Below are 60,948 nucleotides of genomic sequence, written 5' to 3'. Positions count from 1 at the left end.
CTGCCAGCTGGTCCCAGGGGGGCCAAGTGCCCCCCCGCCACCCTCTGTGCCTCTTCCCACGCCGGGGTGCAGAGCCAAGGTCTGCAGCAGGGCTGGGGCAGCACTGCCTCCCGCTCCTCCTCTTCCTACAGCCCCCGCATCGGTTCCCAGCCCAGCCCCGGCGCATCCTGGCCTCCAGCCACTGGCGTGGGGCCAGGAGAACATCTGGAAAACATCTGGATCCTGCTGGTGCGGAGGACTGGCCTGGGAAGGAGCTATTTTTATAAAGCTGCTGGGGAGGGGGCAGGGGGGGCCCCTGCTCCCTGCGGGGCCGGGCCGGTGCTGGGACCCCACGGCCGCATCCTGCCCACGTTCCCAGCACCGGCCCAGCCCCGCCGGGAGCAGCCCACGTCCCCGGGGAGCACCCGCCATCCCAAGACCCAGAGGGGAAACATCCGCCCCAGCCCCACCGGGAGGGCGCTGGGTCAGGGCCGGGCGGTGCCGGAAAGGACCCGGCTAATTTTAGTGGGGCCTGATTCAGGGAACAGGCCTGGGGAGACGGCTGGGGCCGGACCCTCCCCCCCCCCCCCCCCCCCCCCCCAGCACTGCTTGTGCCAGTGCTGCAGCCCCCCGCAGCCTTGGCTGCCCTGGCATGCAGGGCCCCCCCCTTGGCACACAGCCTCCACCCCACCACACTGGGCTCCGGATGGTCTCTAACAGCACCATGTTTCTGGGGCAGGACCCCACAGCTTACGTGGACACACGGCCCGACCGCGACATGCGGGGATTGGCATCCCGATGGGGCCAGCGCCCGCAGCCGAGCCCCGCAAGCTCTGTCCTGTCCTTGTCCTTGTCCCCGCAGTGTCACAGGGCTGGTGCCAGCAGTCGTACCAACAGCTCAAAGTGCATCGTGTCCTGCCGGGGTGAGTCTGGCCCCGGGGTTGCCCGTGGCACCGGGATCCAGCTGGCAGCAGCACAGAGATGCTCCAGGGCAGCCCCCTGTGTCCCTCTCCTGGCCCCAGACCGTGTCCCAGGCAGTTCTCAGAGGTGGCACGTTGTCAGCTGAGCTCTGGGGGGGCAGCCGGGCTCGGTGCCAGGGCAGCTGCCCCTGTGCCGGGGCTCAGTAGTAGTGGACCCTGCCCAGGGTGCCGGTGCCGGTGCCCAGGATGTCGGGCTGCCCGTTGCGCCAGATCTCGCGGATGATGCGCTCGCGCTCCTCCAGCCGCTGCGCCCGCTCCAGCTCCTCCGCCGAGGCGAAGACATTGACGGCCAGTGCCCCATCCCCGGGGCCGTGGCTCTCCAGCGGGATCTCGGTCACTGGCAGCAGCGACTCGGATGCCACACGGTCAACAGTGTCCTCCTCTTCCTCATCCTCGTCCTCCTCCTCGTCGTCCTCGCTGAGGTCCCGCGGGCGGCGCGGGGGGCGCGCGGCGGGCCGGCAGGAGAGGCGCAGCACCAGCAGGCACAGGGTCAGCACCAGCCCGAAGCAGACGCCCAGCACGAAGTAGAGCCCGAAGCTCTCGGGGTTGGCTGCAGGGAGAGCAGAGGGGATGAGGGACGGGCTGTGGGCCTGGGGGGCCCGGGATCGCCGGGACGTGTCCCAGCGGGCTCACCTCGGATGTGTGCGTACGCGGCCATGCTGTTGCTCAGCAGCTCCATGTCCCGCCTGCGGCTCTCCATTCTGCGCCCGCTCAGTGTCCCTGGGGATGGCACATGCTGTGGGACATGGGGGCTAGTGAGGGACTGCTGGAGGCTGGAGCCCCCCCTTCTCCTCTGGGGCCATCCCTGCCTGCAGCCATGCCCCGAGAGGAGCAGGGACCAGTGCTGGTCTGGGCTGCTCCGGCCAGGGCCAAGCCTCACCAGGCGCCGAACGGGCCCCATCCTGCTCCCGCTGCCCCTCCTGCGGGACCGGGACGGCTACGGCTCCTCCAGGACACCGCGGCGGGGGGGTCTGCGGTGCCGGGCCAGGCTGGCCATCCCACACCCAGCCATGGGCGCAGGACACGGGGCTGGGCCATGGGGCTGGGTCCCAGCACACCCCGCAAGCTCACCCACGCTGGCAGGGCCACGTGGGAGCTGGTGCTGCCAGGGCACACATGCCCGCACCACGCAGTCCCCACGCAGCCCCTGAAGCAGCGTCTCCCACTCCCAGCCCAGCCCCAGTCCTGGCTGTTGGCCGTGGGGCCCCACAGCACAGGGACAAGGACCGGGACATGGTGCAATGGCCACGGGGTCAGCAGGGAACAGTGCTGAGCTGAGGTTGACCCTGCCCCGGTGCCCCCGTGTCCCCAGGGCAGGATGGGCAGGAGCTGGGCCCCCCCCCACCAAGAGGAATCTGCCCTGGGAGCTGGAGGGGGATATAGGTGCCCTGTGCCATCTCCTCCATGATGGGGAGCACCCACCTCCTCCTGCCCAGGGACCCGGGTGGCCCCAAGCAGCTGAGCACCAGCCCTGGCAGCCCCTTGCAGCCCCCACGATGCCAGGGTGGGACCGGGCCCCCCTCAGCTGTGGGGTGCCGTGGCCCCAGGGTGTGGGGCTGGGCAGGGCTGTGGGCCGGGCGGGAGGCGACCAGCGCCCGGCCCTGGCAGGGGACGAGCTCATTCGAGCTCATTTCCCAGAAACGGCTCCAGGGAGGAATGGGGAAAGAAATGCAGAAAATGTGACACATCAGCAGAACCGTCCCGGACAGTCCAGTGCTGCGGGGCCACGGCACGTCCTGGCTGGGCAGCCCCTCACAGCGGGACACCCAAAACATGCCAGCAGTGCCCCAGGAGGGTCCCGGTGTCCTCCCTGGGGGAGCAGCCCCACGCCAGCCCCTGCCCCTGCAAGGGGTCCGGCTGGGAGCTGCACAGCCGCGCTGGGGGGGCTGGAGGGGCAGAGCCCCATCATGGGGCTCCAGGAACCCTCCCCGAGCCCTGCTGGTGGCAGGGCTGCCAGCAAGGGCACCGCAGGGCTGGTCCCAGGGCCTGCGGGCACAGCCCCGGAGCGCTCAGCCCTGTGTCCCCAAGTGCCAAGCTCTGCGTCCCCAAGCACCCAGCCTTCCATCCCCAGCCGCTGTGTCCTTGAGCCCTGCGTCCCTGCCAAGCCCCCTGCCCTCCAACCCCGCGGTCCCAGGCACAGAGCCCCACGTCCCCAAGCCCCATGTCCCCCAACACAGTGCTGTAGCACCTCGAGCAGGGACAGGGTGGCTCCATGACACCCGCTGTGGCCATCGGGGCTGGGTGGACGCAGGGTGCTGGGGTCCCTCGGGATGCCCCGTCCACCCCGCGGTCCCCTGCGGCCCCGAGCCCCGTGCTGGTGCCCGGGGGCTGGCGGGGCCGGTACTCACCGGGCTGGCGGGTGGTCCCGGCGCGGGGCAGGAGGCGAGCGGTGGCAGGAGCCCACTGCACTTTGGCTGGAGAGAGGGAAGAGAGAGAAAGGTCTGTTCAGCATTAACGCCGCAGCAACAGGAAATAGTTTGGAGGCGGCTGGCGGTCAGCGCTCCTCGCCCGAGCCAATGGCAGCCCCGTCCCGACGTGAGCGGGGCGCGGGGCCGGGGCTCGTCCCGCTCCCCCGGGACGCTGCGCTCGGCCCTGCTGTGGAGCCGCCCGGGGTGGGGAGCGGGGTTGAGGGGGGCTCCGGGCCCCGTCCCGGCTGTGCCCAGCGCCCGCCGGGCAGGATCAGCCCCGGCCCTCCCTGGCTCCAGGCTGGGCTGGAGGTGCCGGACCCCGGCCGAGCTCCCCGGGCTCACGGGGCTGTGCCTCGGCTCGGCGAAGCCTCACGTGTCGCGCTGTGGGGCAGGGATGTGTGTGCGGGGGCTCCCGGGGCAGCCCCCAGCCCGGTGTGGGGCCGGAGCAGCCCCGGCCATGGGGCAGTGCCAGCCCTGCTGCAGCCCACCCGGCAGCTCGGCAGCGGGGCAGGGGCTCTGCCCACCCGGGACACGCTGGGGCTGGACCTCCAGGACATGGGGCTCTGCATCCCCGGTTGTCCCCAGCGGCCACTCCGGGCTGGACAGGCTCAGCCCCAGGGCTCAGCACGGGGCAGGGCCTGGCAAGGGGAGCTGGGCCCCCCAGGGCAATGCACAGTGGATCGGGGCAAGGCTGGGGGTCCCGCTGGCATGGTCCCCTCAGCTGTGGCCACGTCCCCCCAGCCCTCTCACGCATGTCCCTGGAACCCCCCCCAGTTCCAGCCCCCTGCACCCCCCCATCCCTCCCCACCTCACAGGGTCGCTGTGTGCCACGGGCTGGGTATGAAGTTTTATTGCCGACATGCAGGAGTAGTTTCGATGTAGTACAAAAATAATGTCTTTATACAAATTTTTTTCCTCTTTTTTTTTTTTTCTTTTTCCTTACAACAGGCTCCTTCCCACAGCACGGCCCCTCTACCCACAGCCCCCAGCCGCTCCTGCCCTCCCCACACCACCCCTCTTCCAGTTTGCTTTAATACAAGTGTGATTGACTGGTGATGACCGGCATGCAGGAATGCTGGGTATGATACAGCCTTGCAGAGGCCCCAGAATATTGCTTTAACTTTGGGGAAAAAAAAAAATAGAGAGGCAGGAACAAGACAGGAGAAAAATCAGATAGAGAGAGCAGGGCCCCAGGTGGGGGTCAGGGCCCCAGGGGTGCTCAGGGGCTGGGGGGCCCTGCTCTGCTGCTGGTGGCACAGGGGGGTGCCGGGACAGACCTACCATCTTCAAAATAAATAAGGCTAAGACTTGAGGCTACTGGCTCAGCTGGCTGGGGTTGGTGCCACTGCTCTAGGCTGTGTTAGTGTTCACAATTCCCTGCCTGCCCGCTGCCACGGGGCTTGGGCGAGTTCGCAGGCAGGACGTAATGCCCGACGCTGCCAAAGAGTTTGAGGTCAATCCCCACGTCCCCACAAAGACACCCGTAGGGTGGCCCAGGCTAGACACAGTCCGCTGCCCCAGCCTGGGACAAGAGAAGGCAACACGCTACACACAGATCTGCTACTCGCTCCCTGCCCACGCACGCTGGGCTGGCAGAGCTGACCCCCAGCGCCCACGGCCGAGGCCACAGCAGCTCTTCCCATCCCTGCTCACACTTTTCCTTGTGCCCAGCCTGAGGCTGGCAGGAGAGGGCGATGCTGGAGCTGCCACAGGGCTGGGAGCAGGGGGAGGCAGCCACCGAGCCACTGCCCTGAGTGGGAGCCCTGGCTGGGGCACCGGGAGCCCTGGCTGGGGCACCGGGAGCCCTGGGCTCTCTGCGTGAGAACAGTTCATCTGGCAAGACAGGCATCCAGTTCACAAAATGAGGCTCAGAAACAATCGTCCCTGTTCTCAGCGCAGGCACCCGCTCTTCCAGTGGCAGTAGGTGACAAACCAGGACAGCCTTCCCGTGGCGAGGTTGGGATGGCAAGATAAGCTAGGGAACAAATACAGTAGAGACTTCAACCAGCCCCTTCCTAATTCTAGGCAGAGTATTTTGGGAAGCTTTTTCACATTATAACTCATATATTATATCTGTACCACAACTGAAGTGTGAAAATGCTAAATCAGAATTAATGCAATTTTAACTGCACCTTAGATAAGCTACTGAAAAATAAGATTAAATCATATCTTCTTATGAAACTAAAAGAATCAGTGAGAGGTGGGAAAGAGGTCGGAGGCCACAGTGGGCCGAGTCCTGCAAAACCTTTGAGCTGCGGACGAGATCCGATCCCTGCGGCGATGGCCTGCAGGGACCCTGCCCGAGGGGGTGGCCAGGCTCTCGGGGCGGGCCCTGGTCACACCGGGCAGCCCCGGGTGGCCCCTGGTCACACCGGGCGGCTGTTGGTGCCGCTCACGGAGGCCCCGGCGCGCTGCAGCCCGCTCACGGCCACCGAGGGTCAGCCAACACAGCCAAGCCAGGTGGCGTGTGAAGGACAGGAAAAGATTTGATGCAGATGAAGGGAAGTGGGAGGTTCCAAGAAATTCTTCCTTTCCAGAAACCCTGACAAATCTAAGCTTATTCAAACCACATGGAGCAAACGCCATCAGCTGACTCTCTGTGCTGCACAGCCGCAACTCTTGTGCCAGCAAACCAGCTTCGCCCTTGGTAGTCTTCTCCTTTCCCACAGGCTTTGCTCGATCCAGAGAACAGCATGGTTAAAAAGACAAGAGAGGTAGATTACAGTCATGATTAAAAGCAGATTAGTCATCTAGGCTTCGATTTAAAAAACAGATTCCAGAAGATGCCAAGAGGTTGCTGCTTCCAAAAGTAGCTTGTTCAAAAGTCTTCTCCCCCCAGAGCGGGTGTGAGTGCGTGTCCCTGAACAGAGCTCAGAAGAATTGCTACATTATTCTCCATCGCGGGACACGGGTATTGCTGTTGAGCTGTAGTAGGCGACGTGAAAGGCAGGCTGCAGGGTGGTGCTTGTGCTCTCGGACGCGTGGGAAGCTACTTCCGAAGGTACCTCTGGGCCAGGATGGCTGCGTCCAAAGGGTTCATGGGCTGGGCGTCGTGGCCCAGGCGTCGCACAGGGGGGATGTTCCCAAACTGCCGCTTCTGGAGGAAGCTCTTGGCCTCATGCAAGGTGTTCTTCTCCTCAGCCAAGAGCAGCTGCTGCCTCATGTAGTTCTCGAACTCGTACTGCGAGCACTCCTCCATCACCTTCACCTGCAAGGGAACCACCCATCAGAGCCACAGCAACAAGCAGCAGTCCCACAACTCCCCTTTGACGGTCCTGAGCTATCACAGGATAACTGGGGTCTTAACGCAAGACCTGGAGCTGCTGCCAGACACACAGGCAGGAGTCCTCACGAGCCACCAGTGCCACCAGGAACAGAGCTCTGGGAACCTCAGCGGCTCTGTCCTGACACAGCTCAGCCCAGCCCTGCCAGACATTCAGAGGCTGCAGCTGACCCGCTCACACACTCCCCTGAGCCCAGCGGAGGGATTTCTCATGGCAACCCTGGCTGTGGCTTCGCAGGCAAGAGCTCCCACAAGGCTGTCTCCAGGCAGTGAGGTCACCGGCCACCATTCCAACACAACATGCTGGCAGGAAAACAGGATGTTTGCTCCCATCGCAGAGGCCTTCCCTTCTGCTCCGCAGAACTGCGATGGACACAGCCACCCCTAGAGCAGGAGGGTCCTCACCGCCCTCCCCTTGCCAGCTCGGGGGCTGCCAGCTCCTTCCATGACGGACAGATTTGGCACAGCGGCACGGAAAAGCAGCTCCATGGGAAGGGAAGCAGGACACCCTACCTCCTGGGGGTTTTCAGGGTTAGCCACTTGGTCATCAATGTCTGGCACCACTTGCAAAGGGCCACTCAGCGAGGACATAGACTGCCTGTGGGGAGAGCAGAGGGTCAGGGACTGGGAGCACAGCCCCAGCTCACCCACCCTCACCCCACACCCCGGCCAGGGCAACCCCTCCTGGCTGGCCACGGCTGGCCACCAGTGCAGCACAGCACTGTCTGGGTGCCACACTGGCTACAGCTATTAAAGGACACTATTCTAAATTCAGTTTCCCTGCTATGAAATCACATTACAATCCCCAGAGCTGCCTTTTTTTTTTTTTTTTTTTTTTTAAACAGGATGTTGAACTCGAACTCTTGCATAGGTAGGAGAGAAAACAGCCACAGCTCCAACAAACACAGACTTCCCTGCTGACTCAACAGGCAGCACAAGAGCTTTGCCTGGGCACGCAGCACAGCACAGACAGGTCACGGGGCTGGCAAGAGAGGGCTGCACCGAGCAAACACTGCCAGGATCCGTTCCTGCTGGGGTGCGCTGCTGGAATCTCATCCCAGTTGGTTCATGTCAGTCCTGGAGTCAGATCTACCCTCAAAAGGCATCCCCACCCTGCACACGTAGTGTTCCCACCTGTAAAGGCATCTCCTGCTCTTCCCCTCGACAGATCTCGTGCCTGCTGTTACCTAACGGACAATGCAGCGCTAATTACCAGCTTGCAGGAAGCATCTGCATTTGGCTGCATCTGTTTGTACATGTAAGATATTCGTGACCATTAGACTTTCTTTAAAAAAACAAACCTGAGGGACAGAGCAAAGGCCCTCCTGCACCCCAGTGCTGTTCTGTGATGTTATTGCTTTACAGACTCCAACCCTGGTCACAATGACAAGCGTTCGTACAGGCCACACCGGCTGTACCCATCAGCAGACACCAGTGGCTGAGACGTGGGATTTAAAGACTTTTTTGCAGCTCTCAGAGGTCCCGCTCTGGTGTCCTGTTTGGCAGCAGTCTGCTGGCCACAGCTGGAATAACACTGCCCGCAGCCAGACACACCACGGTCCTGTCTCTCTCCTCTTGCACATACCATGATGCTATGATGGAGCTGAGAGAATCCAGCACTTCAGAAGCCGTCAGACGCTGCTGTGGATCCAAGACCAGCAGTTTTCGGATCAAGCACACAGTGTTTTCTGAGACCCGTCCATCCCTGGGAGAGAGAAATCAAGGTGAGCCCAAGGGCCCGAGGCCGGCAGAGGCAGCAGCAGGATGGATGCGCTGAGAGCACACGGCAGGAACTAGAGGAGCCGCTGTTGCTCTGACCGAGAGACCCCAGAATTAACCAGGAGGCTGATTCCCTCTCCCTGCAGCACGGGGCCTTTCTCACCTTCGCACAAGATGTCCCAGCACAGCTACTGCCCCCTTGGTGCCTACTGCATACGGTCTGTTCTCATCACTGCTGTGACCCTCAGGGTCTCCCAGCGAAGCCCCCCCCGCTCCAGCTGTCCCAGTAAGGCCCAGAGCACCGTGGGCACAGGCACTAAGAGAAGGGCCTCCCGGGACAGGCTGTACTCACTCGGGGATGGTGTACTCGGCAGCCTTGATTTTGCGGAAGAGCTCCTGAGGTATGCTGTCGTAGAAGGGGAACTGCCCGTAGAGCATGGTGAAGAGCACCACGCCCAACGCCCACATGTCGCTGGGCTTTCCACGGTACGGCCGTCCTGCAGGGAGCAAGGAGACACAAAACCAACAGGCTTCACACCGCTGCTCACCCCTGCAGCCCACCGCCACAGGCACTGCAGCAACCTCTGCACGTGCTCCTTTTTTTTTTTCCTAAGCATTAATCAAATGCTCAAGACTTCCTACCGCAAGACACCAAGGACCTCTTTCAAAGGTGCATCCTTTGCGAGTAAGCAAGAGACCACACAGGTGTCCTCCCTTTCCCTGCACAGCAGGGCTATCCCTGCTGAATGGCCTTGATGGCACCCGAGAGCACCAAGTAACAAGAATCAGCATGCACTGTGCCCTCCCCTTCGCCATCCCTGCAGACTGTCACTGCCGGGGGTCCCTGAGCCTCACAGGTGCCACAAATGCACCCTGCTGCAAGTCCGGTCAAAAGAGAGGGAATTTAAGAGCCATGGAGCACAAGGAGGCAGGGAAGAAAGCCTGAGAAGAGTAACTGCTCCTCAGGTGAAGAGCAGCCCAAGATTGATGCCAGCCTCACCACCCCGGCTGCGATGGAGATTCACGCAGCAGCGCAGACGAAGACTCTCCACACCCGGCTCAGATCGACCCCATCGAGATGGGACTGTGCCTGCGGGGCGGATCCAGCACACAGCCCCTGCAGCCTGCCGTGAGCACAGAGGCATTCCCGAGAGCTGCTGCAGCCCCAGCACGCCCTGGGATCCGCCCAATGGAAATGCTGGTTTAAAGCCCCTTCAATCACACAGGAAGTCAAACAGCAGCATGCACAAGGGTCAAAAAATTAAACTCCAGCTCTGTACCACCGCACAGGACTGAGGGAATGGCTTCCTCTGACTCACACAGTGAGTCACTGCTGCAGCATTTGTTATTTGTACTAATTATTCTTTGCTTTATATGCTCAAAAAAGGCACCTCTCCCTCCTCCTCCAGCTTTTCCTGCGGTGACATTTCAGCAGCCATAAAATGCAAGCCATCTCTTAGCAGAAGACAGCTTCTCCTGGAGACCTAAAACAATGATTAATTCTTCAGGCGTTTTAGCTTCCTCTTGCACAGGAGCATTAGCAATACAGACAGAGGGATGCTCAGAGTCTGAGGGTGGGGGTGAAGCCTGGAACGTCCTCAAGTAACTTTTCCCTCGATGCTTGGAGGGGAACTGCAGACTGAGCCATTTTGGAAGAGCATTTCCCAAAGCAGAGGACCAGGCTGCACAGACACCCCGCGGAGAAGGGCTGTTCGCAGAGATGTCAGAGCTGGAGCACAGTGCGATCACACCCGGAGGCTGGTCCAGGTGGTGCTGTGCAAGATGCAGACCTGCAACCAAGGCTGCTCCTTGCAGGGTCTTGAACAGCCTCAGCTGTCAGAAGTCAGCAAAGACAGGCTGTTCAGTGCCTTGTGGTACGTGGGCTACAGACAGGGCAGTCAATCCACCAACCAGAGCCGTCAGAGGAACGTGGGTGCTTGCAGCCGAGCTGTGCTGGCAGGGAGGGTAACAGGGCTGTAGTCCAGGACAGACCGGTACCCCGGATAGCAGGAAGGAGCAGCTCCACGCAACCTTTACCAGACACCAGCCACTGGAGCTGCAACTGCTCCAAGCTCCTGCAGAGCAGTTGGCTCATATCATCCATCTGGTTACAGGGGCCTCAGGATGTCCTGCGGAACAGGAAAGGCCTGCAAACAGCACACGTTCCACCTCCCCGCCTGCCCCTGCTCCCTTCCTGCCTTAGTGCTGCCCAGGAGGGAAGCAGCCTCAAACCTGCCTGGCACATCACATCGGGATCACTCAGCTACATTTACTGCTGCTGCCTGTAAACCTGACAACAAGCTGATGGAGGGGAGTCCACTGGGTCTGGAAGTTTCAAGCCTAGCTCCCTCTGAGGGCATTTCTGAAACCCAATAGCCTGGGATACCACAAACGAATAGCTTGGATCTTCAGAGGTGTTTTCACCGTTCTAGATGTTACCTTCACATAAACACACGTGACAGACTGGCAAGGATTCTGGCCTCACACTGGGTACACGCACCCCAGCGAGCGGTGCTGCCCAGCACGCTGCCGACTCCTCCAGAGCACCGCTGGAGCCCATGACCTGCTGTCCACAGCTCCAGGCAGTTTCCCATCACCCTAATGCTAGCCAGGCCCACCTGGATGAGAAGAATGAAAAAAAAAAAACCACCCAAACCAATACTTTGGTCACTACACTGACAAACAGGACAACCACTGCCTGCTCAGCCATTGCCAGCAGCAGGCCTTCAAGCTCATGGAAGAGAAACCTCCTGAAGCAACCAAACAGACAGAAACCACATCTGTTTCCAAAAGTCCCATGCACTGGAAACTGTTAAAAGGTGGGAGGACGTTGGGGAAAGCTGTTCTTTGCCAGACTTCTGCTTAAGGCCTCTGCTGGAGACAAGGCACAGGCCAGACTGCTGGAGACAAGGCACGGCCCAAACAGACTGCTGGTCTGGCCTGCTGTCATCATTCCTTTATTTTTAAGTAACTCCTCTCAGCCGGCCCAGAAGCCGCCCAGAGGGTCAACAGTTCCCTTTGGGACGTAAGCAGCAGCTGCAGCAACTGCTCCTCTTAGTGTACGGCCTGGAATAAACCCACATTATGGTGGGATTTGGACTGATCGCCTCTCAGGCCTAGGGATTTACCTGCAGCTTAAGTGAAGCCTCAGGAACAAGATTCAGACATGGGAAACGGAACATCTTGTCTGCAGACAGACTTATTTAGGAACCGTCAGGGAGCTTTTACTTAGCTTTGAAGTTCAGACTAGCCTTGAGAAAAAAGTTATGCTTTCCCAGTTGGAAAACCAGACCATCTCATAATTGGACCTTAATTAAGAGGCTCTCTCAGAAGGCAGATTACATATGGAAGCAGAACTAGGTGGTTTGTCATTTATTGTCAAGAGCCACAAGTAAATGAAACAAGTGGGGGCTGTGAACGCTTGTTGAGGGCTGCAGGGGATTGCCTACCGCTCAGCACGTCTGGGCTGATGTAGGCAGGGCTCCCTCGCTGGTCCTTCAGCAGGTCATCCTCACTCACCAGGTGCTTTCCGAGACAGAAGTTTGTTATGGTTATTCGATGAGTCCTGGGGAGAATCAGAAGGCATCAGTGAACAAGGACCATCCTGCATGAGCCAAACAGCACAGAGGAAGCTAACACCAAAACAGAGGCGTGAGTCTGTGGGGCTTTTTGGGAAGCTTGAAGTGCTGGGAGAAGACAAGTGGAGCTGTAAGATCAACTCCATGCCAACGGGAGGGATTCCCCACCTGCCAGCACGGCTTGCAAGACTCTTGCAGCGGGAGCAGTAGAATCACTCTTACAGCTATGGACAATGTCTACATCCAACTTGTGTGAGCGTGGCTGTAAGCACAGGGTGCTCGTGTAACCTGCCCACCTTGTAGCCTCCCAGCTGCCTGCTGGCCAGCCTCCCAGGAGCACCCCAGCCAGCAGCACCAGGATCTGCACTTGTGTGCTTGCCAACCATAGCAGGGCACGGGTGTCAACAACGTAAAAGTTTATTTTAACTGCTGATTCTCCCCAACGCTTCCCAGCTACCGTCTCCAAAAGCATCTCCTCCACACAACGTTTTCTGGAAGCTGAGGGAAAATCCCCTGCAGAAGGGCTGCCCCAGGCCTGGCCTCCGTGCGCCGTTTGCTTACGCGTCACCAGCAGATGAGCTACGGGACCTTTGATCAGATTCAGTACAACCACTTCTGCGTTACCCCACAGCAGGAGTCTGGAGGCAGTTCTACCTGATCTGCAGGATTGTTCTTCACACACAGGTACGCAGAACAGAGAAAGTCTAATCAACACCCAAAAAACCTCCGACAGAAAAGGTGAGAGCTGCAGGTACACACAATTTCTCTATGAAGATACCCCTACTTTCCTATGGTATTGCCAGCTCCAATTAATGAATTTTTCCAGGAAAAGTGAGCTCATGACAAAACTACTATCACATGAAATCTTCCATGTCACTCAGATAATTTGGATTTTAACATACAACTTAAAGGACTGAGTAGAAAATCACTGTCTAGAAGATTTCTATATTCTTGAAGAGTATCACACAACTAGAGCCCAAGGGAATGAATTAAGTCGGTCACAATAACCAAGAATTATTTCCAGCAAGTCTAACAGACAAGTGAAATAAAACCAAGTGTGGGTTGGCGATGGAGAGTTGATTATTAAGAATGACAGACTTGTGTTTAAGAAGTGTTAGCTTCAACTGCCAAGAGACTTCCCTGGCTGAGTAACGATCTGCAGGATTTGTTAAGGATTTAAAAGACTAAGTGTTATAAAGGACACTAAAATGCTCAGGGTTGCTTGGTTTTATTTAGTCACTGAAATGTGATCTAATCTGTGATCATCCAACTATTGCACTGGCTAACTGGAAAACTTGTGAGGCTTTAATGTCCGCATCTGGGGGGGGACAGCGTCTGAGGGACCTTCATTAGCCCAGGGTGTAACATGCCTGGTGAGGACTTTGCAGTGATACACAGTCACCTCCACTCGCCCGCCAAGAGAAAAGCCCTGGCTCTTCTGTGAGCACAGCAGGAACAGAACAAACATTTCTGATCAGCCCAAATGGCTGGTCCTCTCCATGGTGATCTATTCTTACGCCTCACCCACCCTTTCATGTGACTCACTGCTGTAGAGGCTACAGTTTTTCCTCACCAGAGCTGATGGTCTTGCTAGTAAAAAGCAAAAACACGGCACGTAATACAGAGAATGATTTCGGCAACCGTGTTCCCAAAGCTTCAAATACCCCCCCTTCCTGCCAGTGGGGGCCCCTGTGTACAGCTCTACCAGTGGGATGCACCACTGCACACTGTGCCCAAAAGAGAAGGGAAGCTCTGGGTGGATCCCTTAAAGCAGCACCCTTTGTCTGCCTCTTCCTAGCAAGAAGGAGAATCAAAGAAGCAAGCAGCAGATAAGAGATTTATCTTAAAGCAGTTCTATAGAAATGACTTAAAACAATTTCCAGGTGGCCCTGAAAAGCACTAGCTGCTGTGTGTGGCGGTGGGAACCAAGAAGTTCAACCTCAGCAGGTAAAATCTGTTTGCTTTCAAACAGTATTAGGGAGGAGAAAAAAGCAAACTGTGACCACAGTGAACCTGCGTGCTTTGTCCAGACTCTGGAAGCCTGCAGACCTTCCAGTTCTTCATTCATTCCACAGGAAACCAGACGGTGTGAAAAGACAATGAATTCCACTCATTCTTAAAGTGAGTGCAAAATATTTAGCCAGTAACGTAATACTGAGGGACACAGCAGAGTATCTGAACTGGAACCAGCTTGCCAACTAAATAACTACACAACCCAAGACAACTAAGACACTCCAAGGAGCCACCAAGCAAAGCACACGCTACCACCAGCTGCCTCCTGCTCCTGCTGAGCTCATGCCCCACCGATGCTGTTCGCTCTGCGCCAGGAGGGCTGGTCCCTCCTGTGCCCATGCAGCATCCAAGGCACGTTGGGCATCGGTACGTTATAAACTCAGGCATCAAACCAGCTAGTGGGAACAAGGAAGCTATTTCAAGCACAAATACAGACTAGACAGAAGAACTTTTGTTTAGATAAGTAAATATTTCACTGCTAGCAAAAACAGAGCAGTGCAACAGTCTAAGATTTAACACTGTTGTGATTATAGTACAGACTGTAGTGCTGGGAATTCCTTTAGCACGATGGAAAGTGAATTATGTGAAGAGAACCACTTACCACATTTTAATTTTTTTTTAATATACATAAGTGTTTGTCTTGCAGGTTTCTGAATTACTATAAAATTTAGTTTTCAGAAGTTAGAACCCAAAAAGAAGTGCTGACATGGGGTCACTAAACTTGGTGGAAGAGTGAACCATCTAGGCTGGGCTCAGTTCATTTTTGGAGATTAGATCATATAACTCCGACCTGGTATTTTTGTGCAGCCTGCTTTTATTTCCCTCACCCTTCTCACACGAGAGCACTCGCAGCAAGTCCTGCCTTCGATTGTGTTTCTGATAGAAACCTGCTTCAGGGAAGCAATGTAAGAACTGCCAGAACAGCAGCTCTCCAGCAGACTTACCTTTTGTTTAGCACCATGTTTCCTAGTTTCAAGTCTCTGTGCACAATATTTTTCTGTAAAATATATAATAGTACAAGATGAGCAAAAGCATATTTGTTATAGAAGTATAAATTCGATACTTGGACAAAAGAATTAAAAGTATCTTTTGAAAACATGTCATCTTCATTCTCAGAAATAACCTAGATCAAGGTTTCAAGTCAGGCTGCATCCTGGGTACTTTGGAACCCTTCTTCAGAAGGGCAGAACAAGCAAATGTGCCACTCAGAACACACAGACAGACTTGACTGGAACTAGGAGACCTGAAACTGAAGTGTCCAGGCTCAGTAAGACCAACATGATGAGCACTCCCTCAAATGATGGATGCTTCACTGCCCTGCCAAGGAAGGATGGGCATCCCTTCTCACAGGGTAAGGAGTCAAACATCAGCAGAATCTGGTTTCGTTACAATAACTTCTAGTTCATTGATCTCAAACTTGTAGCTTGAGGTTCTGACCTCAGAAATCAATTCTTACGTTGTGATTTATTTTCCTTCAAAAGGAAATAGCTTGAAGTGTCTCTTGTATTTAATTAACCTCTGCTCTCCTCTCCAACCACCCCTTTCTGAGGTCAGTAACACTGTGGTTCACCTGGTCTGCATCTAGTCCAGCTGGCCCGTCTCCACAGTCAACAAATGCTACATTATCATCGAGAAACTTGAGGGGAGGGGAAGGGAATGCCCTTTGAAGGCTTGAGGCCTTACACAGAACACTGTAATGGGGAAACAGCTGAAACATCCATCCCCTGTAACCTTGCCACTGCCTGCACAAGGAAATTCTAAACCATCTGTTACACTAACATGGGAAAACTAAGCCTTCCAGCACCGAAAGGGATAACAAAGATCTTACCTTATGTAATGCTTCTACCACGCGTACCACATCATAAAATATCACTACCGTCTCCCGCTCACTGAGTCTCTTCTCTTTAATGACATAATGCTGCAGATTGATCAGATCTGCTGTTTTGTCACTGAAATCATGAGCACAGAGACAGTCTAACACAAGACAAATGCGCTTCTTCATTTTTCTGACCATTCTGTTGGCTTCTAGATCTTCTATAATTTCACAAGCTCGGTCCTACAGGGAGGCAAACAAATGAGCAATAGTTCAGGGAAGCTCTCCGGGCATATGTACTTACATACAGAGCACTAGAGAATAAATAACTACCTGGTGATCTCAAAATAAGCAGATGCAATCATAGCACTCGATCCCCAAGTCGGTATTTCAAAAAGAAGAGACATGATCTCTAGTTAAAGAAGCCAGAGAAAGTCTGTGCTGTTTGCCTGTACGTGTAGGTCAGCACTGAGACAGTTTATATACACACAGACACCGTTAGATAAAACCTAGAAAAACTCTAGTGGTACAGACTCTGTGAATACGAGTGATCCAACACATTATTAAGGAGAAGAACAGAAATCTTAAGACACAATTAGCAGTTCCTCTGTAACATTAGATGGGACACAGATGAATTGGACATTTGGCTTATTTAAGATATAGTACAGATGGCCTCAAGTGAAAAGTCTGTTGACAAAATGTAACCAGCAAGCAAGGCAATACCAACATCCAAACCAGTACTTGCTATCAGCCCCTCACATCCTAAACAGCTCTGGAGGCATTAAGAGCAACACAGTTCACTCACATGAGACACTGAGCAGCACATTGACCAGTTTAACCTGCTGGAACAGTTTCTTGGCGATTTGTCCCCTCTTACAGGTCATCATAAAAGAGTACAGAGATTGGAGAGCAGGAATTCAGTTCTAAAGGGTGCTCTATGGGCACAAATTCATTTGCCAGTGAAGCAGCTATTTTCCTACTTGAAGGGGACACTACTGAGCACGTGTCTCATCTTTGGATGTTCTCACTTTCCCAAATCCCAGACCCCGTTACATCGCACTTAACTCCCTAAAGCCCCTGCCACAAACTTGCTTGTCTGAGGCAGCAGTGGTTAATCCTCATGATGTGCTGGTAATTCTTTACACACAAGAACGGGGTCAGCACAAACTGTACGTTAAACAAAAGCAGCTCAAGCCAACAGCAATGACTGGCATTCCCCCAACCTGGATGGTGACCAGCGGTACCTGAAAAAGCCCGTGATGATGAACAACTCCTTCCTGGTTGTGGAGCAGGGAAAGGAGAGAATACTCTGTGTGCAGCAGCATCTTGCCCTGTCGTTCTTCCTGGGTTTCTATTCCTTTATCACCCCTTTCTTCTAAAGTGAGAATCTTCAGGAAAAGGGAAAAGACCTTTAGAGCTCCAAAAAAAACCCCCAAATGCCCCCCAACCTCTCATATTTTAGGTTTTCACATGTGTTTAACAGCTGATGTAACTGCTCTGATATTTGCACTTGGCTCAAGCCTGTCTGAACTAACATCAGTGCAGAACACCTAGCACAAGCTTGATGAACACAGAAAAGCAGCTCAGGTGGCTTTTTGCAAACACCCCAGGTGATTCTTCCCCACTGGAGCCACCCCCATTTCAGGCACACTGGAGGAGATCAGAGGGCTCCAGGAGAGCAGCACAGCAGCCACAGAGGCCTCATCTCAGGGCTAATCTTGACACCAGATCTACGCCTGGCAGAACTGCCCCACGGAGGGAAGTTCCAGCAGCCGTTTCTGGCGGTGCACCGGTTCAGCCTACACCACACACTACTGTGAGAGCTCAGGTTGAAGAGCTCTGAAGAGCTGGAAGCCGTGCCATTTGCTTACCTTTAGCTGATAAAAGTCATCTGTCCCATCCTTTCTTGCCAAACACTGAACAATACTTGGCACAGGGGAGTTACCTAAACGTGGACCTAACAGCACAAAGCAAAAACAGACTTGTTTTCCTTTAAGCAGCAATGACTAATTCAGGGTTACATCAGTATGCGAGTGTCACGCAGTTTACATTCATTTAAACTAAGTTCCTTTTTTTTTTTTCAGGAGACTAAATGGGTTTCCACAAATTACGATCTAAAGACAAAAAATGGTACTGAACTGTGAAACCTTTTTGGACAATGTTTCATTTGTTCACTAGAGAAACATTTAACAAAAGCACACACATGGCACAGCTGTTCTCAGAAATTCAAATTTCTGCAAGCCTGAACCATACAGCTTTCACATTTACTAGCAACACCCATGGCAACTGCTCTTACCACACCTCTGAACCCAACTGCCACCTCTGCAGGGACTGTTCAGGTACACAGACCAGTCCAAATCTCAGGTTAACATACAGTCTCCACTCTTCAGTTTAAATTGATCAGCTTCCAATTGATTATCCATTGGTTTCCACTGTGAAGTCCATCATGTTTTTGACAGTTTATTTAACTAGTTCTGAACTAACAACTATTCTAGCAACTCTCAGATGTTAGCAGAGTGGTCTTGCCTTGGCACACGCTACTTATAATGACCACTACTGCATTACTAAGTTGCCTACAGGCTGATTTGACGGCATATGCCAGGCAAGCAGGGTTGAATATCTCCCCAGAGCTCTAACGAAAAAGCCCCCTGAAGAATTTGCTCTTTAACAAAGTTTAAGAATGTAGTTTAAAAAAAAAAAAAAAAAGGTAAAAGCAATGGCTCATATTCATCTCAAAAGCCGTGCCTGCCTTGCCATGTTAGTATTCCAAATCTCCTTAGCTTGACTAGCTGCAGCTCTAAGGGCTGCTGCTCTGCTACAGCAAGTGAATTGCACTCTGAGGTAAGACGCTAAATTACACATCTGCTTTGCCTCACTTTATAGTGCCTTTTATTTTCAGTTTTGCAATCGGTAGCTACCTTGAGAACTGAAGAAGAAAACCCTCCCTGCTTACCTAGTATAAAAGGGCCCGCTCTCTTGGCATTATTTCCAGAAATCCCTGTACAAAGAGCTTTTGCCTTAGTGGATGTTTCCCCAGCTCCTCTGTCTGATGCTCGCCGCTTCATCCTTGGCTCTTGAAAGAGAAAGAAGATCACATTTGATGAGCAACTGAGTTAATTTCTTATACTATCCCTTATTTCATACTGGAAGGCTTCCACCTACTGATGCACTCACGTCTCTGCCTACTTGTGTTTCTCTACAAAAGCTATGGCTCATTACTGATAGACCACTTGTGGGTTGGAGGCTTAATGCATTTTTGAAGGTATAAATCAGCCTCATTACTCAAAGCAACATTTCCTAGAACAGTTGTTTGAGGCACACAGTGGGAACAAGTCAAAATAATTAAAGCTTGCTTTGCAGCAAAAACAAGTTTGCAAATTAACATATTCCCAAAAAAGAAAATGCCTAAGTTATCCTTCTGTGCTCTCTTGCGCTACCACTCCATGCAAAGAACAACTTAATCTACTAAGTGTGAGTCTCATGCTTTGGATCCAAGCGTTTATTCAAGGTCCACACATCACCACAATTCAACACAAACAACTAAAAGCTCAACCAACTCCTGCTTATTCAGGCATTGAAGTAAATCCGATTTCCAACGTGCATTTTCTGCTCTTTAGAAATCTAAAGAGAATTTGAGGTGGCATTGCAGAACCAATACCTAAAGGGCCAAATAATTCAAGCCTCTGCGACTAAAACTTCTTCCCCAAAGAAAAGTCTTGTTTCAGTTTAGCAGGAAAAGAATCTCTTGTGACTGCTGCCAGGCTAGCCTGCACATGCTGCATGCGCACTGCAAGCATAAATCAGCTCCACCAAACTAAGGTTTTGTTCCCAATCCACCTCCTCTTCTTCTTTACCTCTTGGAAAAGAGTTTCAAAGACTTTCACAATGTCTAGACATAAATGCTCACGCTCTAACATTTCAAAGATTTTTACTTTTTTTGAGGGGGGTGGGAGAGAGGAGGAACTAAGCACAGATCCATTTTCTTACTCTGAGCAAGCCAACGCCAAGCCCCAGTAGTCCTCCCTAAAAAGTTACTACAGCAGACTGGGAAAACGTTTCTGGGTTGTACTTATTTGTTTATAAAAAGTCCCAGTGTTTCACCACGTAAGAGACTGATAAATCACCACACTTTGAATGAAGTTTACCCTCCGGCAGTCCCACCCTCTCTGTGGACCCAAGAGTGATCTCACTGAATTAATTCATCTAGCATTACCTGTCACCAAGATCAGAGATAGCAAGGGAGATAAGGTGAGAAGTCTTACAGCAGCCTTTGCACCCCGGCACTACCCGCTCCCACCAGCCGCTCAGATCTCTGCCAGAGAAGCATTTCCAGACCCAGCAAGTTGAACAGAACAAAGTCCCGAGCCTCATGTGCTCCTCGTTCTGTTCATTCCGCATCCCTGACCTAATATTTGATTGTGCCTTATAAAATTCTCCACTCGTTGCAACATCGTCATCCCTGCTGGAAACGTATGAGTAAGATTTCCACTGGAGAAACCCCACTGCACAGAAACTCTGAGATAATGACCGTTGTGCAATCCAAGCTGGACAGGAATCGCTGGTGCAAACGGCGTTATCGTAAACAAAATAATCTGAGGACTCACGTAGTTCAGCATCAACTGTATCTTTACTCTTCTTCCAAACTAGGTTTTCCAACGTCTCAGGAGACAGGAGTCATCACCTTGGAGAAGGCTGGATGGTCGAAAGGTCGAGGACTCTGTAATGCGAAACGAGATACACTTGATGCTGTGGTTCTGGATTATTCTTGATTACGATAACGTGGTATGCACCAAAACTTCTGGAGCTTGAAACGTCTGTTTGTTTTGGCTTAGAAAAGGCCTGAAGCTCCTGATACCACGTGAGAGAATAAAAGGGCTCTTGAAGTTCAGTCCTCAGTCACACGGCTGTGCACAGCAAGACAAATACAAGCCTCAACTATCTCAAAAGGCATTTTGTGACGTTAGACAGACCTTCAGAGCAGAAACAAACACGTTCTCCGTTTTAACCTCCACCACGCGGTACTAGCTTGCCTGTTCTTAACAGTATTTTAAATATACCCAAGTTAGCAACTGTGCCACAACAGAATCCTTCACCACTGGAAGCAACTGTTAATCATGGTAAGAGTTAATGCTTAAAGTCTGGACTTGAACAGAACAATTCCTGCAAACGGCAGAGAAGAATACATTGAGTTTTATTCTTATCAAATCCCCACTGCGAGTTAATTCCTCTTTACAATTTATATTCAGCCTCTTAAAAAAAGTCATCAGACTAATTCGACTCAATTCAGTACTGCTTAACAGTTCATCTGGTCCCATTTAAAAGGAGAAATTTAGGATTTAAATCAGACACTCTGAATCTATACCTCCTCTACCAAACGCTTGCAGTTGAACCCTCAGACACTGCACGTTACACATCTGTTAACCCAAGCTGGTTTACTTCACCAGTATCCCGTTAGACCAACCTAAAAATGCACAAGAAACATTCGGGATGCAGGAGCCAAACTCCCACCACCACCAAAACACAACGCAGCACTGTCACCCGGTCCTGGGGGAGCTGCAAAGGCTGCTACGGATCTTTCTGAATCAAAGCCCCGAAGCTATCTGGATGAACGACGTCCGAGGCACTGCTCCAGGCAGCAGGACGCCCCGGTCAGGCAGCCCCGTGCCGGTGGCACGCAGGAGCCCGCTCGCCCACGCGCCGGCTAGCCAGCACTTTCGGTATGAGTCGCCCCGGCGCCGAGAGCGGGTGGAGGTGCCCCAGCCCCACCGCTGCCTAAAGGACACCCACCGGCTTAAATATCACGGCTCCATCACAGAACACGGGTGAGAGCAGGCGAGAAAAACATCAACATAAATGGGTAAAGACAATCCTGTGCCCCTCACGGCACTGATGTGGTGGGTTCACCGCCCCCTCCCTCAAAAACTGAGCTGTACAAATGGAACCAAACCACCCCCGCTCCCTGTCCCACCATCTCTAACAAAAATGGTCTCTCTCTCACACAATGACGTTACAAGTCTAGCACAAAAATTCATTGCTTAATGATTTTAATGTGATGCACACAATATATCAAGCATCTTACTGGAGAAGTGTCTAAAGCTTCTTCCTGTGCTAGCTACGACTCTAACAGAATTATTAATCAAATAATTTGGAGACCTAGATGTAATGTCTTTTAATTACATAGCTTAAGGAAATTGTCTAATTCCCAAATTACTGCACGATGTTTCAGTGCCCAGCATAACAACAAAGGAAAACAAGAGAGGAGGAAAGTGACCTTTTCATCTCAGATTAAAAACCAAGCAGGTCCTGCAGTCCAGCAGCCACAGCTAATAGCTGGAGCAGGAAAAAAAAAAAATACCTTTGGGGCATTAACAGGATTACTCAGCAGCACAGAAACTAGTTGAGACACCGGAGCAGCTGATAGAACCTCCACGGTGCTTTCTGCTGTTTTATCTTGCAACACGGGGACAAAGCGAGTTAGTTGGTGTTTACACTTCCTAGTGCAGTGACTGGCAGCCCCGAAGGTGTCCTGCCCCGCTGCCACAAGCGAGCTGATCTCTGCGAGGCAACGGGATGGGATGGCAGCTGGGCACGAGCAGCAGCGTTCCTGCCCAGCTTTCACTTCTGGGAGCCAAATATTGCAGCATTTGGGATGAAGCTGGAGACCCCGTCCAAAGGTTTTCGTCCCGCTCGCCCTGTCCACTCTCTTCTCCACCAGCGCAGGCCTCAGCTTTTGCAAAAATGAAGCTAAAAATGCGATTCAAACGAGCAGTACGAGGCTGCACCTTTTACCACCCCAATAACACACTGGGCAGTATTTATCAGTGACGATTCATCAAAGTTCACGTTTAAGCCCGGCTCATGGTAAATTCCAGCTCAGGAAAAGCGATGTTGGACACGACCTAAAAACCTACACGAACACTAACATTAAATGAGCAAACCCTTGAGTGGGGTCTGGCTTCCCAGCCCAGGAACAAGCAGGTCGGTATCGCTGCGAGAAGCGGCAATCCCGGAGCGTTGCCACACGCCTTCCCTGGGCAAACCTGGCCAGGGACAGCTCAGAGCCGAGTCATCGGCGCTCCCAGGGACAGAGGCCCGATTCCCATTGGAAAAGCTGCCCTGGGAACAGGCGGAGTTGGGATCAGCCGGGCCTGCGGAGGAGTCACCGGCTGGGGGATTACAGGGAGCGTTTGCCGGGCAGATCCCAAGCAAAGCAGGTGTGGGGAGGAGGAGCTGCGCCAGGCGGGCGTGGGGCAGCTGGGGTGGACTCCCCTCCCTCTGCAAAGCACTGGGGTGGATTCACTGTACAGGGGCTTTAACTTCGCCGAAGGCTTTGGAAGTTTAACCGTTCTGTAAGAGAAGCAATAATAAAATAAAAAAAGCCCACGAGATGACTCAGAGCCACCAGCGCAGCCCGCGTACCGCTGTGCGAGCCCTTCCGGGAAGGGAAGCCTTCTCCAGAAACGGAGCAGCCCTGACTCAGAGATTTCTTGGAAACGTGCGGAGACTCATTCAAGCTTCTTCCCCAAGCGAGAAGTTCGCTCAAAACCAGACACGGAGTTCCTCTGACCAAAGGAGAAGGAAGAATCCCGAGGCACTGGCGCAGCACAGGGGGCTGGGGCACCCCCACGCCGTCGGAAGGCACCTGGTAAAGTATGAACTCACTGTCGCCAGCTGGGAGACACACACAGCTCTGGCAGCCCCTGCTGAACGGACCCACTACAAAGCCGCCTTCCTCAGCCCAACCTGATGATTAGTTTAATGCTGGGTATGTGAGCAAGGCACAGCCAGCACCCGAGAGGCCGCAGTGCTAAAAGGGACCCCAGTTCACCTTGCCTCCATCCCACATCTTGCTGTGGCCAATCTCCAACTTCTCAGGGAAAAAAGGCTTCCACAGGCCAAGTCATACATCAGGGAAAGCAAATTCCTTCCTGGCCCCCCCCAGGCAGCCAGGGAAACTCTGAAGCACAGGATTCCAGCAACGTAATTACAGTGCAAGCAAGCAACAAGCTGGGCTTTCTTTAAACCCTTCTGATGCATCAACACATGAGATAGCCAAGGACTCATCTCTGGGAGTTCCCTGTTTGGTTACATAAACACCAACCTCAGCTTAACCCTTTCACGCTGAAGCACAGGCCACATGCACCAGGAAAAGTCCCTGCCCCAGCCCCACATCCCCATGGCAGGGGCACGGCGCAGGAGAAGAGCCTGGAAATCCAACGGCAGCACTCTGACAGCACCTGCGACCGCACCGCTCTCCCAGCACAGAGCCCAGCGCACCAGTTCCCCACCTCGGGCTGCTCCCGTGAAGTCAGGCAGTCGTTACCTTTAAACTCACCATCAGGTGAGACGTGTACTGCATTACGAGATTTTATTTTTCATTTATAGCTTATGTTACCATTCCATAAATCCACTGCAGCAGGACTTTCCTCATGCACACAAAGATTATTGCATGACTCACACACGTGCTGACACTTTCTTTACAGTGAGGTGTGGTTGCTGTTTTTAACAATACTCTACTCATCCAGCCCTAACCAGACAGAAGGAAATATATTTAAGTTATCTACACATACTGCCATGCTAATGTTACTATCATTTGTAGCATGAAAGCACACTGACAGACACCGTAAGTTCACAAATGTGTATCCAACTAACAAAAAAAAAAAGACTGGTTTCACGTAGAAAATTACAATGGGCACGGAGCCTCCTCTGGTCTAGCAAGAGCTCCCAGCTGGAGAGCTCCCAGGCACGAGGTAGGCGCACACCGTACAAGCCCGGAGCACTGCCAAGCCGCTGCAGACAGAGAACACATCCCTTATTTAGGCTGAGCACAGTGGGCAGCTCAGGCAAAATCAATAGGGTTGTCCTTAATCAAAGAGCAGCTAAGTGCCTACAAGGCTTCCCTCTGTGCCATTTCAAAAGGGGAGGATTCTGTAATATCCTGAGGATAAAAAGCAGCTGAACATGAGGGTGCTTTTAAGTAATGCGATTATGTGACCAAACCATCAGCGCGGATGCCACAGAGAAACAATAAAAGGATGTGGCACAAACGCTCCAGCGTCAGGGAAACACGTCCTGCATCCCAGCCGCTCCCGGCCCAGGGCCGTTTGCCAGCAGGTGAGCCTTCCTCTGCACGCCCCTCCAGTTACACCCCACCGGGGCTGCAGGCACCTAGAGCCTAGGACAGCAGCACACCTATACGGAGCAGCGTGTGTTACGCCCACACATTAAGGCTCTAAACTAGCAAGGAACAGAGTCATGGACACCCGTGCAGCACCCTCGCATCCCCAGCCACAGCAGGAGGAGGGAGCAGTTGGCCAGGAACAAGACAAGCCCCCAACCCCTCGTGTGAAGGAGGGGAGCAGCTGGGCAAAGACACCGTGCCACAGGCTCCTTCCGACAGCAGCGTGTGAGACTTTCAACGATCTCATGTGTTGTGGCAGTGAAGCTCCCAAAGGCCACAGCCAAAGGCAACAGGTGACAGTCACAGGCTCTGGACACAGGCAATCCCAAAGGACGTCTCCTTACCTTCTTCAGACGAGCTCGCACGGGGAGGACGGGACAGGTTCCCGTAGCGAGCTCCGGCTGTAATGCTTTATGGCCTTACTCATTCCCACTTAGAGGTACAACCTCCAGCTACTCACTGCTGAGACACACGAGACTCCTCCTCAGAGCAGAAGTCCAAAACTACTAAATTAAGAAATTCCTGCCCAGGCTGAAAGCGGGATCGGCCCCAAACACGAGCAGTTTGCTCCCTCGGCCAGCCCCGAAACCTGCCAGCGCGCTGCAGAAACAGCTACGCTGCCAACAGAGCCCAAACCCCCCAGCGCTGTCATGGGTAAGAAAGGCACAGAGCAGCTCCACTGAGGGGTATTTTTAAACCCAGCGCGTACCCACGCCCCGCTACACCACATCCCGCCCCTCCCCGCTGCACCGGCAGCGGCCAGGCCGGCCGTGCTGCCCCCCGGGGAAGGCTTCCCGGAGCGGCCGGGGGCTCCGCGCGGTCTCAGGCCGGGAGAGCCGCAGGCAGCGCCCGTAAGTCACCGCACACGCGCGGGGACCGGCGCCGCGACCGCCACCGGCGGGCCCGGGAGCGCCCGGACGGCTGGACAGGGGGCCCGGCCCCTCCCGAGCTGCCGGCAGTGGGCGGGCTGCACCGGCCCGGCCCCGGGACAGGCCGCCAGGAGAGGCGCCCGCCTGGAGGGCGCTCCCCCGGAGGGCCCGCGGGGCGGCCGGGCCCCCGCGGGCTGCCGGCCCGGGACCACGCGGCGAAGCCTCCGCCAGGGCCCAGCGCACAGTTCGTAAGAAGGAAGCGGCCGCAGCGCCCGGCCCGGCCCCACAGCCCCGCTGCCGGCGGCGCCTCCCGGCCGCTGCACTCGGGCCGCCCACCCCGTCACACGGCCCCGCACCGGCCCCGGCCCGCGCGCCGCCGCTCACCCATGGCCCCGGGGCCGGCGCGGCCGCCGGCGCCTCCCGCAGCCCCACGCCCGGCCGCGGCCTCCGCTCCGCTCCGCGGCGGCGGCCACCTGACAGCGGAAGTGACGCACGCGCCGCCGCCATCCCGCCTCCTGGCGGCCGCCGCAGAGATGGCGGCGGGGCCGCGAGCAATGGGCGGCGCTGATTGGCCGGCTGAGCCAGCGCCGGCTGCGATTGGAGGAGAGCCCGGGGGCCGGGAGCGGATGTTTGCAGCGGACTTTCACGGGTTGAAGCGAGGAGACCAGAAGGAGGCAATAAGCGAAAGCTGATTGGCTGCGGCATGAGCACTCCCTCCGCCGATTGGCTGCCGCTCCGGCCGGCGCTGGAGGCCAAGCGGGTTGGCGGGCACGCGGGAGATTCGAACGCGCCGCGATTGGAGGAGAGGCGGGCGCTTCCGGCCAGCCCCGCCCCGCCCCGCTCCTACCACCGGGCCCGGGCCCTGCCCGCGGCGCAGGCCTGCCCGGGCGGGGGGCTGCGAGGGCCAGGCCCCCCGGGCACACCGGTCCGCGCCACCTCTGTGAAGCCCTCCCGCCCGAGCAGCCTCCCCGGGGCCCCTGCAAACAGCCCCACGAACCGGCCCCGCGGCTGGAGGCGTCCCCAGCCCGCCCCGGCGGCGGCAGGGACCCGCGGTCCCCCTTCGCACGCGGTTTGGCCCGTGTGAGCTCTTAGAAACCACCGCTTTGGCCAAAGAGGAGGAACATGAACGCTGCCAACGGAACAGGAAACGGGCTGAGAGATCACAGACCCTTTGAAGTGGGGTTATTCATTAAAAAACCCCAACTCTGCTGCCCCAGAGGCACCAGCCAGGGGAGCAGCAGAGCCCCCCGTCCCTGGGCGGGATGTCCGGGGCGAGGTGCGGAGGCGGCTGGCAGTCCGGTCAAAGGGGCAGGTCCGTCCCGGCCCTGCTGCAGGCAGCGCAGGGGGCTCACGTGCGCTTGGCGCGAGGGAACTCCTTCCTGCCCTTGTCGCGGGCCCCGAAGTAGCGGACCCTGTGGATGGCCTGCAGCTGCCGCTCAATGGTGGCCCTGATGTCCACCTCGTCGGGGATGTGGACGTAGCGGACGTTCCTGCCGGTCACAAAGAGCTCGTCCAGGCGGGACACCGTGCCCTGCCTGTCCGTGAAGGTCACCTCGGCCAGCCGCACGTTCATGAAGGCGTCCACGGTGGTGACGCGCCCCGTGGCCGTGCTCTCGTCGCGGAGGTCCACGGTGGTGACGTGGCCGCACAGGCCCTGCAGCAGGATGACCAGGCTGTTCTCGGCGATGGTTCGCTCCTTGACGGAGTGGCTGACCTCCATCGCGCGGCTGCGGCGGGGAACAGGGAGAGGCCGTGCTGCGCCCCGGGGCGACCCACCCTCCTCACCTTGCACGCCCGTACGGTGTGTACCCCCCCTTGCACACTCACCCAAGTCACTCACATTCTCCACGTGCCCCCCCTCGCACACTGGGGCGCCCACCGCCTCCTCCCCTTGCACACTCACACCGCCCCCTCCCACCACTCACTCGCGTTCCCCACGTGCCCCCCCTTGCACGCGCACACAAACCGCCCCCACGCCCTTGCACACTCACCCGCACGCCGCCCCCTCCCGCTCTGCACGTGCCCCCCGCACCCCGCTGCCTCCCCCCTTGCACACTCACACGCCCCCGCCTCCCCTTGCACACGCACCCGGCCCGTTCCGCCCCCCCCCCGTGCCCCGGTGCCGCCCCCCCGCACACTCACCGCCCGCCGCAGGAAGGGGCGGCCCCGCCTGCGCACTGCGCCCCCCGCCCCGCACCGCACCGCCCGGCCCGGCCCCGCCCGCACCGCTCTAGCCGGGCTCTGCGCAGGCCTTTAATGGCGCTCAGAGCGCGTCCATCAGCGCCAGCAGCTCCTCGCCCTTCCCGCCGCTCGCCGGCCGCGGCTCCGCCACCTCCAGCTCGCCCAGGATGCGGGACAGCTCCGCCCGCCGCGCCGGCTCCTGCGGGACACACCGCGCCTCAGCACCGCGGCGGCCGCCGGCTCACCGGGCCCTTGCTGGGACGTGCCCCACCGCCTGCTCATGGGGCCTTTACTGGGACAGATTGGGCTGTACTGGGACGTGCCCCACCGCCTGCTCATGGGGCCTTTACTGGGACACACTGGGCTGTACTGGGACGTGCCCCACCGCCTGCTGCTGCGGGCGTGCGGCCGTGACCGCGGGCAAATGACCCGGTAACAGTTCTCCATCCTACACAGCTACAAACTGGCTCTAATATGTGTCAGGTTTCAAGGTCCCTCATTAAATAGTCACCAAATCCACAGGCTGGGCAGAAAATAACTGCCGTTGCTTATTTATGAGCTTAACTGAAACGGGAAAAAATGTATTTTTAAAGTTACTGCTCTGGGTGGAACTCAGCAAGGCAGGAACGATGGGAATAAGAGTTGTGAAACGTGCTGTACGTACCTGCGTGGCTTCTATGTTGACAACCTTGTAAGATAACTCCTCTGGTCTAGTCAATGCAGCGTGTCTTGATGAAAAACACAAAAAGAGTGCTTAATCTGATGAAGACATACGAATAAATTAGACAAATCTGATTTCGTAAGCATTAAATCCCTGTTCCTACTAGGCAAATGAATGTTTTGAGCCGTTTGGAGACTTTTCCCTGGCTTAGATTTTTTATGCTAAATGCAGAACAGCGGGAATATCTCTGTAGTTGAGACTAGAAGTAGGTAAAAGCATTCTGCAGAAATCACGCCACAAGAAGGCTCATTACCCTCGTGCTCCCTGCCAGGAGGGGGCTCTGGTGGTCAAGCCTGTCAGGCTCATCACCTCCATCAGTTACATTCTTCTCTCTGAAATACATAGATGTATTTGGGAGAGAGGAGAGCTAAAAGGGCTCATCTGAAGGGATGTCTCTGTTCCACGGGACAGAATTAAGCACTGATCGTCACCGGCTGCTGACCACCAGGGTCACTTGGAGGGGACGCAAGGCCACGCATCACAGGAGACACCAGTGAGGGAAACGGCTCTCCTTGCCCACAGCCACAATAAAAAGGTCAACCCAGAGAAACTGCTCCTCTGCTTCTCCTGTAGTGACCATCTGTACCAGAATAACAAAATGCTAAACCCTGCTGTTCTGTCCCTAGAGCTGTTAAGGGCCAGCTTTAGTCTCCAGGACTGTCCCCACGGCACTAGAGCACAAACCCCAAACCAAGCAGGACTTGAGCATACTCTTCCTCCTCGTCGGTCGGGAACAAATTCAGTCGAAATCCTGTCTCACTGCCACTGGGCTTCTTGACGTCCAGACCTCCCAGTAGCCGGGCCAAAAAGTTCAGTTCTTCTTTAGCAAGAGGGTTAGGGGCTGTATTCTCCTGCAGAAAACAGCCACGGGTTCATTGGTCAGGACACCAGGGAGACAAGGACTGTAATCATTTCTGTGTTTTCTGATATGACATAAATGTTCTTCAGAGTGATACAAATACATTTCTGTATTGCTAACGGTACAGGTTATGCAGATAACTAGTAATTAGCAGCTATATATTTAAAATGGTTGCTTGAATTTATAGACCCAGGACAAGATAATTTTCCAGCTAAACTGAACAGCTGAGAAATCTGTGAAACCAGCTTTGTGTTTTCTGAAGAGATTAAAATAGGAAGTAAGCACACCATTGCATAAGCCTGCGTGTAAGATTCTTTAGGAAAATGTGCCCTTCCCTTAGCTCAAAAAGGACTGTGGAGGATTGGGTGGGGCTCTGAGAACAACAGAACAGGATCCCCTGAAGTTATCCCGTAACTAAAAAGATGGTTATTATTTCCCTGACAAAGGAGATGAACAAAGGGGACGACAGTGCAACCTTATAGTACATGATCTGGAGATGACGGATGTGGGTGTTTCGTTCAGTGACCCCATCTATTAAGGGAAGCAGAATGTAAAATCTGGTGGATGTGGTGGAACTGCTCCAGGGAAATGGTCCCACCACGTGCGACCGGCTGCAGGACTCGCTGACACAGACTAGTCAGTTAACCAGTGACAGGGACAGAACACCACTGACCTTCGCATGGGATGCCAGGTTTTTGGATGATCCTGACATGTGTGTCTCTACCGGCCGACTGACACTGTACCTAGAGGGAGAAACACATGAGGAAGAGCAACCTGTTACTTGTGTGAGATACAGGAACTGGAGGAAGCAGCACAGTATCTATGATTTTAGGATATTTTTCGGAAGACTATAAATAACTGAAATGAGAAGTTACAGTTCTATTTGATGGAGTATTGATGCATTAAAATGTGTGAGCGACAAAGATGTAAGAAAGAACACTGCTCTCTCTTATTCTTTGAATGGAAAAATTATGTTAAGACAAATAGAGAAAAGAAAGGACTCCTTGAATGCAGTTAATGAATTACATTCCACAGAGTATGCAGTACCAGATGAGAACACTCTTTACTCAGCTCTACTGTAAACATATATCAAACTTCTGCTCTTTTCCACAGCTCTTTAAACACACACATCACAAGCTGGTAATAGCGAAAGAGGCAAAAATAAATACACAAGCCTGAAGATGTGCTTCTGAGCAAACCCATAACCATCAACGTTTACTTCATGTTTCTATGTAGGACAAAAATGACTTACATATTTGTTCCAAGTTTGAGGACTCTGTCTCCATAAAGATCAAAAGATCCTTCCCTTTGTGGAGTAACATAATTTCCATCAGTGGTGAACTGAGTTCTTTTAATTTCATCTCCCTTGTGATTAAACATCCTTAAAAACAAGTCATTATTGAAACATATTTAGTAGTTTTATTACTGATTTTCAGTACTGACTTCCTCTGCTTGCTGCACAAGGGGAATAAAACCCTATTCTGTATGTTGGCAAATGCCTATTTTATAGGATAAATTACTAATTTACTGGAATAGAGAATGCCCAAAACAGCTCAGTATTTCATTGCTGGGTGACTTAGTCCCAAATCCTGCCCTTCAAATAACACTTACTGGAGGTTCAGCTACCCATGCAACATGAATGACAGTCTAAGCTCGATTCCTGTTAGACCTCTGGGACTGACTGTTCCTCGGCGAGCAGCCACACGTGCAAGGCACTGCCAACAGTACAAGCAGCGGTTCAGAACTCACCTGATGAGTCCTGGAACTTCTGTACCCCAAGGCACAGGGCCTGATATTGGCAGCACAAAGCGACCATTAGAGTTTTGCACTTTATCCTTCAGAAAGATAGAGACCTGCAAAAGAATATTCCACCTTTGAGAAAATCAGTCACATATCTTCTGATCTGCATTCTCTGAAGTCTGACCTGCAGCCTTCCTGCCTAGCCTGGGACTGGTTTCCTAAAGGTTTTGATGTATATACGGAGACTATGATACAGGCCAAAGCCAGTAGTGTAAAACTGTGGTCCAGAGGATGGGCACGCTGATCTAATGTTAAAAAAAGAAGTGTACTGTTTATGCACTTGAGTATGATCAACTTATTTAGAGAATATCAAGGCCCATGACTTCAAGCTCAGGTTCTCAGTTTCATATCACGTTTCTACTAAAAGGAAAACCATATTTATCAACTAGCAAACCCACACTAGTAGGTATTCCTTTTTTCATAACATTTTAGAATTATTGAGTATTATTGTAGTAGATGTGCTCAATTTGAGAAGTTTTGAAGACTGAAATTACAAGCACATCAAGTAACTGAAAAGCATATGTAACAAAACAAAACTTATAGTGTAGTTCTATCAAGATACCTTTGTATTCAAGCCACAAACTCCCTTTCATTCTTACTGACTAGTTGTATTGGGCTCTTACCCTTATGTGCATGTCCTGAAAAAAAAGGAGGAGAGTTTGCCTGATGAGCTGAAATTCACCAGCAGAGAGAGAGCTGTACGTCTGGAAAAGAAAAACCATCACGTAAGGCTTTGCAAGCGTCCCAGGTCCCACCCAGCTAAAGGTGGAAACAAGTGTATCAGAGTCCTGCTAGCCAAAAAATGGTATGTGTGTGGCAGGGGAAGCAGGAATGGTATAAAGGGGGCTGCTGGTCATTATCAGTAATTATTATCTGTGACTGAGTCTGACTTAATTTCTCCTGAAGTCAGTGGAGACTTTGATCAGGCTGAATAAGCAATATATTGATTTAAACTGGGCCAGTAGAAGAATAACACTCAACTCGTAGACATCTCCCTCTCCAGAAGTCCTCTGGAAACATTTCATGACTTCCCAGAACTTTCAACATTTTATGAAACCAGTTCCCTTTGTCCAAAGAATTACAGCAGTCAGATCAGCAAAAGCTGCTGACTGGGAGGCCAATTTGTTTCCCTCAGGTTAAAAAGAGGGGAAGGTTATTTGGATGGTTCTCTGAGGCTGAGGACATATCAACCTCCATACCTGATATGGCACTTATTGATGTTTTTCTAAGGATTCTTACTTCAATCAGCTGTCGGAAAGTTTCATCCACCTGGTTCAGGATGCCAGGGGAATCCTGTACGAAATCCTTGATCGCGTCCAGGTGGTTGAACGTGACCAGCAGAACGTCTTTGGGCCGAGGGCACAGCAGCACTTGGTATTTGAAGGCCATAGTCATAAGGTCGTACAGCTGCAAAGCAACACGGGGACATTTTGGTTCTGTCACAACAGAGAGCACGATACCACTTAGATAACGTCACGTTGATGTTGAAAGGGATTTAGACATTTAGGCTGGCACCTGCCTATGGTAAGAAGAACCATTTTAGCTTTGTTTCCTAAGAAAATGAGACCTCTGCAATCACATCGTCAGCCCTCCTGCTGGTCTCTCCAACTGCCTTTAGAACTACTGCCAGTTCCAACATGCTGACATGTGGACAGAGGTCTGAGGTAATCCAGTTCCTACAGTTCTTTTCAGAATTGTCTGCTGGATATACTGTTTGCAGGCAAAAATTCCAGCACCCGCAACTGCAAAACAGTGAGTGTCAATACACAAATCCATATATTTATACACACCCATATATGTATATATTTTTAATATATAGAAAAACTCTGATAAACTTAAAGAAAGCTTACTGAACCTCTTAAAATCAAACATTTAGCTATTAAAGCAGAAATACTTAGTTCTGAAGTATCTGATATGGATTTCCCCAAAGTCTCCTTGGCTGAGAACCGTTTTTACAAAGAAAGCAAATGGAAAGAGGCCTGTTACAAAATGCTTCAAAATCACAGCGAGGTAAAGCCATGCACTAATTATCGCAATCAGGAGCTCGTGAGCGGTAGCACGGAAGCCCAGCGCAGTCAGGACTGGGCGGATGGTCTTTTTTTACCTTGTCCATGCTTGCCTGGTTCAGTCTCATGATCGAAGCATGAGCTAGCCGGTCGTACACCGTTCGCAGAGCTTTCTTGGAATAGAGTTCCTGTGGTTTAAACAGCTCTTCCATAAATTTTTTATTGAACATGGTTGTGATGATGTCATTCATAACTGCAAAGACAAAGAGTCTCTGTTTTTTGCTTCAGAAACAGCACATTCATCTGATTCATTCCACACTGATAACCTGGACACTGACAGCGGCGAGGGCTGACGTGAATGCTTACCTGTGAAACCCAGGCACACAGCCACAAAAGGAAAAAGGAGGAGGAACATCACTTCTTACTGTCAGCATTTCTCTCAATCCCACACTGGTCTGGGTGAGCAGCACAATTCCTGCTGACTGTCCCCAGGGGCAGAAATGCTCCTTGAGCTGTAGAAAACAAACCCTGTCTTCCAGTGGGAATAAGACTGGGTTTGTTGCCTTGTTTTTACAGCAATGGTTAGCACCTTCCCCTTTTTAATTCATTTTTTATCGTCTGCTCTGACATGTATTATCTATGAAAGCTACTGTTCTGCTTCCCAAGAAGACTGTTTTACATCACTCTAGATTTTTGCAAACTATACCTAGCTGATTCTGCCCATTCTCTCTTCAGCCTTTGACACTATTAGTCTATTTTTCCTTCTAAACAGAAGCTCCTGAATGATTCAAGGCTCCTTGAAGTATTTGTGTTAAACGAATTAGCACCTGACAAGTATTTAAGGAAGCATTTGTAACCCTGGGATGTATGTCAGGCCATCCAGGGCTCTCACACAGCAACATCTGCGGATACTACAGCAGCTCAAAAGCACAGAACTCTGAACTTCCTTATGCGTGTTGCATTTTTTAATGTGTAAATCTCACATGGTATGTTTGATAATGGCACAGCAAAGAGATCTCAGAGCGCAGGTAGTCCCTCGGGAGATACTGACACCATTCTAACAATGGAAAATAACAAAGACAGGAGCGTTAGCTCGGGGAAAATGGCACGCCAAGCAACATAGCATAAAAGCAATCCAGCAGAGAGGGGTTTCATCAACTGGGATGGGGAGAGGGAAACCAGGTACAGACAATGCGATGGACAGAAGAGCAGCTGAGGATTTACGGTGGTTTTCGCCTACATTTGCCATGTCACTGGTGACAGACACGATCCAACGCCTAGCGCGCTGTCACATAACATGGCTCGGATGCATGACATGAGGCTGGAGTCTTTACGCCTGGATTATGCTCATGCTTCTTGGAGGACATTCAAGGCAGCGGAGGGAATGTTACGAGTCCAAAACAGTCACACATTGCACCTGCAACAGGTTTATAGTTTGTAACAAGGTCAAAGGCAGGCGAAGCTGCCTGGTCATGGCTTCATCAGCAACAGTCTTGGCTGGTTACGCTACGTAACTCTTCAGAGATCACCCCGAGAACTTTCATCTCACAAGAGAGGCTGGTTGGTCAACATGGGACCTGCATCTGTGCCGCTACCATCTACGTATGATAAAGCGGGCTTTCATACAACTTGCCATCATTTTGGATGTGATAGAAGAGGAATATGGAATCTTTTAGACTTCTGAGATATTAAAAGCTGCAAAAACGTGTTCTTGGAAACAGCACGTAATGGTAGCAAAAAACCCAAGCTGGGGCAAACTCCAGGATACCAGTATTTACCTTCAGTAAATATTCAAAACCTACAAACAATGCTTATTTTGAAGAACACAAATCATAACCCTGATCTCTCTTACAAGAGGGCTGCTCAAAAATACACTGGAAGTTCTACTCATGTTCACCTGGCAAAAAAAAACCTGAGATAGTTTAAGAAATTTATTTCCTCATCCAGCTCCTTACCACACCCCTTTGCTGGAGGCTACCATTGCAAGACAGAGCCCAGAAGGAAACCCACGCTCACACCTCAGCTGCTCCACTGCAGAACCTGATGCCTCGGCTCAAATCCACCTTCAGGGATAATTCCAGTCAAGAGGAGCTTGGCTGAAGTGTGGGCGCCTGCTCCTTCGTGATCACTCTGCTGCAGGGGTGGTGACCACTAGCAGGGATGGATAAGCAGCTAGGATGGAAATGCCTTAAATCTTTCCTGGAGTTCACTTGTCAAAACCCTAACCAATGGATTGGAAAAACCTTAGAAAGATGCAGTATACATAATATTCCTGCATTTAAGCAGAAAAACAACCTTCACACTGCTAACACAATTATATGCTTGCATTAATACAATGCTAGAAAAATACCAGTATCACTTTGGCTAGAAAGACCGCTATGATAAAAAGCTTTGATCTGTTTATAGTCTTGGTTAAATTAGCAACTTATTTTTGAAGCCATATGGTTTTGAGATATTGTCTATTTTTTCTAAGATCTATAGTTAAAGTGCACTTTAATGAGCAGGTGAGTGGTATTATCCATCTTTGACACTACGACTAGAAGGCTGCAGGAACAGCATACGGCGTGTTCACGTACAATGAGCCTCGTGTGCAGGTAGTGGTGTTCGTCTACTGCATGCAGCTAGAAGGTTACAGTACCTCGTTTCCTGTCCACATCTGTCCATTCATCTACACGAAGCATACAAAACAAAAACATCAGTTCAAGAAGTAAGAACAATAGTTTCAAGGAGAAGAAAAGAAATAAACTTAAAAAAAAACCCCTAACTAACGGACTTTGTTTTTTCTCATCAGCATTCAGCGCTTAACAAGAACGAACTCTTTTGTTACTTGACATCTTTCACTTTCAACGAGCACACAAAGGTGAAACCTCGCCCTTGGAAAAAATCTTGTGGCTTCAATGGAGATAAAATTTTACCCTTAGTTGAATCTTAGCATGTTTTGCATTTAGCTTGGAAAGTTTTCAGCTGTTTTTCGCACTTACAAGTGCTGCTGCTTCTGCATAGGCTTTACAAAATTATTCCTGGAAACGACTTCTGATTGCAAAGCAATCTGGTCTTCCTCATACAGTTCAGGACCTGGACTGAGATGCCCAAATTCTGAGTTATTTTGATTCCAAAAGTGTATTTCTGAAGCTCTAACCTCTGAAACAAGTACAGAAACACTGAAAAGTATTTCAATTTCTCCTTGTCTGCATGCATTTCACAAATTAGCTTCAGTAATACCTTCAGGCAGTTATTACCACAGAACCTTCATGAGAGCTGATGAACTCAGCAGGCTTTACTCCAAATTTAAGACAAGAAAAACACACACGATTAATCACTGCGATAGCGCCGTTACACCTCGTGCCCCAGACCCCTGACGCAGACGCTGCGGTTCCTCCCCGAGCGCCCGGCCCGCAGCAGCGCAGCCACAACGTTCGTGTTCATTCCCGGAGAACCGGCACGGCGGGGGGAGCGGCCCAGCTCTGCCGGGGAGCCCTGCCCGGGGCACCGGCACCGCAGCCACGGCAGCTCCGGTCCCTCGGGGCCGCCCCGGAGCGGAGGGCCGGGCCGGCCCCCAGGCCGCGGGCCGGGACTCTCCGCGCTTCTCCGGCGCTGCCCCGGCCCCGGCCCCGCACTCAGCCCGGGAGAGGCCGCAGGGCGAGGCCCCGCACGGCGCGGACAGGCCGCGGGAGCCTCGGAGGCCGCCCCGGCGCAGGGCCGGCTCCGGGAGGGGCCGCGGCCGCCCGCCGCTCACCTTTGCGGGCCTTCTCCCCGGGGATGCTCTGGGCGCGGAGCCGCTGGTCCAGGATGTAGAGCATCTCCCCGCCCAGGTTGAGGAACAGCAGCGGCAGCGCCCGGGCCGACATGGCGATCGCCCGCCCCGCCGCCGCCGCCGTTGCCGGGGCAGCCGCGGGGCCAATCGGGAGGCGCCGTCTTGGCCTGCCGGGACGCGCGTGCAAGCCCCGCCCCCGCCCCGGTGGGTGTGCGGGGGCCCGGCCGCGCCCGCACAGCCCCGGTACCGGCTGCACGAGAAAACCGACGGGGTTTGTGAGGAGCTGGGCTGGAGCGGAGGAGGCGGCCAGCGCCGCACAGCGCGGCTGAGCGCCCGGGAAGGGGCGCTGGGCACCGCGGGGATGGTGCTGGTGACGCTCCTCGGGGTTAGTCACCATCAACGGCCTTTTGGGTGTAACACACAAAATCACCAAGTTTGAGAACAAGAGGGATAGAAACGTGTCAGTCTGCTGGGAAGTTACAGACTTGATTATGAACATGATTTCTACAGCTGCACAGCTCCCAATCCACCCGCGTTTTCCTGCGAGAAGGAATGGCGCTTGGAGCTGCTGCCAGGGCTGCTGCGTTTCCACACGAGCAGCATTTCACCTCGTTCTCTCTCACCTGTCACCCCGCAGCCCTGCCGAACGCTGCGAGCCGCTGGGTCGGGGCTATTTGACAGCGCAATCCTGCGGGCTCGCTGGGTGACAGGCAAGCGACGCTGCTCGAAGGTGTTCTCACTCAAAGGCATCCCGCTTCCCTGCCGCGAGGCGCCGGCGCAGTCCCCCTGGTACTCCTCGCACACAGATCGAACTGCTCACACCACAGCCCAGTGCACCAGCCTCAAATTAAACTTCCAAAACGCTTAAAGCACTCGTTGCGCTTTTCCGGGTCGTTATTTATTGTTAAAGAGACTGGCTGTGTCCCAGCCTCAACGTGCCGCTACACGGGCGTCCCCTCGCGCTGCGCCTCGTCCTCCTTTGCAGCGCTCGCTCTTGCTTGCCGCTCTCTTCTCTGCTTCAGTCTCTCTTGTGCTTTCAGCTTCCGCACCTCCTGAAACACCTGCGGGAGGAGCACAAGGAGGTGAGAGAAGGGCAGAGACAGAGCTGCCTGCTGCTGAGCAGAGCTGCCCTTCTAGAAAGAGATTTTTTTCCTACTTTAGCTACGTGGCTCGCTCTCCAGATCGCTCCCTACCTTGAGGCAGAAAGCCTTCTTCACGAGCCAGCGCTTGGTGACCCTTCTGGAGTAGGGAGGGGGCAGGGTGTACTGGATATTCAGCTGCTTGCAGGTGTTCTCAAAGGTATCGTAGCGGACACGGCGGAGATATGCCAGTAGCTTCTTCCGGCGATCGATTGCCATCAGCATGCATCGACGGTTACTTTTATCCTGCAAAGGACTCAACGTTCACTAGGTTGCAGACAGGTTATACTCCATTGCAATAAATGACTTAGAACAGAGCAGATTATGGCTGAAAGGAAACAACCAGGATAAGGACAGCATCTCAGAACAATTTTTCTTGGCAGATACTGCAAGCACATTAGGTCACGACAAGGAGTTCCAAGAAGGGTTAATTTACTTTTCACTGAAATGGCTTTCTTCGTTCTGTGTCTGCACCTTCCTCCCCCAACCCTGAAGACTGTTTTCAACCTGTGTGCAGTTCAAAGAACACACTCCACGTTTCAGTCGGTGAGAATGTAGCTGTGACCGAGGCAGCAGCTTCCCAGACTGGCACCAGGGAACAGTTATAACTATTTTATAAACCTTCTCAGGAAAGCCACAATCCCCAGAATAAAAATGCTTTTGTTCTAAACTGAGAAAACAACCTGAACAGCTGCTGTCTCAGAGGTGTGGGCTCACATTACTGATAGTTACCTTGGGATGCCGCTGCAGATGTTCCTCGTAAGTGCGTATCTTGGCAGTCAATATAGCCACTGTAAGGAACATAAAGAAGCCGTGTGAGAGCAGCAGCTTTCCAGGGTGAGACAGTATCAGCTGCATTCCCTCCAAATTGCAGCTGAGGACTGCTGTTCCTATGGTACCCACTGCTCCACAGCGAACATTACCACACAGCCCTCTGATAAATGCAGAACACACCACAAAACACAACCTGCATAACCCGAGTCAGAACTATTACTATTATGAAGCTGCTTAATTAGAGGTTAAAATTTTAACAACAGATCATATGAATTTATCTGTAAAATGCCTCTTGCACTCACTTAATTACTGGTGACTTTACATTCATTTCACTTCATTTGGCTTAAGCTTTGGAGGAACAGACACAAATGAAGAAGTTCTTTCTAAGACCAGCAGCCAGATCTTTGTGATTTCAGGCTTTCCCAGGCACCCTGAGAAACTGAAGGCCTTCACTAATGACAGAGGAGTGCATCTTGTCAATGGCAGCGAGGCCTTCTCCCTGCACTGTTCCTACACTGTGCTTCAGCCAGAGCGCTCTGATCAGATAGGAGATTCTCCTATCTGATACAGGCAACTTGTGCTGGGGTGGGAATAGCTGAATAAAAGCAGACATGTATCATCTGCCAACAACATCCTTCTACTTTTTTAACCTACCTTGCACCTCAAAGGAGCCATTGTCACTGGGAGACCTCCTGACCTTCTCCACCAGCTGCTGTGTCTTTATTTTCACCTTCTCCTTCTGTGGGTAACAGAAAAGAGCTTGTCACTTTCTCAGGAACACTAAAGGTCTGAGACACCCCAGCTCTCTGCCCAAAGGCTTTGTAATTAACAACTCAGTGTCCATCATCAAATGTGTAAAAAGTGCTGCAGAAAAGGACCTGCTGCTTGCAGACAGTGCTCAGAGCACAGCAGTGAGGCAGCACAAAAAGATTTAATAGCTTCAGATCTGCAGTCACCAAGCAACACTTAAAAATAAAGTAAGTGAAGGACATTTAACAATATAAACAAGTCTTACACAAATGTGCTCACTAAATCTTCTAGGTTTTTTTATGCACATAGAATGAAACTAACCTGGCTTGCCATCTCCAGGGACAACAGCCTTTTCACTACATCGTCAACGCTGCAAGGAGATTGCAGATTAGTTTATAAGCTAGAAACAAAGTATATTTAACAACAGAAATGAGGTCAGGTTTTCAGAACAGATCAACTTTTCTCAACTTTAATTTACAGCAGCTCTCCTCCCCTCCCAAGCCTGTCAGCCATAAACTGATTCTTGCATTCCTAAGAAAACTCACGGCTGAGTACAGAAGCATCGAGTAGTTTTGCTGCTGTGGGAAGCACAGTTATTTCAAATGATGATGAAGTCTTATCAATTCTAAAAACATTACATGCAAACCAGGTGCGTAAGTGCTCAAGGACAAAATAATTTATTTTAAGACCGGCTCCATCAGAGAGGCGTGAAAGCCTTGGGTATGCCGCGGGGGTTCTACGTGCCCCACACACGGGCAGTTCTGGAACCAAAGCATAGAAATGCTCAACTCCAGGTCCAGATTTCAGAAGCAGCCATTCATTTTGAGTTGTTTAACTACACACTCTCTAGCACCTGAGTTCAAGACAGGCATAAATTATTTCTAAGAAGATTATTTCTAGTATTTCTTTTTTCTATGGACTACGAAGCCCACAGCAGATGTGGGCAGCCAGCACTTAATCTTACATTAAGTGAACAAAAACCTTACAGAACCCTCATCAGTGACGGCTTTTGCAAATTTGACTTTCAAAACGACTTTGCAATTTTTGTGCTAAATTGCATACCAGTGACCACAGAGCATTAATTAATTAATTACTGAGCAGGTGACAGCTTCCAAGTCTCGTGGTTGTGTCTGTGCAATACACAAATCTCTGAAGAGAACAGTCATTCCCTTGCCCTGTATCATACCTATTTATTATTGGGACATTGGCATAATCTTTCTTCAGCATTGTGGGAGGGAGATCATCCAGCTGGCTGGGGATGTCTATAAAGAGAAGATTTAACATTTGAGGAACAGCAGTACAAAGTCAGAGCTATTATTACTAAAGAGAGAGGGATTATACTTCCTCTCTCTTCTCATGATGAGCTCTGCATCTTTAAAGTGAAACCCACTAACTTCTCCAAATACCCTCTCTTCCTGCAGCATCAGGGGCAACAGTAAAGCATCTTGCCACGCGGTCCCATTAATCCTGACATACCTTTCCTCTTTCTTCTCACAGGTCTGGCGTAACATCTGGCTGCCTGAATAAAGGCACTGCAAGCTTGACAGAAGAAAATAAAGATTTATCAGTCTTGTGTGCACTTTTTTACCTATATACACATTAAATACTGCTCAGTCTGTACTAGAAAACTGGTCAGAGTATTTAGACTCCAAGGTGATCAGTGGCCAGCCCAGGTCTTTTGTCCCAAAGGAGTGTGGAATTGTTCAGTGTGGTTCTCACACTGGTGCTAAAACAAATGGGCGAAGCTGGGCTGCTTCAGGGTGATCTGAACCCAAATGGCAAGAAGAGAGCAGCAGGAAGAGATTACAGACACCGAGCAGGGAGCGCGAGGGCTCCGCAGCTGACCTGTGTTCATCTGAAGGGTTTAAACTGATGAACTAATTCAAGTAATTTCATGTGCGAGTTACACGGGCTGCTCTGGACCACCCCAGTGGCAGAGTGCCGCGGCAGCGAGACCTAGAGACAGCCTTTGACCGGCACAGCTTGGTACAGGGGAGTATCCATCATCAGCCTGAACTGAGCTGTTCTTTGGCCGTTCATGAACCAACTCTTCGAACTGCAGGAGCCACGCAGGGGCCAGGCCCAGCTCACAGCACCTTCGCCCGAGGGGCCTCCGGCTTCGGCGCCGTCCGAGCCGCTCCGTGCGCAAGGCAGGGTGGGCGGGCAGCCCCCAGCCCTGCCCGGCCCTCAGCCCGCCCCCCGCCCCAGCCCGGCCGTGGGGGCTCGGCCCCGCTCACCCCCGCCCTCCCCGGTGCCCTGCGGGACACCCCAGGGTCCTGCCCGCGCCCCGCCTCCCCAGCAGCACCCCAAGGTCACCCAGCCCCCTGCACCCCCCCAGGCTCCTTCCCCCCCGCCCCGGGCCACCCCCGACCCCGAGACCGCCCCTTCTCCGCCGTCCTCGGCTCCCACCCCGGCCCCGGCCCCCCGCCCGGCCTCCGCTTTCTCCGCCGGGCCCCGCTTCCCCTTCCACCCTCCCCCCCAGCGGCCTCTCCAATGCGCCAAGAGCCCCCCGCGCCTCACCGGCCCCGCCGCCGCCGCGGGCGCTCCCCAGCACGGCAGCCCCGCCGCGGGCCGGCCCCGCCAGGCAGCGGCCCAGCGCCGCCCGCAGCGCCAGCATGTCCCGCGCCTCACGGCCCCGCCGCCCTGGGCGCCGCCATCTTGCCCAGGCGCAGCAGCCGAGCGCCGAGCCAGGCCGAAGCAGCCGCGCGCGTCGATGGGCGGGGCACGGGCCGGGCGCCCCCCGCCACCGCCCCGAGCCCCCGCACGGTCCCCGCGCCCCGCCCGCCGCTCCGGGCTCGTCCCGCCGCAAAGGCGCCCCGGGCCGTTCTCAGCGCGTCCCCGTTTATTGCGGGAGGGGAGAGGAGGGGCGGGAGGGGAGGCGCGCAGCGCCGGCGGAGGGAGCGGGGCGGCCCTCGGCACTAAAACGCCCGGCAGTCGTGGAGCTCCTCGGCGCCGCTGATGCGGAGGCCCTGCAGCAGGGGGAAGGTGGCGGACGGCTCCTCGGGGCAGCCGCCAGCCCCCGGGCAGCCGTGGGGGGCGGCCCCGGGGAACCACAGGTTCTCGTAGGGCTGCGGGCCGGGGCTGGGCTCGGCGAGCAGCGGCTGCGCGGAGCCGGAGCGCACGTAGAGGCGCGGCGGGGGGTGCTGCTGGCCCTGGTAGCCCTCGGCCCCCAGCCGCGCGTACTGCACCGGCTCCCCGGGGCCCTGGCGCGGCCCCTCCTGCCGCACGTAGGGCCGGGGCAGGCCGGGGCCGGCGGGATCGGGGACGGGCTCCCTGCCCCGGGCGGGCGGCTGCTTCCCCGCCGCCCTTTCGAGCACCGTGACTGTAGAAATGGCGGCCAGGCCGGGCTCCCGCACGCCGGGGAGCTGCGGGGGCTCCTGCGGGAACGGCGGGCGGTTACGGGCTGTCCGCGCCCCGCACCCCTGTTCCCGCACCCCGGTGCCGTGCCCGCCCCGCAGAGCCCCGAGCGTGGCCGGAGCCGCGGGTGGGAGCGGGGCCGGGGGGCAGCCTCACCTGCTGCAGCTCCGCCGGCACCCACTTGCCCAGGCTGCTGTTGGCGGGGTCAGGGACGCTGGGCCAGAACTGCTGCTTCACCCTGGTGGGCACAGCACGGGGGGCCTGAAACCGGTGCCTTGGGGCCCCACGTCCACCCTGTCCCCATCCCTCCAGCCACGGCCACCACAGCCACCGGGGACGGGGACTGCCTGGGCAGGCCAGTGTGGTGCAGGGACGGTCCAGCCCGTGGCGGCTCTCGGTACTCACCGCCCGTTCTTCTGGAAGCAGATGAGCAAAAATATGAGCAGGACAAAGACCAGCGCCAGGGTCAGGAAGAGGAACTGGATTTCAATGTCATCTGGAAAGCAGGCAGGGGAGAGGGTCAGGGGGACACGCGGTGGGACACCTCCAGCCGCGCTGTGCCACGAGGCCGGGGCAGGACCCCTCCCTACCCCCCGCTGCGTGGCTGCACCCCCTCACCCAGCACCGTGGTCACCAGGGTCAGGCTGGTGCCGTTGGTGCTGCCGGCGGCCGTGGATGCCATGATGTGCACTTTGTACAGGGTCGATGGCTTCAGCTCCCGGATGACAAAGGAGCTCAGAGAGGGATTCACGGTGGCACCTGGGGAAATGCGGGGGCTGGTGGCGTGGCGGGGGCTGCTTTGCGGGTGCCCCTCACTTCCACAGCCCCAGGGGCGCAGGCAGGACTCACTGGACACGTCTGCGGTGCTGTTGGCCCAGAAGATGGTGTAGCTGGTGATAAAGCCATTCTGCATCTCAACCGGCACCGGGTCCCAGCAGAGCTCGGCATCGGACTTGCTGATGCTCTTCAGGTGGAGCTTCGGGGCGTAGGACGGTGCTGAAACGGAGCAGGACAAGTGACCGGGCGCTGTGCAGAACGGCTGCCTCAGGGTGGGGACAGGCCGGGGGGATGCACGGAGTGGGGAGTCCAACTCCTGAGGTGTGGGCATCAGTCCCTGCCCCACGCTGTGCCCCTGTGGGGCTCGGTCCAGCTGAGAGCACCTTCAGAGATGAGCCAAGATCCAGCCCAGCGGGCTGAGCTCTCCTGCGCAGGCCCCCAGTTAGGGGTACGTGGGGGGGAGGCGCGGTGGTGTGGGCCGAGCCCCTGGGGGCCCCGAGGGCGGCTGCTGGGAGCACACGTACCCTTCTGCTTGGAGTAGGCTGCGGTGTGGATGGGGACCCCGATGGCATCCTTGTAGAGGGGGTACACCGAGATGTTGTACCGCTGGAAGGGCTCGATGCCATCTGCAATGGAGAGCAGAGGGGGGCCGGAGGCCCTGGCTGCCCCAACACTTGCCCCACGGTGCCAGCCCACCTGCCCCGTGCCATACCCAGGGCAAGGAGGGAGTGGGGGGAGTGGGGCTGGGGCAGGGCTTGGTCCTGGGGCAGTGGGGCTGTGAGCCCTGGAGGTGGGCACAGGAGGGTGCCAGCCCCCTGGTGCGCACCCCCCACCCAGCTGACCAGGTGGGCAGGGACCCCCCAGCAGCCCCCACTCACCCCGGATGAGGGCCGTGGTGGCCGCCCCGTCCCGCTCCATCTGCCAGCAGGCGCTGCAGCGGCCGGGCGCCGAGGGCACCCGCTGCCACTCCAGGACGTAGGCGGCCGCGGGGGCCGGCGGGGCCTCCCAGCGCACCCAGAGGCTGCGCTCGCCCCCGGGCACAGCCCGGAGCCCAGCCAGGGGCTGACCTGCATGGGGGCAACCAGCCGGGGTGACGGGAGCATCCCTGCAGCGTCAGCCCCTCTGCCCCCAGCCCTCGCCGTGGCTGTGCACCCCATGGTGCCCGCTCGGGAGCCCCCCGGTCGCACACCCAGGGGGTGTCTCCCCTGCAGCAGGGTGAAGGAGCAGCACCGAGGCTGAGAGCTCGTGGAGCAGACGGGGCAGGGGCAGAGCCCCAGGGGGTGCACGGAGGTTTTGGACCGTGGGAGGTTCGCGCTGCCCTCACCTTTCCTCTCCAGGAGGACGACCTCGGTCGCTGCCGACACGCCGGCGGCGTTGTAGGCTGAGAGATAGACCCTCGTGGTCCCCGCCGGCGCGGAGAAGTCGCACTGGGTGTGGGTGGTGTTGCAGACAGCGGGGGGGTCCCTGCCTCTCCTCCTGGGGCTCAGGGTGACGCGGTACCCCAGCACTCGCCCGTTCGCCTCCCGCCGCCGTGGGGCCTGGGCACAGGCAGGGTGTGCGGGGGTGCTCGGTCCCCAGGGCGATGCCCCGGCAGCCCCTGCCGCCGCCCGTGCTCACCTTCCAGCGCAGCTGCACCTCCAGCCGCCCGCCCGCGCCGGCCGGCCGGGCGCTCCACCACGCGTCCAGCTTCCCCGTGGGGGCTGCGAGGGGAGAGGGGCGGGCAGGGAGCTGAGAGGGACGAGCGTGGCCATGCCACTGCGGCTGTGCCGCCTGGCTGGGCAGAGGGGACCCCCCCCCCGGGTGACTCCGCACGCACCTTTCTCGTGGGTGGTGTAGTTCCTGCCCGGGCTCCACTCGCTCCAGTAGCCCCGTGCCGAGCTCCGCCGGCACCGCATCTGGAAGTGGTACTGCGTGCCGAAGAGGAAGCCGCAGCGCTGCGTGGTGCCAGCCTGGCCGATGATGCCGGTGACCTGGTGGCAGCCGGAGCGAGGGCTGTGCTGGCTCCTGCCTCGAGCAGGGGCTGGTGCAGGGTCCGGCCCCGGTGTGGGTGCTGCACAGGGTGTGCGAGGGGGCACCTTGCTGTCCCCCCACCCCGCCGCTGCCATTGCAGGAGACCTGGCAGAGCGGAGTGTCCCGGCTCCTGCTCGCCCCGTCCCGCTGCCCCAGCGTCACTCACCAGAGCCCAGGCGGGGTCCTCGGGCGCCCGGTAGCGCAGCTCGCACTGCAGCTCCATGTGCGCGTTGCTGCGGGCCACCTCCCAGGCCAGGCGGATGCAGTCGGTCTGGAAGGGGATGGACTGGATGCTCCGCAGGGCCGGGGGATCCAGCTTGGCTGGAGGAAGAGCCAGGGAGAGAGCTGGAGAGGTGCCGCGGCGGGTGGTGCACGGGGCCACGGCCTCGCACGGGGCCGTTAACACCATGAGCCGCAGCCGGGGTGCTGGCTTGTGGGACCCTGAGGCGAGGATGGGGAGAAACCGCTCCAAAACATTTAGGGGAACAGCTTGTGGCAGGGGACGGGAGCTGGTGCGTGCCCCTGCCCAGGACACGGCGATGCGCGGGAGCACAGCACCGGCACTGCTCTGCAGCCCGGGCTCCGGGCGGGATTAACACCTACGCAGGAAAACCAGCTCCTGCGGGACCCGGGGTCTGGTCCGCAGCCAGGAAAGCTGCACGTTTGGGTCTGCTGGGGGCGAGAGCCCAGCGCGGCCGTGGGAGGGCTCAGCTGGCTCGTGGGCAGCCCCCCCAGGTGCAGAGCAGGGAGGACGAGTCGCACTGTCTGGGAAGGTTCCTCTCATAAATAGTTTATAGGAGCTGGATACATTATTAATAGACCTCCTGAATAAATGGGTAATCAATTGCTGGAGAGAGTTGTAGAGTGCAGCAGGTCAACCGGCAGCGCGTAACCCGCCGGCACACGCTGCTCGGGCTGTAACGCGGCTTTGGCACCTATTCATCCCGCCAGCCATTTGTCACGGGAACCTGCCCGTAAAACACGACCTCAAAGCCCGACGTGCTTTAATGGCATGCTAATACCCCTCTCACCGCTGACGAGCTGCCCCGGCCCCTGACCCCGCACGCGGCAGGTGGCTCCGGCCGTCACTCACCCACGTCCATGGGGTCGATGCAGAGATGCTCCGACTCGGCCGTGCCCAGCGCGTTGGTGGCCGACACCCAGATCTCCATTTGCCGGTAGAGCTGCAGCAGCCGGCGCGGCACCGTGCAGCGGCTGCGGCCGCCTTGCGGGGTGCAGCCCGTCACCGCCTGGGCCCTGCTCCTGCGGCAGCAAGAGGGGTGGGCTCGGGGACCCTCCAGCGGAGGACAAGGCTTGCCGTGGGGTTTGGCAGAGGGCGAGGGCCAGGGGAGGTGGTGGGGATGTGTCACCCCGAGGCTTACCCAGCACACTTCAGCGCCACGCTGGTGGGGAGGTGGCTGTCGGCTCCCTGCTCCCACTGGCACGTCAGCCCGTAGTCGCTGAGGTTCAGGACGCAGCTGAGGTTGGAGGGCTTCGCAGGCGGGTCTGCGGGAGAGCAGCCAGGGAAGAGCCCGAGCGAAGCGCCTGTCCTGGCTGCCGAGGAGCCGCAGCCCCCTCTGTGCCCGGCTGCGCAGGGCCCCGCTGCCGCGGCACTGCTGCCCAAACCACCCTGCCCCGCAGCCCGCCCGCTGGGCACCGCTGCGCCGGGACGTGGCCGGGCACGGCCCCGAAACAGCCTCCACCAGCCACCAGCCACCGGCCCTGGCTGCTGCTCCCGCCCCACCGGCTTTGCCCGGGGCAGATGCGCATCTCGGGGAGGAGCTGTGCGAACCCGGGGCCAGGCTGCCCCCCTCTGCGGTGCACACGCGGGTGACCCGTGGCGGTGGCAGACTTACAGCCCGCCCTGATCTCGGCCATGCCGACGCGCTGCTTGGTCCCGTTCCACTCCACGCAGCACCACAGCCTGGCCTGCGTGCGGTTGAACTGGGGCAGGGTGAGGTTGGACACCTCCGTGCCCCCCGCACCCTGGCGCTGGCTCCCGGCCACGGGCTCGTTGTCCAGCATCCAGGTGATCCGGACCTTGCCCCGCTCCAAGCTGCGGCAGAGCTCGCTCTGGATGGTGCAGGATGCTGTGACGGCCGAGCCCAGGGGCACGATGGGCGAGTCCACAGCCACCGAGGCACAGCCCAGGGTCCCTGCAGGCAGGAGAAATGTGTCACATCCAGAGCATGGCCATGACGAAGCCGTCCCAGCTTATCAGTGCCAAGGCAGGACAGGGGGACGAGCATCTCTTCCCTTAGACGGGCCCCCAGCTGCTGGAGAGGAAGAGCCGGGCGTTGGGCAAGTCTGCTGGCATGCGCCGGGCCCCATCCTGCCAGCGCCCGCCGTGCCACTGCGCTCCTGCCCACGGCAGCCCCTGTGTGCCATGGCCATGGCCGGTCGGGACGGGCACTGGGTGCACAGGGGTGGCACGGGGCATGCGGGATGGGACGGGCACTGGGTGCACAGGGGTGGCACGGGGCATGCGGGATGGGACAGGACGGGCCCCACTCACCGCCTGGGCAGAGGAGCAGGAGCAGGGAGAGCCGCGGCAGGAAGAGCGTCCCAGCACCGCGCCTGGCCATGGCCTCCTCCGTGGCTTTGGCATCACCTGGAACGGAGAGAGCAGCTCGTCCTGGCGGGTCAGGAAGGGGCTGGGGGCGAGGCTGGCTGGAGGAGCCGTGTTGCCAGTGTCACCAATGCTTCCTGGAGCAAACTGTCCCTTTGCTGTCAGAGGCAGCATCTCCCCTGCAGCCCTTCTGCAGCGCTGACACCTCCGCCCCTGGGCTCGGCACCGGCGTGGAGAAGCGCAGCCGTGGGGTGCTTTGGTGGGGGCCCTGGGCACAGCCTGCCGCGGGCACAGCCTGCCACCGGCCCTCGGCCCCACACACCCCAGTCCTGGGGCACGATGCCCCACGCCTGGCCGCAGGACGGGGCTGATTTTATCTCAGGTACCTCCCGCCTCTGCCGGGCAGAGATTTGCGGTTTCGGGAGGGTGAGCGCTGGGGCTCGGGACGGCGGAGGGCTGATAAGCTGAGAGAGGGAAATGACTGACCGAGGGCAGCGCAGTGGGGCTGGGCAGAGCCGTGGGGCCTCGGGGTGCTGCCTTCGCCCCTGTGCTGCCCCTCCAGCTGCACCCCTGCCTGGCCGCTGGCTCACCCTCTGCCCTGCGTCAGCCCCTGCCGTGTCCTCAGTGGTGCCCAGGCACTTGCCCCCGAGGGGCTGCCCACGCTGCGCCCACCTCTGGGTGCCCACAGCTGCTCCCCCCCGGCCGATGTCCAGAGGCAGACGAGGGACTTGGGTGTGAGAAACAGGGGAGCAGCCACCCCCCAGCACCCGGCACACGCGGCTGTCCCAGGCAGGGGACAGGGCAGAGCAGCTTGTGCAGCCACAGGCAAGGTGCTCAGCCAGACCCCAGCACCCTGTGCCCCATCCTGCCTCCCCTCCGTCCCTGCCTCCCCCCCATCCTGCCTCCCCTCCATCCCTGCCTCCCCTCCGTGCCCGGGGTGTCTGTCCGCCGCTCACCGCCTGCTCCGAGCACCAGCCTCCGGCTCCCAGCAGCTCCCTCCGCTCAGCCCCGTTGCCAACATGCTGCTTTCGCCGTTAGTTCCTCAAAACCAGTGCCGTTAATTGCTGTGACTCTCTCAAGAAGGTGATTGCAAAACACTTCCCTGAAGGCTGCGACCGCCTCACTCGCTGCAGGAAGGAAAGCCCAGCGGCACGCACCCATCCAGCGGCGGGGAGCAGCACCCGGCCCCCCGCCCTGCCCGCTCCTCGCTGCGACTGCCCTGGGGCCACAGGACCGGGCTGGGGGACAGGGCAGGGGGACGTGGGACTCGGAGGGCAGAAGGCAGACCCAGCCGTGGCTGCCAGCGTAAATCACATCCCACATTCTCGCTGGGCGCTCACCACGGGGGACTGGGCTCATCCTCGCACCCTCCAGCCCTCTCCGGGGATGTGCCCCCCAGGGATGGCACCGCTGCCCCTCGCAGCCCAGCCCGGGCTGTCTCCCGAAGCCTGGCACCGGGGGGAGCTGCCCTGGGAAGCCCCGTTTGACCAAAGTTGACCTGTGAGATGCCCCAAGGGCAACCCAAGACCCGACCTTCCCACCGGTACCTCCCTGTGCCAACCATTAACCTGGGTTTTTCCGGCAGCCCCTTGCCCGGGGCCCTGCCCTGCCGCCCCGGAGGGTCTCACTGCCGGGATGTGGGGCAGCCCTGCCCACCCGCACACCGCAGCCCCGGCCGGGAACCCCACGTCCCACGGGAGCACGGGGGTAAACAGGGGATTGCCCAACGCGGGCGCGCTCGCGGGGTGGTGGTTGTGCAAACAGCTGTTTACTACGGGATTTGTAGCACGCATTTCACCTCCCGCGGCGCGTTACTCAGCGCTCACGCAACCCCACGTGTCAAACTCCTGCGAGGCCAGCGCAGCCCCCACCCCGACACCCCGGGCAGGGAGCCCCGGGGCCGCGGCAGAGCAGCCGGGGGAGATGCGGTCCCGGCATCACCTCCCGCAGAGCCGGGGGGCTGCTGGGCAGAGAGAGATGACCTGGGGCTGCAGCCAGCCACCTCGCAGCCCTGACAGCCCAAGTGAAGGCTTTTTCCTCCAAATCTCGCTGGCCCAGGGCCCCAGCCCCCTGCCCGGAGCGGGACGGGCTGCTCCCAGGGGTGCTGCGGGGGCACGGCTGCCTGGGATGGGGCGCAGGGCCGATTCCCACAGCCTGGGGTGGGGGAGCTGCCCTTGCGACACTTCCCGGGGTGTAGCAACCCCCAGTATTTTGGGACGGAAGCGCAGCTTGCAGGCTGTTTACCGGCGGGAGCAGGAATATCCGCGGGTAGCCATGGCGACCTGGGCATCTCCGTGGGAACCGGCGGGCGGCCGAGCCGCCAGCACCCGGCTGGACACAAACACGCTGCCCTCCCCGCGCCCGCTCTGCGGCCCTGCCACGGGGCACACACGGTGGGACCCCACTATGGGGTACGTGCAGTGGGACCCCGCCACGGGGCACACACGGTGGGACCCTGCGTCGCGGTGTGGGGAGGGGACCGTGCATCCCACCCCAGCGCCCGCCTGCCCCCAGGCTCACCTCGCCCGTGCTCTGCAGGGAAAGGGTTTGTCCCAGAGGCGGCTCCGAGCGAGCCTCTGTCACACACGGCTCTCGGAGCGGCTCCCGTCCTGCGCCCGGGGCAGCGGCCCCTTCCCGACACCAGGGATGGAGCAGACGTGCCCCCATGACAGCGCTCTCGGTTCCCCTTCGGCTCTGAGTCACTCTCACAAGCCCACGGATCCCGTCCCTGGGATGGGACAGGGGGACAATAGGCAGGGTGCCATCCCTGCAGGGCACCCGCTGCCACAGCCACGGGTCCCTGCCTGCGCCGTGGAGGGGCCAGGGCAGGAGGACGTGAGGGGAGGAGAATGCCGGGGTGCGAGAGCCGGCTGGGTGACGGCGGGTCCCGCGGGATGAGGCTGTGGCAGCGCAGAGGCGGGTGGTGACACGGGGCCGTGGCGTGGGACAGAGCGGGGAGCACAGGTCGGAGGGAGGGTGGGTGCTCGTGGTCTGGACCAGGCACGTTTGGGGGTGAGCAGGGGCAGTGGGCTCGCAGCCCGGGGCACAAGAGCCCCCCTGGCCCAGGGCTGCCCGGCGAGGGGAAGGTGGAAAGGGGAAGCAGCCGCGGGGCTTTTCCCGGGTTGCAGCACGTGGGATGGGGACGATGGCAGCGGGCGGGTGGGCAGCCCCATGGCACGGCAGGCCCCTCGGGGCGGCTCTGGTCCCCATCCCCACGTAGTGCTGGAGGTGACAGACAGGGACGGATCCGGACCCTTCCTGGCACTGCAGCACGGAGCCTCCCACGCGGGTCCCGTCGCAGGGGAGGTGGGAGGTGGCTGCTGGGAGGGGGATGCGGGGGGCAGCAGGACCCCCGTGTCCCACCGCTCTCCACGTGAAGTGCCGGGAGGTGTCAGCTGCCTCCACTCCTCAGGCGTGTCACCAGCGCCGCCGATTCAGTCCCTGCTGGGGGGATCATTGCTTTAAGCAGAGTGAAGCACGTTACCAGCTTGTATCAGCTCAGCTGTCAGCAAGAACCGGCCTCCCTAAAGAGATTTTCCCTTTCTTCTTTTCATTCCCTGAAAAAAAAAAATATTGCCAGTCATGTAAGATGCAAGATCTAAGAGCAAAACCTGCTGCAGTCTCTAATGGATGAGGAGAGCTGTTTAATTGCCACCCAACACGATTAATTCAAGCAAACCACCTTGTTCAGCCATCAGCAACAGGGAGGGAGCAGAGGGCTCCTGTCTGAGCCGCCCGCAGGCAGGCAGAGGGGGTCGGGGGGAGACCCTTGGCTCAGGACGGCAGCACGGGGGGACACCAGTCTGGTCACCAGTCCCCGAGCACTGGGGATGGCCGTGGTGCTTGTCCCTGCCACGTGCCACCGCCACCATCCAGCTCCTCCCCAGCGCAGCGGCTGCAAATTGGAGAGAATTGATTACAGGAGTCCGAGAGGCTGACCTTGAACAAGGCTCCTGACACATTACTGTAATTAATGAGGCAGGAGGATTAATCTCTGTGTTGTGGGGACCTGGGGAGTCCCCGGTGGGCCCAGGGAGGGGCAGAGCGCTGCCTGCCATTATTCATCTCTAACCTGCACATCGAAGGGATGCAAAGGGGCTGCAGCTCCAGCACGGGAGAGCCGTCCTGGGGGCAGGTGGGGGAGAGGGAGAGAGGCCTTCCACGGGGCCACGTCACACTTGCACGTCCCTAAATCGCCAGCCCTGTTGCCCACGTGCCTGCAGCAGAGGAGCCTCCCCGTGTCCCACGGCTGAGCCCCGACCCGGCCCCTGGTCCCTCCACACGCCGGGGAATTCCCACTCCTTTTTGCCGAGACGCTCCAGAGCTCCGACCTGCGGAGCATCTCCTCCCTCTGCCCCTGCTGAGAAGAACTTTCCCTTCGATGCTGCCCCTCAACACACCAGCCGGGCAGGGGGATTTTCGTGCCCCCCCTGCACCTTCACCCCCATGACCGTGGTGCCAAGCAGCACGGCTGGCTCCCGACCCTTCCCGGCAATCAGGCTGCGAGCACAGCACTACTATTTTTCTGCTCTAATAAACACCCCTGACAATAATAGAAAAAAAAAATCAGCTTTTATCGGGAGAAAAAATATATCTGGAGATTATTTACTGAGAGTCAATAGTTGCCAACGGAGGCTGTTAGCCCAGGCAGGCACTGACAGCCGCTTGCTGCCGGAGCGTCGCATGGGAACAGGGTGAAACGCAGCAGCTCTCCCCCTCTGCACGTACAGAATCCGCCTGCGCTCGCCCGAGGACCCTCAGCATCCCCGTCTGCTCTGCCCTGGGACCCCTGCGAGGGCGTCGGGCCCTCCAGCACCGGGGTGGAAGCCCAGCTGGGCGCCTCAGCAGCCCCGCGCTCAGGTCTGCGAGAGCAGGAGAGCCATGGTCAATTGAGCTGCAGCTAATCACAAAGGGCAATTAAATGGCTGCTTCTCGAGGGCTATAAACATCACCGATTTAAATCCAGTGACACACGGAAATAGGAATCCAACCAAGCAGCCTCCAAAAGCGCTTTATTCCCCATTACTTTCATTAGCTGGCTTGTAATTTGATTTGTCCCTCTCCTGCTGCTGGCTTTTTCCACTGCTAAGAGGAGCGACAAATGAAACACCCTCAAACCTGCAAACCCCAACAGCGTCCACGCGGGTCAGGAGTGACGCAGCTCCTCCGGCTCCTGAAAAGGGGCCGCGTTTGTGCCCTGTGAGAGGGGCCCGAGGGGCCGGGGTGCCCGGGCCATCCCCGCCAGCGAGCCCCTGGCCCTGCGGCAGCCCCTGCAGCCCCCCGGGAGGGCTGTGCCCCCACCGCTGGGGTCACTGCAGCCAAGTGCTCTGGGCACGGGGGCAAAGCCTGGAGCCACACACCGGGCAGGGACCCCCCGTCCCAGGGGCAGCGTGCCAGGGACGGCACGGCTGCTGCTGCTGCCACACGCCCGGGCTGGCATTTCCTGCGAATCCCAATTAATTTCACCGGGCTTTTCTGACAGGAGGGATTAAGGACCGCCCCGAGCTGCAGCAGAGGGAGCGGAGGCGATGCTGGCCGCTCTCCCTGCGGACCTGTTTTCTCTCCCCTTGGTTTGCGTCCTTCTGCCTGTTCCCCCAGGGGACCCAGCCGGCAGCACCACCCGCCTCCGGGCGCTCCTCTGCACCTGCACCTCGCCAGCGGCTTCTCCCCATCACCTGCAATTTCCTTGGAAGCTGTCGGGCATTCGCCTTTGCAAATGAGGAGGAAAACAACCAGGTCTGCATTTATTCCACTAGAAATTAATCCCCCCTTCTTACTTAAAGGTATCAGTGAATGAGGCCAAGTTGTTAAGTGACAAAAGAAAAATGATTCTTGCCTTCCAGGGTTATTAAAATCATGTTCTACAATTTTAGCAGCCACAAGGAAGCCCAGATAATGACAGATGATGATAATACATCTCCAGCACAGCCTGGTCCATAATGATACTGCCCATATCTCTTGTATTACCACCAATTACTCAGCGTATAAGTATAATGAAAATGTACATTCATTCTGGGGAACTGCATTTGCTGCCTCTGAATCCAATTTCTCCCTCTCCCAGCCAGGGAAGGAGGCGGCTGCAGCTCGCTGCTGGCCGGAGCCATCGCCGTGCCTGGCTCTGCGCTCGGGCTGGGGGAGCCAACGCTGTCCCCAGTGGGGAACAGTGCCTGCCACGGGTGCGAGGTGCCCCTCGCCCCGGCCACGTGCTGCAGCGGGGACAGGAGAGCCTGGGGCTGCATGATGGCCTGTGTGGTGGGGACACGCTCTGGAAAGTTCCCATCCGAGTGCTGATGCAGCATCGTCCCGCTCAGCTGCAGTGGCTGCAGGGCCCCCACCCAGAGGCAGAGCTGCTGTCACACCCCCAGTGTCACCTTTGGGTGGCTGGAGGCAGCAGGGTCACGCACAACCCCCCCCATGGCCATTATCAGGGAAAATGTACCCTTGAGATTTTACACCACTGTACCTGGGCGGAGAAGCGCGCTCCCGCTCCGTGCCGGCGGGCTGCGTGCGGGGGGGGGGAGGGGGGCTGCATCCCACAGCAGCACTTAATCCTGTGAAAGTGGAGTGGAGATTGCTCAGATAAAGGTGCCCGTTTGATTACACGCCAGATCCACTCCTGCCGCAGCACCTGGAAGCTCGGAGAAGGCTCTCTCTGTGTAAGATTAATATAGATATATATTTCATCTGGATTCTATTATCTTTCACTTTATTCAGGTCAAAAAGCAGGAGACAACATCTTTTAAGATGAAAACATAATCTTTTGGAAAATTGAAAATATAGATCATTGTTTGGGCAGCAGTATGTGCGTGTGCTCGCTGCCGGTGCCTCCAGCCCGGCGCGCCGCGGCCCCAGGGACCCTCGGCCCACACGTGGGGACGGGGTAAAGGAGCCTCTTGTGCTGCAGAGAGGGGCTGGCGTCGGAAAAGCTCCCGAAAAGCTTCGTGTGTGCACGGCTGGCAGCGGGCAGCCTTGGCAGCGACCTGCGGGGACCCTCCCTGCCACCCACCTCGGTGGGCACGGAATACACCCGTGAGAAAACCCCCCCACAATGGGGCCAGGGCTCCCCTGCGAATGCCCTTCCTTGGAAAAGAGCTCCAAAGCTCTTTAAAACAGGTCTCCAGGTAGCAGAACTTGCCTCATTATTTCTTAAATTAAATGTCTTTAGTTTTCCATAACTTTGTGTAATATATATGGTTTGTTTAATACGTAATTAACGGCCCCTCCACGCTCTAAGCTGCTCTATCACAGAACGCCCGTCACCTCCTCCAAACCGAGAGTGTTTCACAGCACAATTTTAAACGAGTTATTCAAGAACAGAGGTGCATCTGTGAATTATTTCATAAATATTAACGAGCCTTAATGGCTGGAATCCTGGAATAACATGTTCCCAGGGAGTTAATTTTTAAAAAGATTGTTAACTACGCTGACCGCCGGGCTGGTGGGAGCCAACATGAGTGCACGCTCGTGCTGGCACAGAGGGAGGGACACGCAGGGGAAACCCTGAGATAAAGTGTAACTTTATCCCCTTACAAGTCAGCCCCAAACCGAGGACAGAGCCGGGCTCACCTGGGACACAGGCGATGCATCAGGGCTGCACGTCCCACGAGCACGGAGCAAGGTCCAGGCTTCCTCACCCGAGCAGGTCAGCACCTCCCAGGCAGCCCAGCACAAGGGCAGCCCCTTCACAGCCCTTAAATCACCCTGGGCCCCTTCTCACTCGTTAACCAGCCCCGGCTGCAGCAGCGAGCGGAGTTGGGGAATAACAACCCGGCGTTAGCAGCACTCGGGGCAGCTGGCAGTGCCTGGGAGCCAGGGCCGGGCAGCACGGGGTCACCCCAGCCAGGCTGCCCGAGGGGCTGGGGTTTGGGGAGTGGAGCAGCGGTGATGTCTTTGGAAACCACTGATTCATTGGGGCAATTAAAGCTCTTTCCGGCCTCTCCTTAGCGGCATTTTGGCATTTGATTCTCCATGAGTTACAGCACCTTCCTCTCTGGGAGAAATTTACAGCTACAAACTCTGCAAATCCCAGCAGAGCATAATTATCTTCCCAGCTAAAGCAGCAGACCTGAACCGCAGCTCCCATCCGTGGGGGCACGCGGTGGCCTCAGCCCTAGGCAGGGGTGTCCAGCCTGGGACCCCCGGTGAACCCCCCACGCTGGGGCTTTCGGAAGTGAGAAACGCAGAGGCGAACCTGGGGGGTTTGGCACGATTTCATCCCACCCTGCAAATTGTCTTTCGTTGCAGGAAGACCCTGTGGGCAGAGCAGGAGTGCCCTGTGGAGCACGGCCCCGGGCAGCCCCGGGTGTGGGTCTGGCACGTCCCTGCCCGCCACGAGGGATGCTCCTGCCCCATCCCGGGCACGACCGCTGCTGGATCCGCTCCTGCATCCCTTGGCTGGGGCTGCTCCATCTCCGACGGGCATTTTATCCCCGCCATCAGGCAGTGACAGCCTTGGCCCGGCAGCACGCCCCGGGAGCGGCTCCGGCATGAATATTGATGGGGCAGCGCGGTGCGATGCGGGGTAAGACACACGGTAATTTAATCAGGGTGATGGGAGCGGGGCTCCCCGGAGGCGCCGCGCTGCCGTTCCCTGACATTAACGTTACTTTGTGTCACAAGGCATTTTTTAATGCAGCGTGCCAGTAAAATAATCAGCCTTCTCTGGGGGTAGAGAGGAATTTGTTTCTCATCTATTATGATACAGACGTCGCTCCTCAGCTGTCGTTAGCGCACAGGGGGAAAGCCAGGGCAACACAGCTGGTATTTTTAGAAGTATGACATGGATGAGAAACATATTCTTGCCTTCCAAAGGCAATAAACAACTTGTGTCGTGCGACGTCCCTCGGGGGACACGGGGGTGACGGGTGCTGCGGAGCCCACCCAGCCCCACGGGGTGCGCTGGGCTCCATCCCCGGCTCTTCCCTGGGCGAGCGGGGGCTGATCCCTGCCCTGGCAGCTCTGTGCTGGGAGAGGAGCAGTACTGGGGGGTCCTGGGGCCCCCGAGGTGTTGCTCGGTGGGTCAGTCCCCGAGGAGCTGGGTAACCTGCGGGAGGGCATGACGGGAGCCCTGGCCGGGACAGACCCAGCTCCCAGCAGCATCCTGGGGTCCGGGACCCACCTGCCAGCCCCAGGGGTGGCACATGCCAGGCACTGGGCTGGGGGGCAGGTCACAGCCCCCCACATTCAGTGAGTTTTGAAGCTGTCTGCCTGTTCTGCTCCTGACTGGAGATCTGAGGCAGTTTATCAATTTATTTAGGGAGCTTTGCGGCTCACCTTCAAAGCCTCTCGACTCCGCGGTGAGCAGCCCTGCTCAATTCTGCTCATGCATCTTTAATCTCAAGTGGAAAATGAGGGTTTTTTTCCTTTTCTTTTCGCTGTTTGGTTTCAGAGACCAAGAGAACAAAATCAAATCTCCTCCTCAAGCGGACACAGAGGGGCAGCTGCAGCTCTTCCCCCCAAGGGCAGCCGTATCGCCCGCCGGGATCCGCGGCATCACCGCTCCGTGCCCAGCTGGCATGAGGGGTGCACGGAGCCATCGATGCCCAGGGAGCAGGAGCCGGCCTGTGCCCCGTGCACGAGCGGTGATGATCTTCCCCATCACGGTCATTTAGCCACCAAGGAGCCAGACAAGCACTTCAAGAGCGTTAAATCCACTGACTGGTCAAAATGCAACTTCATCTTGTGCTCTAATGGGATCTGAAGGAGGAACCGGGGGACAGGGGGGAAAGCACCAGCGCTTGGGTGGGAGCACAAGGCTACGCTGGTTTGTTTTGGGATTATTTTATTACCATTTTTTCAAAGAGGGAAAAATTGCTATGGCAACTTCTGCACTAGCCAGGCTCCTGGGAGGCTGCTGCAAGGGGAACTACCACTCCTCAGCTGACAGTGTTAATCTGCTGGATTTACATCGTAATTAATGTCAAGAGGCAATCTACAATTTGAGCAATCAAGAGTTTTTCTGTGCACAAAGTCAGAGGCTGCAGACAGCCATTTATAACTGTGCAAGAAAGGTGTTTAACCCTTTGTGGGTTTTCCCCGGGGAGCAGAAGGGCCCGATGCCCTTCTGGCATTGGGGATCATTCTGGGGACCAAGGGAGCACGGGGCAGCTTTCCACCCCACAACCAGCCCGGCGTCGAGGGGCTGCTCCCGTCCTTTGCTGCGCCCCGTCGCAGGGTTCAGCGTCTGCCTGCCAGGAAACACGGCAAATCCCTGCATTAAGCTGTTCCCGCAATCCCCTCTGGAGAGAATAAAGCTCAGCAGAACCCCAGCATCCTTTCTTCCTCCATCCTTGCGCTGGAGCCAAAAACTTCAGAGAGAAAAAAAAATCTAATTGATTTCTTCTGTATTAACGAGTCAATCACTAGGGTGGGGTTTTTTTAATGACTCATAAGCAAGCTTGACATGTCTGTTAATTAAATAGCCATCCTAGCTCTAATCCGCTGAACGTTAATCATTTGGGGAATTAAAAGGTGTCAGCACTGAATTCCTCATCCCTGTAAGCGCTCGCCTGTCCGTGCTGGCAGGAGGAGCCGGGGGCGAGCAGGGGCCGAGGCGAGGAGCGAGCGCCCAGCGGGTCTGAGCCATGACCACCCCGACGGTGTCTCCTCCCTCCAAGGGAGCCCAGCTCCCCCCAGCCCCGACACCGCCGGCTGCTGCAGCCTCCCCAGGGGGACAGGGACCCTCCCGCCCAGGGCTGAAGCAGATGGAACTGGATGAATTCAGGGGCAACAAACTGGTCTCTTTTTTTAAAAGGAAGCTTGGTGCCTCTGCTCAGGCGCTTTGAGTGTCTCTAACTTAGTATTGATGGAGCCACCACAGTTTAATTCCCTGGCTCAGCACACACACCCCATGACAAGCCGTGAGCGTGGCACCGACGGCCGCGCGCCCTGGCCGGGGAGCGGAGCCGCTGCCTAATCCCGTCCTCATCCGCACAACACAATCAGAGCAGCGTTATCAGAGCACTAACCCTGTCAGGGCACACACATGCTGACCAAGCGGCTGCTGTCACGTAGTGGGACCTGCCCGTGTCCCGCGGTGGCACCAGCAGGGACAGCAGCGCTTCGCCAAGCCACCCAGGTGACAGGTTGCACCAGCGCCCGGGCTCAGCAGCCCCCTGCTACCTCTGATCCGCTTTTTGGGCATGGTGGGGACCTACCCCAGGAGGGAACCTTCTCCCCTTGGCCCGAGCGCTGCAGGGCACCCCGGGGAGGGCTGGCTTAGCCACTCCATCACCGCCCACAGCCCGGGCTGGCCGGTGGCACGTGGTGCAGCCCGAGCCCCCGCAGCCGGGGCCTTCCCCGCTGCACTGGAGAAGCTACGGGGAAAAAAGGTGGAAAGCAAATAAAGAAAAATCCCTCCATCTTCTGGAAATCGTCTGGGTCAAGACCTTTAGGTTTAAAAACCCTTCTGCAGGGAGTCAGCGGGCCAGGCTGTGCTGCTCACGCAGAAAGAGGGTCAGAGGAATTTACAAGCCAATTAGAGGCTCCTGTATATTAAATCCTTATTATATATTCCTCCAAGGCAATTCTCCTGCCCAGCCCTGGTGCTCCCTCGCCTTCCCAGCTGCTCGCCCGACAGCAGATACCCAGTTCTTGCATTTCCTGCTTTTCTCACCATTTTATTAAGCTAAATAACAAGAGGGCAAATAGGGTAATTCTGGTGGTGAATGAAGGATGCAGTTCCATGTCGCTGTGTGCGTTATATTAATCATTTAGTGACATGCTGGCTACTGGCCTGATGCAAGATAATGAGAGGTAATTAGTTACAAAAATTAGGAGGTGGGCAGATTGCCAGTTGTTTACAGGTGCCCTGGCGATGGGGGCAGTCAGGAGAGTTTCCTTTTCCCAGGGATCAAAGGTTGTTTTAAAACATCTGATTCAATTACAGACCAAGGGCGGAGCTCTGAGCTGCAGCAGGACACAGACCGAATGTCCCCGGGGTCCCTGTCCCAGCTGTAGCGTTGGAGCACGGATGGGACCTGCCCCGTCCAGGGAACGTGCCCTGGCCCCACTCGGCCCCGGAGCTGCTGCTCGGTGCCCGGCCGGTCCGTGGCACGTTGCACTGGGCATCCGTTTGCAAACTGGTGGGCAAAGGGCAAGGAAAGCTGGAACCCCCCCGGAGCTTGGCTTTTCTCCCCTGAGGCACGGCCGTGGGAGCGCAGGGGCCGCCCGGGCTCCTGGGCTGCAGCTGATGGAGCAGAGCCCGTTCGATCACGGCAGCACGGGGCAGCCGCGATGCCCCACGCAACGGCGTGTGACCACAGCAGGAATGCCATGTTTTGGCTGAACCAGTAACCCCCGTGCCCGGCCATGGGCACACACGGCGTCACCCTGCTGGCAGCGCAGCCAGGAAACCTCCCCTCCCCTTACCGCGCCTGGAACAACGGCCGCAGGGAGCCCTCGATATTTTTCCCTCGTAGATACAACTG

The 60,948-nt window shown here is 56.5% G+C and overlaps 6 protein-coding genes across 11 annotated transcripts; all 6 read right to left on the bottom strand.

Annotated features, from left to right (window-relative positions):
- Positions 1–686: 686 nt before the first annotated feature.
- Positions 687–3,390, bottom strand: EVA1B (eva-1 homolog B). The gene is made up of 3 exons (XM_068418000.1): positions 3,308–3,390; positions 1,593–1,695; positions 687–1,509 (listed from the first exon to the last, which is right to left on the bottom strand). Exons 2-3 carry the CDS (start codon positions 1,657–1,659, stop codon positions 1,100–1,102), a joined length of 477 nt encoding a protein of 158 aa, XP_068274101.1. The 5' UTR covers positions 1,660–1,695; positions 3,308–3,390; the 3' UTR covers positions 687–1,099.
- Positions 3,391–4,202: 812 nt separating this feature from the next.
- On the bottom strand, positions 4,203–26,289 carry STK40 (serine/threonine kinase 40). Of its 2 annotated transcripts, XM_068418039.1 has the most exons (12): positions 26,208–26,289; positions 20,378–20,490; positions 18,727–18,846; positions 17,645–17,730; positions 17,018–17,161; positions 15,789–16,016; positions 14,905–14,957; positions 11,819–11,934; positions 8,722–8,866; positions 8,236–8,355; positions 7,164–7,248; positions 4,203–6,575 (listed from the first exon to the last, which is right to left on the bottom strand). In XM_068418039.1, exons 3-12 carry the CDS (start codon positions 18,836–18,838, stop codon positions 6,357–6,359), a joined length of 1,308 nt encoding a protein of 435 aa, XP_068274140.1. In that variant the 5' UTR covers positions 18,839–18,846; positions 20,378–20,490; positions 26,208–26,289; the 3' UTR covers positions 4,203–6,356. The 2 variants fall into 2 exon arrangements, with proteins under 2 accessions (XP_068274140.1, XP_068274139.1); XM_068418038.1 differs by lacking the exon at positions 20,378–20,490 and having other exon boundaries at positions 26,208–26,278.
- A 704-nt stretch (positions 26,290–26,993) lies between these two features.
- On the bottom strand, positions 26,994–28,123 carry LSM10 (LSM10, U7 small nuclear RNA associated). Of its 4 annotated transcripts, none has more exons than XM_068417875.1 (2): positions 28,050–28,123; positions 26,994–27,550 (listed from the first exon to the last, which is right to left on the bottom strand). In XM_068417875.1, exon 2 carries the CDS (start codon positions 27,541–27,543, stop codon positions 27,172–27,174), a length of 372 nt encoding a protein of 123 aa, XP_068273976.1. In that variant the 5' UTR covers positions 27,544–27,550; positions 28,050–28,123; the 3' UTR covers positions 26,994–27,171. The 4 variants fall into 4 exon arrangements, with proteins under 4 accessions (XP_068273976.1, XP_068273975.1, XP_068273977.1 ...); XM_068417874.1 differs by lacking the exon at positions 28,050–28,123 and adding an exon at positions 27,966–28,009; XM_068417876.1 differs by lacking the exon at positions 28,050–28,123 and adding an exon at positions 27,884–27,947.
- OSCP1 (organic solute carrier partner 1) lies at positions 27,481–37,260 on the bottom strand. Of its 2 annotated transcripts, none has more exons than XM_068417872.1 (11): positions 37,127–37,260; positions 33,489–33,643; positions 32,624–32,791; positions 32,008–32,088; positions 31,334–31,437; positions 30,837–30,965; positions 30,258–30,327; positions 29,437–29,576; positions 28,669–28,732; positions 28,050–28,203; positions 27,481–27,550 (listed from the first exon to the last, which is right to left on the bottom strand). In XM_068417872.1, the coding sequence occupies exons 1-10, from the start codon at positions 37,236–37,238 to the stop codon at positions 28,087–28,089; spliced, it is 1,140 nt and encodes a 379-aa protein (XP_068273973.1). In that variant the 5' UTR covers positions 37,239–37,260; the 3' UTR covers positions 27,481–27,550; positions 28,050–28,086. The 2 variants fall into 2 exon arrangements, with proteins under 2 accessions (XP_068273973.1, XP_068273974.1); XM_068417873.1 differs by lacking the exon at positions 37,127–37,260 and adding an exon at positions 33,757–33,809.
- A 760-nt stretch (positions 37,261–38,020) lies between these two features.
- On the bottom strand, positions 38,021–42,447 carry MRPS15 (mitochondrial ribosomal protein S15). Its single transcript, XM_068417992.1, has 8 exons — positions 42,328–42,447; positions 41,284–41,346; positions 40,994–41,069; positions 40,129–40,177; positions 39,712–39,796; positions 39,016–39,074; positions 38,338–38,529; positions 38,021–38,205 (listed from the first exon to the last, which is right to left on the bottom strand). The coding sequence occupies exons 1-8, from the start codon at positions 42,422–42,424 to the stop codon at positions 38,086–38,088; spliced, it is 741 nt and encodes a 246-aa protein (XP_068274093.1). The 5' UTR covers positions 42,425–42,447; the 3' UTR covers positions 38,021–38,085.
- Positions 42,448–42,666: 219 nt separating this feature from the next.
- On the bottom strand, positions 42,667–49,556 carry CSF3R (colony stimulating factor 3 receptor). The gene is made up of 16 exons (XM_068417972.1): positions 49,477–49,556; positions 48,467–48,562; positions 47,808–48,107; positions 47,334–47,457; positions 47,045–47,214; positions 46,118–46,272; positions 45,758–45,911; positions 45,559–45,641; positions 45,266–45,479; positions 44,820–45,008; positions 44,466–44,567; positions 44,014–44,160; positions 43,783–43,923; positions 43,570–43,660; positions 43,321–43,402; positions 42,667–43,184 (listed from the first exon to the last, which is right to left on the bottom strand). Exons 2-16 carry the CDS (start codon positions 48,534–48,536, stop codon positions 42,726–42,728), a joined length of 2,481 nt encoding a protein of 826 aa, XP_068274073.1. The 5' UTR covers positions 48,537–48,562; positions 49,477–49,556; the 3' UTR covers positions 42,667–42,725.
- Positions 49,557–60,948: the final 11,392 nt, after the last annotated feature.

The sequence above is a fragment of the Nyctibius grandis genome, chromosome 24 (assembly GCF_013368605.1).
Source record: "Nyctibius grandis isolate bNycGra1 chromosome 24, bNycGra1.pri, whole genome shotgun sequence".
Taxonomy (NCBI): domain Eukaryota; kingdom Metazoa; phylum Chordata; class Aves; order Nyctibiiformes; family Nyctibiidae; genus Nyctibius; species Nyctibius grandis.
Note: the sequence above shows the minus strand (reverse complement) of the source record. Positions and strands in the feature narration are given on the sequence as shown.

What these genes read in the sequence shown, in the direction of transcription:
- EVA1B (XM_068418000.1), bottom strand. Translation starts at nt 1,659, where the DNA reads ATGGAGAGCCGCAGGCGGGACATGGAGCTGCTGAGCAACAGCATGGCC. An exon ending in CGCGTACGCACACATCCGAG is followed by an intron (nt 1,510 to 1,592) that starts GTGAGCCCGCTG and finishes CTCTCCCTGCAG; the next exon opens with CCAACCCCGAGAGCTTCGGG.
- LSM10 (XM_068417875.1), bottom strand. Translation starts at nt 27,543, where the DNA reads ATGGAGGTCAGCCACTCCGTCAAGGAGCGAACCATCGCCGAGAACAGC.
- STK40 (XM_068418038.1), bottom strand. An exon ending in AACATGGTGCTAAACAAAAG is followed by an intron (nt 11,935 to 14,904) that starts GTAAGTCTGCTG and finishes GATTCTCCCCAG; the next exon opens with GACTCATCGAATAACCATAA. An exon ending in GCCGAGTACACCATCCCCGA is followed by an intron (nt 8,356 to 8,721) that starts GTGAGTACAGCC and finishes TCTCTCTCCCAG; the next exon opens with GGATGGACGGGTCTCAGAAA.
- OSCP1 (XM_068417872.1), bottom strand. Translation starts at nt 37,238, where the DNA reads ATGTCGGCCCGGGCGCTGCCGCTGCTGTTCCTCAACCTGGGCGGGGAG. An exon ending in GAAGTTCCAGGACTCATCAG is followed by an intron (nt 30,966 to 31,333) that starts GTGAGTTCTGAA and finishes CTTGTTTTTAAG; the next exon opens with GATGTTTAATCACAAGGGAG. An exon ending in TCAACATAGAAGCCACGCAG is followed by an intron (nt 28,204 to 28,668) that starts GTACGTACAGCA and finishes TGTGTCCCGCAG; the next exon opens with GAGCCGGCGCGGCGGGCGGA.
- CSF3R (XM_068417972.1), bottom strand. Translation starts at nt 48,536, where the DNA reads ATGGCCAGGCGCGGTGCTGGGACGCTCTTCCTGCCGCGGCTCTCCCTG. An exon ending in AGGACCCCGCCTGGGCTCTG is followed by an intron (nt 45,912 to 46,117) that starts GTGAGTGACGCT and finishes GGCTGCCACCAG; the next exon opens with GTCACCGGCATCATCGGCCA. An exon ending in TGCTTCCAGAAGAACGGGCG is followed by an intron (nt 43,403 to 43,569) that starts GTGAGTACCGAG and finishes TGTGCCCACCAG; the next exon opens with GGTGAAGCAGCAGTTCTGGC.
- MRPS15 (XM_068417992.1), bottom strand. Translation starts at nt 42,424, where the DNA reads ATGCTGGCGCTGCGGGCGGCGCTGGGCCGCTGCCTGGCGGGGCCGGCC. An exon ending in TGTGAGAAGAAAGAGGAAAG is followed by an intron (nt 41,070 to 41,283) that starts GTATGTCAGGAT and finishes TTCTCTTTATAG; the next exon opens with ACATCCCCAGCCAGCTGGAT. An exon ending in TGGCTCCTTTGAGGTGCAAG is followed by an intron (nt 39,075 to 39,711) that starts GTAGGTTAAAAA and finishes TGTTCCTTACAG; the next exon opens with TGGCTATATTGACTGCCAAG.